General features: G+C 43.9%; 1 protein-coding gene across 5 annotated transcripts; it reads left to right on the top strand.

The window, feature by feature from the left end:
- Positions 1 to 24051: 24051 nt before the first annotated feature.
- slco4a1 (solute carrier organic anion transporter family, member 4A1) lies at positions 24052 to 56301 on the top strand. 5 transcript variants are annotated; one of them, XM_018737785.2, is made up of 12 exons: positions 24052 to 24072; positions 45794 to 46795; positions 49727 to 49817; positions 50349 to 50470; positions 51243 to 51354; positions 51843 to 51997; positions 52127 to 52376; positions 52656 to 52818; positions 53505 to 53680; positions 54263 to 54327; positions 54771 to 54919; positions 55359 to 56301. In XM_018737785.2, the coding sequence occupies exons 2-12, from the start codon at positions 45988 to 45990 to the stop codon at positions 55524 to 55526; spliced, it is 2259 nt and encodes a 752-aa protein (XP_018593301.1). In that variant the 5' UTR covers positions 24052 to 24072; positions 45794 to 45987; the 3' UTR covers positions 55527 to 56301. The 5 variants fall into 5 exon arrangements, with proteins under 5 accessions (XP_018593301.1, XP_018593297.1, XP_018593299.1 ...); XM_018737781.2 differs by lacking the exon at positions 24052 to 24072 and adding an exon at positions 24083 to 24405; XM_018737783.2 differs by lacking the exon at positions 24052 to 24072 and adding an exon at positions 24418 to 24492.
- Positions 56302 to 72089: the final 15788 nt, after the last annotated feature.

The following is a 72089-nucleotide window of genomic DNA, read 5'->3' as shown; positions in this document are numbered from 1 at the left end:
CATCTTTCCTGAAGGACTTGTGTAAAACAAAGTATAGGAAACCAAACCACATTTTTCTCCTTATCTTTTTTTTTTTTTTTTGTGGGGAATGTCCTTACATTCCTCCGACTGCAAACAACATTACAGAAAAAAAATGATAAGGATTCACACAAGTGCAACTGAGTCACTTCACACCTCCCTCTGTGATATTTTTTAATTACTGTCGTTCATGCGTTTTTAAGCTTTGCTAATTAATACTTAACCTCATTTAGCCTTCAAATATGGAAGCACTAAGTGTGTTAAGTTTAAGGCAGAAGTTTTCATGTGCACTGGTAACCAAATGATAATTTAAGTTAATTAGGCTTTAAGAAACTTTAAAAAACTGCATATAGAATAAATGAAACCGAAACATTATTAATGTTCCAAAGACATCAAATTCAGAATGAAAACAATACTTTTTGTAATGGCATAAACATAGGAATTCACAGAATATTCTGAAACTGTGAAATCATTACAGTTTTGAACTAGCATTTGACTTCGGCTATACCACATTTCAGTAAATCAATACAGTAATTCTGGGATCCAAATCATTACTAGGGCAATCAAACATACTCCATATGTCATATAGTCAGAAAAAATAAATAGTCCTCTAATAATCTAATTTAAGCAAATGTTTGTTTCTAAAAATATGTTTCCATAGGCACAACTGGAAACACTGTGTATTTAATTTTTCATTCAAAACTTCACTGATTTCAGTACAGTCTTGTTCATTTCTTTGTATTTTTGAGAACTGAATTTGAATTTCATATACGTTTCCTGACAACTGAGCAGCACCAGACATTTACATTTATTCATTTTGCAGAAGTTTTCTCGCCCAGGTCACATACAATGACTAGCATGTAGCTGACACCTTTAACCAGGGTGACTTAAATACAAGATACACAGTAGGGTCCCTGCAATCATTCACCCCACACACACACACACACACACACACACACACACACACACACACACAATATCTACAACCACTTGTGCCGAGGCAACCTGGCAACATAGGGCGCGAGGCTGAAGGAAGGGAACCCACCCCGGGCAGGACACCAGTCTGCCGCAATGCACTCCAAGCAGGATTCGAACCCCAGACCCACCCCCCAGTGGGCCCCAGCCAAACCCACTGCACCACCACACCCCCTATCTACACACCAGACGAATGTAAAACATATAAACATACTAAGGGTCATTTAGAGTCATGAGTTACAGTTCAGAACGTCTTTGAACCGTGGGAGGAAACCAGAGCACCTTGGGAAACATCGACGGAGCCAGAAAAATTCACATAGACCGAGCAAGGACCATAGCCACGTTGATCTGCAAAAACGGGCTGCTGTGAGACAACATTGCTGCCATACTGCCCAGACAGGACACCAGTGCCGTCATTCACTCTTCTTCCCACTTAAAGTTTGGTACATGCTGCATTAAGTTGTCAATGTCAGTTAGTCCTTTTTTTGCTAGTTTCACTTACACTTGGTAAGCACGGCTCCTGTTTCTACTTTCCAAACAATACCAACTTATTTGGGGAGTGCGAATTCATTTGCATTGTTTTCATAGATCTCTTTTGTCTTTACTGTTCAGTTTGTGCATTTTGCATTACAGGTTGAATTAATAAAAAAAATAAATAAATAATAAATAAATACATATATATGTACACACGTTAAGTGTATGATGGAGTTGAAAGAGCAGAGGAAAACATATTAAACATATGAAACATACAACTTTTTACCTTTGAAACTAATGGTAATTACATCTTACATTTTGGAGAAAAAAGGAAGAAGAATATATCGGAAGAAAAAAATAACAGAGTGTTGGAAAAGCTTGTAAAAAATCAAAGTCAGTCTATGTAAGAGCGCCAGTTACAAGTGTACGGGAGCAGTGTGTTTCCTCAGCCGAATGCGGAGAGACAGGCTAACTGCCCCACTCAAACTTTAAAGGTCCAGGAGGGGTGTCCAGTGAGATCCGTGATAATGAGTTCCCTTATCCCGGGCATGAGGGCAAGGGGAGCTATTCATAGATCCACTATCCCAGCACGCCTATGTTACTGTGGCCGGGATAAGGCCCCGGTGACTCTGAATTCCACGGACGCGGCGCTCCGGACGCAGGCGGACGGCCAGACAGGCAGGCAGGCGAAAGGAAGAAACATTTGCAGACAGGAGGACGACAGGACAGGCAGCTAAACAACAAGAAAGGAAGACATACAGACAGTCAGGCAGGCAGGTAAGTAGACAAGTAGACAGACTGGCAGACAGGAGCATTAAATCCTAAAAAGACACGGAGATAGACAGGCAGGCTGAGAGAAAGGCGGTTGCTGTGCAAAGCCTTGCGGATATTTCCAAACACTATCATGTAAATGTAAAGACAGCTGGGATAACACTGAGCATGCAGACACACACACACATAATTTCTTACTCCACAGCCAGTTTTTCTCTGTTTTGTTCTTTCCTATTTCAGTTGTACTGTTTGTTCTGTACATTTCTCTTTAGAATTAAAATATGCATATATACACACACACACACACATATATATACGTAGACTCGACATTCCCGATTTAAAATGACATCATTAAAGTTTAATAAACCTTGTCTGACCCCAGCAGACAGCTGAGAGCAAAGATTTCGAAACCTCCTCCCTTCATATGTTCTCACTTAAAGGACAAGGGGCAGCGCAACATAAACCCATTGAATTAAACAAGCAGGTATGGCCGGCTCCATACATCTCCACAAGACGACAGCTGCAAGAGGGGTGCCGTGTCCTTGAGCTGACTGTGCACTGGAACCTCTGAGAAAGAGTGGGGGTAGTGCTGGGGGGGAGCGACGCAAGCGATATGAATAGCATGGACGCGGGTTTCCGAGTCACACAGAGATAAAGACTACAGTACCGTGCAGTACAGCAAACTCATACCCACAGGTGGATACAACATGAATAACCTGATTTGCATCCTGTTTTGCATTCATCCCAAATTGCATCCATTTACGTTTCAGATTTCATTGCACTCCGTCCTCAGCGAGAAACCGTGCCTTTCGCAATCTGCTTTCAGTCGTACGTTCACGTCGCTTTGCATTGTTTTCCTGTGGCTCGCCAGGAAACGTGAATATTACAGGATCCCTGATTAAAAACCTGCGGTATCCTTAATTTTGTCTCAGAAAGCAAAGGGCTTCTCAAACACATCCTTTAAATGTATGGGTTCACAAAAAAAGAAAAAGAAAAAAATATGTGGACACTTTTTTGAAGATGGAAGTATGTGACTGTCATATGGAAGTGTAACTTCTGCAGAAACTAGGAGTCAGGTGCAGGAGTCCTGAGTTTAGGACGACCTAAATCGCACAATTCGTGTAGGGATTTTCACAAACCAGAGCATTCCAAATGTGTGGACACTCTCTCAGCCGCCCGAGCAGAGCCCTGCAGACTTCCTCAATGTCGAAAGGAAAGCAGATTCAGCTCTCTCTCTCTTTTTCTTTCCCTCTCCCATGTACTTGTCCTCTGCTGTCCTGCATCTGTGTCTTGGGTCAGCCCCAGCTCCCCCTTACTCCCTCCCCGGGGAGAGCTGCGGGAGTAACGGAGCGCTAAATTCCACTGCTTCGCTCTGAAGCGCTCCTCCTTCACACGCGACCTGCCTGCTGCCACGCAGCACCCCTCCGCAGAGCGCAAAATTCACACCCTTCCCTCTGAGCAAGGCGGCGCTGTCTCCGGTCCACGTACAGAGCTCAGCCTTGCACGCGGGAGGAAAGACCAGGGGACACACTCGACTCGGGCCAAACATTGAGGAACATCACACGCATTTCTGCTTACGTTCTCCTTTGCCTTATCATGCCGAGACCTTGTCTGCAGTAGTGTATTTTCTTCTTTTCTCCCAAACCACAGCATTCATCTTTACCAGTAAAAACGGTGGGCTTAAATCAATTCTGAAAAAGTACATCTAATACTGTGCTGCCCCAGCAGCCTGAGATAAACTTTTATATTTGTTTAACCAAGCAACATCTACAACCACTTGTCCCGAGCAGGGTTGCAGAGAGCTCGAGCCTAACCAGCAACACAAGGCACAAGGGTGAAAGGGACACACCCAGCCCTGCCATGTGGGAGGCAGTGGCCAAACCCTTTGTGCCACTATGCCCACCAACATTTGTCTAAGTCTACTAATATTACGTTGTATTGTGTTGATTTTACAGTGTACTCTCAGCTCCAAAGACATTTAACTGAATGGAAGCAGAAGAAAAGACCCAATATTATAAACTTCTACTAGGCTACTGACATCTAATGTTTGTTAGCAGTCTATGATAAATACAGGTTTTTTTTGGGTAAGCCAATGTGAAGCTTGCAGGATGCATACTGAGCAATGTGCTAATATTGGGGATGGACAGAAAAAGTAGGGGCTTTTCAGGGTATACCTCTCAGAGCGAGAGGTGTCGGACAGGATGCTGTAGGACGGATAAAGAGCCCTCCACCCCAACAGACAGTGGTGACAAGGGAAAGACCTAATGAGCCCAAGTGAAGTGTCTCAAATAACCAGCCACAAATAATGCAATCAGATCCAGGGAGACAATAGAAAGCGGTATTAGCAGTGACTCTGGCCTGTGCCTGCTCTCTGGTGGATCTGGGGTTCGAGTCCCACTTGGGGTGCCTTGCAACAGACTGGCGTCCCATCCTAGGTGTGTCCCCTTCCTCTCCAGCCTTTCGCCATGAGTTGCCAGGTTAGGCTCTGGTTCACCACGACTCCGCTCAGGACAAGCGGTTTCAGACAGTGTGTGTCTGCTAAAGAAAAAAAAAAAAAGAAAAAATCATCAATATAGAAAATGTGTCATTGAGAATTAATTACACAAGACTTTCTAATAAAAGCTCCTCTGTCTCCCAAACCTCTGTTTAAGACTGAAAGTAATGCAAAAATGTATGCCAGAGGCATCAAAAAAGCATAAAAACCATGGAGGCGAAGAATGCCACCTCTTGAGCAAACGCAAAGTGGCAGGAGGGAGCGGCAAATGTGCTCCATTTAGTTATTACCTCAAAAAAATCAGTTTTCCCATCTCAAATAAATGTTTAATCTACCAATACGCATTTAGCAACAGCAATGTTAGAAAATCAATAACGATCTAAAGGCAGCATTACTTGCTAAACGTTTATCTGATCTGAGTTTGGATAACATACAAAAATGTGCACGTTTTCTGAGAAATGTAAAGTTCCTTTTCTTTTTTTATTTTGGTAGGGTCTACGGTTGAAAGGTCTACAGCACGCATCGGATGCTGAGTCAACAACCAAATAATTAAAAAGAAAGGAATAAATCTGCATTGCCCGCTCTCGTTGAGGCCAGGCCAAGAGAAGGAGACACTTGCCACTTCAGGAGTTTATTTTCCCAATTAATATTAAGGAGACCCAGAGGGCAAATAAGTTCGTCGAGCTGTATCTTTATTTTACAACAATATCGTCAGAGAGGAGAAGCAGAAGAGACAACTGAGCCGAGGAAGTAATGAAAACAACTTTAAAAAGATGTAGCGCTCTTAAAGTGGCTGCCCAACCTCTTCTGCGAAGACACTGAAATCAATCAGCTACTTCTCCCGATCCACAGAATTTTGATCATACGTTCAATGTTACGTATAAAGCCAGCAAGCGGGAAACAGATACACAAACCTTTGCGCTAAACAGCCAACATAATTCTCCTTCCTGCTTTTTGCTGCTGAAAGTAAGCCCTCTTTGAATGAGCTCTCCAGCAGGTCTCCTGGTGGGTGAGGGTCATTCCATATGACAATTAAAGCTGTAAATAACATTAATGCTCACATTCATACTGTCTTTACAGCACTGGCATAATTAACTGCATTGTTTCAAGCAACTGTTACCAGTGAGGAGGAAGACAGGGGATCATTAAGTCTCTAACAAGCAGGGCTCTGACAGCATTCCCACCATGCACCGTTTCCCAGTCCGAACATCTGGATGAGGGACTTCTGTCTTTCTTTCTCAAGCATCTCCATGGGGGTCAGGACACTCGAAGGAAAACGCCGCCGAAGCTTCGCACAACGGCGGTTGATATAATCTGAGCCAATGCCACTGCAAACTGCACGCTCTCGAAAAACTTCCCTGGCCTTTCGCTCCTCAAGAAACATGAGGAAATAAAAGGCGTACGTGGAAGAACGGAACGAAGACGGTGCGGCTGGAGGTGTAGCACTTCATAAATAACCACCGAGGAAGGGGAAATGATACAGTGAAACAGTATGCTGTATAAATTGGTACAACTGCGAGTCTCCATGAAAGAATAGTCAGTAAGTAAACAGTAAAATAATAACAATAAAAACAGCATGTTTGCCACATAATAACTTTCCACACGGACCCAGGGAATTAATCTTCCCAACAGAAGCGTGCTTGTTCCAGTGCACACAGTGTAGATCTGCTCCAGTCCTCTCAGAACATGGATCCCAGGGCACGCTCGCACAGCCGAGCCCAGAAGGAGCACCGGAAAGGGAAATCGATGCAGCGCTAAAGTGGAGAATCACTCCCCATTACTTTCCCCTCGCTCTGCTGTGTCTGTGACACGGCTCCACCGGCATCTGGACCTCCTCTTTTTACGCAGTGTTTGGACCCACCTTTAAAGTGGACCTTCGGTACAAACCGAGAACTGGAGACCACAAGGCTGCTCTCAGTTCATTATTATCAAAAAAAAAAAAATTGTTCAGAATTAGAAAAATACTTGTCACTAAATAGTGACAGCTGAAGTTGAAGTGACTGACAGTGATTCTTAAAAATTGTTTTTCATTCATTCATTCATTCATTCATATTCGTTCGTTCGTTCGTTCGCCCATCCATCCATTCGTTCATTCATTCATCCATTCATTAGCACATGTCCATTACTGGGCAGAGGTGGTCTGGAGCCTACCCTGGAAACAGAGGGCACCAGGACACGCATGGTACTCTTTTGATGGAACACAGAGTTGCACATGACGGCTAATTTAGAGTCACCTCTTCATTTGGAACATGTTATCAGAGTGCGAGATAAAACCAGAACATTCAGAGGAAGCCCACACAAGTATGTACTGATGAAATATTAAACCACAGAGGCCAGGTACCACAAGGCACCGGTGCAACCCGCTGTCCACTGTCACCATGCCGCTCTTCTTAAGAGTTCATGTCATCAACAGTTTTTAACTTCCTAATACCTTTCTAAGTCGAGTTTCATCCTGCTAGGCCATCTTTTCATGACGCTGCACTGAGCATGGATAAGATTTTTTAAACGTAGACCGCAGAAAGTCCAAATGATACTGAACTAATGTTGAACTTAAACCGTTACAGAGAAACCAATGAGTGGGACAACAGGATAAAAAAGGACGTTCCGAATTCTCCACCTAAGCTGGTGACCATTTTGCTTTATCATGCAGTATCATTCATCTTGTGAGAAGCTCAGAATACAAAAAAACGCCTAGTTGAAGTATGCATCAAGGAGTTATCGGTCCCTGTGGGAAAGGCCAGCATTGCTTGGCCTGAGGGCCGGAGGGCTGTCTTCCTATTCTCTGCAAAGGCTGGCCGGGCTGGCTCCGAAACACACAGAAAATAATCTAATTACCAGCCTGCCATCCATAACTGTTCTTGGAGAGATCTGTGAGGCCCTTTCCTTGACCAGCCCACCCTGCGCTGCCGATTGCCATCATCTGTGTTCTTCCATCTTATTATCACAGCTCATTATTGTTTGTTCTGCAACAGAGTGTAAATCATTGTATTGACTAAAGCCAGAGAGCGAAGGAAGAGGCGCACAGAGGAAGAAGGAGAAAGAGACAGAGAGCGTTTGCTAATGTTGCTTATTTGACGTATTACTTCGAGTAACACGTTCTAAGTGAACCTGTCACTTGCCTCTTACCACTGTACTTCAGACATGGCAAACACAAATGAATTAACTAAATAATGCACACATTAAAGTGTCAGGTCTGCCTCTGATGGAAGTCCAAGAGGAGTGAGGACCGATAATATATGACTATGCCACGGGTGGGAAGGACCCAGTAAATAAAAGGTGTGTTCTTGGAACTGCTTGTTAGAAAAACACAGGTTCCCGAGGATGACATTGTGCGGTGAATTTGAGGATTTAATTGCACATAACACTCCCGGCTCATACGCAGGGATGTGTATTGCTTGGCATGCTTTGCATCGCCCTTGGGAAATGCAGTTGCTAATAGAGTTAGAAATACAACACAAAGAGCTACCGATGGAGTGTGGAGACAGCATGGTTTCCCTGCCTTCGTTGTGACCAAAAAAGAGTAGGAAAAGAGGTGGGTGGTCAAACCATTTTAAAGGAACATAATGTAAAAAAAACAGTTAATGAAAAAGCAAGAGGCATAGAGCATTGCAGGCAGAGGCTGCTTTGCAGACTCGAAATTTCAGACATGAAAAGTTCATCAGTCCAGTAATATGAATATTATATTCAACATCAATCAGTCAACATGTTTATTTAGTTACATCCTGGCAATCCAAGCACCAGCAAGTCGATGCACCGTGAGCTAACTTACGTGGCACTAATGGAAGAAACAGATTTCCACTTACAAATGATTGCACCTACGCCTCTCTTTGTTCCAATCCCTGGTGTTTCAACATCTCGGCATTTGTACATCATGTTGATTTGCAGGCATTTCTACAAATGTGTATTGAAAATAGAATAAAAAGCAGGACAGGTCATGTATTTTTAATTAACAATATCTCAGAGCCACCAGGACGTGTTATAACTGTTTGCAGCTTGGGAGGCTGTGCTGTAATTATATTAAATATATAAGCCACTGGGACCTGGACACTCCTCCAATCAGTGAACTACAGGCATATGTATACTAGATGGTTTCAGTTTTAACTCTCAGTGGGTGCATATTATGAGCTTTTTTAAGACACCTTGATGCACAAAGCAGTTTTTCATCTTTGCAGCACACCAATATTCCTGTTGGATTCTGTTAGATCCATCTCTGTGAATCTGTGAATCTTATATTCCCATTAATCACACCTTGTGTACTGAATCATCTCACAAAAATGTAAATTGAGGTTCACGGGGAGCATCGGAGGGGGGGTGCGGTGGCACAGCGGATTTGGCTGGGGCCTGCTGTGGGGTGGGTGTGGGTTTCGAGTTCTGCTTCAGGTGCCTTGTGGTAGATTGGTGTCCCGTCCAGGGTGTGTCCCTTGCACCCAGTGTTGCCAGGTTAGGCTCGGTGTTGCCACGACCCAGCTCAGGACTAGTGGTTGTAGATAATATAAATTCAGGATGTGCCACCTGAAAATAGGGTAGAGTTCAGTCATGAGTGTTTCTCATCTGATAATTCATTGCAGGTAAATAAAACTACGAAATCCACTGTATGTCTGTTTTTATACAGGTATTTGAAGATAAGCACATCTGGGGAATCAAATCCCATCTCTGGCTGAATTCAAAGAAACAATGTTGTAAATATCTGTAAATATTTTTATTCCCTTGTTTAACCAGTTGTGGAAATTTCCATCTCAGGCTGTTAGTAGGGTATTCATCCTGTATCTTGATAAGTAATAGTACATTGTTAACAAGATGGGGACCCAAAGGTCACAGGTTCGATTCCCCACCTCTGGCTGTAGTATCCTTGAGCAAGGTACTTACCCAGAATTGCTCTAGTAAAATTACCCAGCTGTATAAATGGATAAACAACTGTAGGTAGACTAACATTGTAAGTTGCTTTGGAGAAAGGTGTCAGCTAAATGAATAAATGTAAGATGGGTTTTTTATTGTGCAGGCCATAGCTGTTTTCAGACCTACATACATCAGTCTGCGTTCCATGCAGTAGAGATGTTGATGTGCTGAAATAGGCTATTTATAGCAGAATTGTGGCACAATGACACTTTCCATGAACCATGAGCCGAGCATGGCCCTCCCTGAATCAATAGGTAATCAAACTGATTTTGGTTACTCAAGTATACACTCACTTCTTTTGTTCGTATATTTTCCCAGCACAGAAAAAAAATCTGTGAGTTTACTTTTACTCTGGAATGCCCTGTATTGAGGGATGCGATCCGTGACACAGTATAGCGGTAAATGAGAACCCTGTTAGATTCCCCGTTGCAAGGATTACTACAGCATCTGATTTTAACTTGAGATTTCAATAATGCAGAATTTTCATACACAAACTGCAGATTATGTGAGGACGTTATGAGCTCTTAACGTGAACCATCAACAAATCATGATACCGCAAGAAGTATGTGAAAGCTTATAGTGTCCTTTTGTTCCACCATCAGTCTTACTGCCAAAATATGTGCCACAATAGAACCCCTTCCTGCTGAGAAAATATTATAGTGAATCCACGATATACTCCCCCATGCAAAGATTACCTCAATAAACAGTATTTTTCTTTACAATAGCAATCCCCCAACAAGGACAGAAGCACATATATACACCACATACACATCCCACATATAAAAACACTTTCTCCTGACAGTGAATCAGAGACTGAAAGCTCTGACAATAGTTCAGATTAATACGAAGGGAGGTAAATGGATTAGCATTACGAGGATCGATTATTCTCAGTGTATTATAATTAAAACAAGTCAGAGAGGAGGACTGCATTGACTCGTGCGGAGGTCGCAGAACTCACTGTCTCATAGTCAGCAATATGGCACACCACACCAGACACTAGGTCCCAACACACTCTGCCTTCACCGAAGATCAACTCCGCAAACACTCCGCCTTCACTGCAGATCAGCTCCCAACACACCGTCTTCACTGCAGATCAGCTCCCAACACACCCCGCCTTCACTGCACATCAGCTCCCAACACACCCTGCCTTCACTGCACATCAGCTCCCAACACACCTCTCCTTCACTGCACATCAGCTCTCAACACACCCCACCTTCACTGCAGATCAGCTCCTAACACACCTCTCCTTCACCGCAGATCAGCTCCCAACACACTCCAGCTTTACTGCAGATCAGCTCCCAACACACCTCTCCTTCACTGCAGATCAGCTTCCAACACACCTCTCCTTCACCACAGATCAGCTCCCAACACACTCCAGCTTTACTGCAGATCAGCTCCCAACACACCTCTCCTTCACTGCAGATCAGCTTCCAACACACCTCTCCTTCACCGCAGATCAGCTCCCAACACACTCCAGCTTTACTGCAGATCAGCTCCCAACACACCTCTCCTTCACTGCACATCAGCTCTCAACACACCCCACCTTCACTGCAGATCAGCTCCTAACACACCTCTCCTTCACTGCAGATCAGCTCCCAACACACCCCGCCTCTACTGCAGATCAGCTCCCAACACACCCTACCTTCAATGCAGATCAGCTCCCAACACATCCCGCCTTCACTCCAGATCAGCTCCCAACACACCTCTCCTTCACTGCACATCAGCTCTCAACACACCCCACCTTCACTGCAGATCAGCTCCCAACACACCCTGCCTTCACTGCAGATCAGCTCCTAACACACCTCTCCTTCACTGCAGATCAGCTCCTAACACACCCCGCCTTTACTGCAGATCAGCTCCCAACACACCCTACCTTCAATGCAGATCAGCTCCCAACACATCCCGCCTTCACTCCAGATCAGATCCCAGCACACCTTGCAATTTCTGCACACCAGGTCCCAACACACTCTCTGGGGGGTAGCATTGAAAAAAAGCTAGTTCTCTATAGCCAGGGCCCTGAAACTCACCCCTCAGTTGTGTAATTGGAACCAGATGGCAATGGTTTATTGCAGGGGTCCCTGGGTTTGTGCATTTCCAGCTCCATTAATTATTACAAATAGGTCACACAACAATAAACTGAAAGAAAACACTGATAACCTCTAATATTGAGCTCATCATTCAGTGACAACTGAAGTCAGCCACAAAAACATTTGAAGTAATGTGTTTGAGGATTTCCTCAAACCTTATCTCAATGACTGGAATAAACATTTAAATAAATTTCATCTGTGCCCTGACTGTATGACCGCGAGAGGAACGCCTCAGAAAGCCTGGTGCTCCTAAGCTCCACGGTCCTCTGGGCTGAGCTCGAGAGAGAAAAGGTAAAACACGCCAAGTCAGCGCAGTGTGTGAACGCAGTCAGTGTGTGTTTAAATGTACATTTATGCTTGTGCAGGCCTTTCCACAAGTGACCGTATATGTGTTACTCTGTGTGCTGTGTTTTTTTTTTTCTCCTGCCAGCACGCTCTTTTCACTCTGCCTCAGTGTAATCTCTTGATTTGTTGGATTGACCCCACTTAATTCAATGAAACAGAAACGCTGTGGCAGCAGCACTGAATGGATTTTCAATGCACTGCACCTGCTCTAATAAGTTTACAGATAACCTCCTTCCTATGGAAGGTTTGGGACGGAGAGACATCGCCCGCGGGCATCAAACCGGTGCCACCGCAGATCCTGGTCACCCCCCCACCCCCGCTGCTATCCTGACAATCCTACTTACAAGCTCATGCAATCAACTCCTCAAACACCATGCTCACATATGTCTGCAAACAAACATGGATAACATGTGCAGAAACAAGCATACAAAACATAAAGCTTAGACAAACATTCCTACACACACACACACACACACACACACACTGGCATTTCTCTTACCATTGGATAGGAGGGGTGCCCAAAACCTCTATAACTGATTTCTGAGCGAAAAAAGGTGGCGTTTAGAAGGCCACAGATTTGTTTCCTTTCAGCAGCATCCAAAGCCATGTGCTAAGTCTGTAAAAATAAAGTTGTTAAGAGGAAATCATGTTGTTCGCTACGGAATCGCACCAGAAATCCGAGGAATGTTATGTGCCATTAAATTGCAGATTACACCGTGTTAACGCATGCCGCTCCTCAAACTTAATGCCAGGTTACATTAAATTTCTAGGGGAAAACACTGCAAACAAGCACACGCTTTCATGAACATGCCGGAAGATAAAGAAAATATGAAGATCACAGCAGCATCAGCAGCAGCAGCATTACAGGGTGGAGCAAGGCGATGTGAGATCAATGTGTGCTTTCCGGGGCCCGGTGTGGGAAGAGGTCCCTCAGCACCTTTACACACTCAGCATCACTGAGGCAGCAGAACAGAGACGCTCGCTGACTGGGGGTAAAGGTCCGGGGGGTCCTCGCACATCGGCCGCACGTGAAAGTTCAACGCAAAGACCTTGTGCCACGAATCACGGCCATCGGACAGGCTTGTTGACTCAATCGTAGTACTGTTATCGTATTTCATTTATTAGAAAACACTGTTCTCGAAAATAGCTTACACGTTTTACTCATGGGGGTGAGTGGTGGTGCGGCGGGCTTGGCCGGGTCCTGCTCTCCGGTGGGTCTGGGGTTCGAGTCACATTTCGAGTGCTTTGCGACAGCCTGGCATCCCATCCTGGGTGTGTCCCCTCCCCCTCCAGCCTTGCGCCCTGTGTTGCCGGGTTAGGCTCTGGCTTGCCGCGACCCTGCTTGGGATGAACGGCTTGAGACAGTGCGCGCATGCATGCATTTTACTCATTTGCACCGGTGAATGTTGTACAGTAAGTCACACAGGTTGGGCGCCTGCCGCAAAACACACAGCGGGAAAGTTCTTCAAGACCATGGAGTAACAACATTTAGGCTACAAGTGCAAGTCCATACCCACAATGCTTCCTTTTGCAGAGGACTGTGCGGTTTTACGCATAACCCATTTACGACAATTATTTTTAACTGAAAGAAGGCTCCTTGTGACAGCGTCCAGGGTCTAGCGCTCTACCCGCCATGCCTTGCAGCCACTCTTTCGGTCCCTGTGACAAAGTGAGACGGGCCTTTGGGCCTCACAGGATTAGAGCAGCTACAGTATATTATTGCTAGTTCTGTATCACTTCGTCTGCTTGTCCTCATTCTACTGCTCCAGCTATACTGATGAATAGCATTTGTCCATTTACACAAGGACAAACCCAGCGTTTAGCAGAGCACCTCAGCTTGACACATATATCTTCTCCTTATTTTCAGGTTTATTCACTGTGGTGAACATATAAGTAATGGGCATGATGCTCTGCGATGAATAACAAAATCATTCTAGGTAACTATTCTGATTGGAAACGTCTGGAGAAGTGCCAAAGAACATTGCTTCCTCTGGTGGCCAAAGCACAGAACAACATAGGAGGAATAAAGAAGTTCAAGGAAAGAAATGGGCATATTTATAGAAAGATTTGGCAAATATCACAAAATAGGTAATGAATACCGCAGAGATTACCAGTAACAAAAAAACCAAAGTAACAATAGAAAGGGCCTTTATATGTAGAGGCAACATCTTGACTGTTCCATGTTGCTTCGCCCCTCACAGTCAGAGGAAGCAGCCATAGATCAGTTTAATATGAGACATCTTCTCACATCAGTAAAATGCATATGAAAGCCTGGGCCTCGTAAAAATGGGCTTGTAATTCCTCCTTGTTTCCCCTGTTTCATTTTTACACCCCTTTGACGGTGATAAGAAACAATAACCAAAGTGGCCATCACCTTTGTCAGGCATAAATTCATGCTGTGATCAGCTCTCTTCAACTCAATGGGCTTGGCTGGTGCTGGTGCTTGTGATTGTGTGTGTGTGTGTGTGTGTGTGTGTGTGTGTGTGTGTGTGTGTGTGTTCTCTTTCTGTCTCAGTTGGCATCCATTAGCCTCTTATGTTAATCTCAGTACAATCAAAGATGTCCGTCCACCCTTAAATAAAAAAGCCGATTAAGTAAAGACAAGCTAAACTTTAAATTAAGGCCAGAATTGATGTCGATGGAAGTTTTTCACACTTACATTTGTTAATTTAGCAGACGCTTTTCTCAAAAGTGACATACATCTTACAGTACGATAGATAGATAGATAGATAGATAGATAGATAGATAGATAGATAGATAGATAGATAGATAGAAGTGCATTACATCAACAGGAAGAGAGACCTGGATGCAGATGGGAGATTCTAACACACAGTTAATTTGTTACTTTCCACCATATGAACCAATGTACATAACACAAGTAGATGCATAAAGGTTTAACCAAATAATTAACAATTCCTAATCACAATTTTTTAAACTAACATTTACACCACATGAGTAGCTGCAGAGAGGGTGTGGTGGTGCAGTGGGTTTGGTTGGGGCCTTATCTGCAGTAGGTCAGGGGTTCAAGCCCTGCTTGGGGTGCCTTGTGACAGACTGGTGGTGTGTCCCCTCCCCCTCCAGCCTTATGCCCTGTGTTGCCGGGTTAGGCTCTGGCTCCCTATGACCCTGCTCAAGACAAGGGGTTGTGGACATTGGTTGGTTGGTTTCATACAGTCATTTCCCAGATGGTGGGATATGCAACTAGATGGAAGTTTTGGGGTGGTGGGGATTGCGCCAGTGTATCTTTGTGGCTGAATAGTATACAGAACAGCGCAGCTGTCCCTCCCCCCTTTTCAACCAGCTCTTTGACTTTTATATGGTAAACGGCGGCCCTGAAGCCTACCATTAAAAAAAGCCAGCTCATTAATTCTGCGGCCCCACTCCACAGAAAGACTCTATAACCCGGCAGGGCCATCTTAACTGCTGAGAACAGCCTTTCCCACATGCATTGATTTCTCTGCTTTCCTCTCTCTCTTTCCCTCAGTGTGGAATTTGCCCAATATTGAATCATCTAAATATCATAATGCAACACTGATGAATACTAACTCGACAGGGCCTCTCTGTTTGATTAATGAAGATGCAATTGCAGTTTGCAACAATAAACTGGAGGCCTCACCACTAAAGTCCTTGCTAACTAGCAATGGGATATTAATCATAGCTAAATGGAACTGAAAATGTGTGCTACAAGCACATGAGGTGATTTTTTTTAAAAGATTAGCAATAATCCCAAGAGGAACCTGAAATCAATGACAGCGTATTGTAATTAACTTGAATTATGTACCTTTTTAAAATGTATATACCACACATATTCACAATTTTATGCACAACTTTTTTTTCTCACAATGTACATTCAACTTTCAAAAACCATCTGAATAAAATGGAATTGTTAAATAGGCTTACCCTGCATATTTATTATATAAGGAAATGCACATAAAAACAAGTTAAATGTTAAATTAACTCTGAAAGACAATATATGGTCCCTACGAATTGAAAATTAACTCTATTCAAAGCTGATTTAACTCTACCAGAGGTTATGTAGTACTGTTGATAGAGTGATTACTGATAAGTCTCCTACAGAAAAGAGAAAATACAATGCTGGGATGTCAATCTTTTACAAGCGTAAATCATACTAAGTGTTACTTTTCTAGTGCAATAATAAGTGGGATGTACAAATGGCGGCATGGTGGAACAGCAAGCAGCGCTGCTCTCTCACAGCGCCTGGGTGGTGTGAGAGGACATGAGTTTGATCCCCACTCAGTCTGTGTGGAGTTTGTATGTTCCCTTTGTGTCTGTGTGGGTTTCCTCCCACACTCCAAAGACATGCTGTTCACGTTCATCCATAGTGTGTGAGTGACAGAGAGAGAGTGTGTTCCACTGATGTATGGATGAGTGACCCATTGTAAGTAGTGTATCTAGCAGTGTAAGTCACCATGGTGAATAAGGTGTGTGGGCTCATAACACTACATAGAGTTTGTTGGAAGTCGCTTTGGAGAAAAGTGTCTGATAAATAACTAAATGTAAATATAAGTGCATAGAGCTGAAGCAGTTTGTGTGGACTGGACTGCCCTCTTGTGGTGATAATACTGTTGAAGACTCACAATGTCTCACCAAACGGGGTTAATTCGTTCTGTGACATGACAACCCTTGGCAAATCCCTGTTCTAATTAACACTATTACTTATGGAAAAAAATATTAACTTAAAATTAATTAAAATAAAATAATAAAAAGGTAGGATTATATGACAAATATAAAACAAGGATACTTTAGAACATTTTTAGCAAAACTATTATTTCTAGTCTGACTTTTAATGTTACATTTTTATTCACTGATTCATCAATAAAACAGTCCAAAGACATTTGTTCCAGGAATATTACTCACTCACTTTAGCTTGTGTATGACTGAGTGAGTGATTGTGTGGCTACCCTGCAACGGGATGTCACCCCATCTGGGATGTACCACCTAGCCCAGTGCCCGAGGTCCCTGGAAGAGGCTCTAGGACACTGTAACCCTGAACATGAGAGGCACTTATCAAAAGTGAGACAGATTTATATTTACCATAATCAGTGCCTGTGGCTGGTTGAGACTGTCCGTGTGTAATGAAGAAGCGGGAATATGGTTGGTTTTGTTATGGGAGTGTGAAAGAGAATACCAAGATTGATACCACCGAGGGAAAAAGACCTTTTGGATGTGAGACACCAAGTATGTAACTCTCTTCAAACTTCTGATACAAGTGACAACACTGCTGTACAGAATAAAATATCTGTTGTGGAAGCAAAATGAGGGCATCCAACTGAAAAATAAGCCTGTAGGGTATATAATTTCATAAACTACTGTAGCAGCTGGGGTGGTGCGGCGGGCTTGGCTGGGTCCCACTCTCTGTTGGGTCTGAGGTTCGGGTCCTCCTTGGGCTGCCTTGCAACAGACTGGTGTCCTGTCCTGGGTGTGACCCTCCCCCTCCAGCCTTGGGCTCTGTGTTGCCGGGTTGGGCTGCAGTTCTCCTTAGGACAAGCAGTTTCAGACTCTGTCTGTGTGTGTGTGTGTGTGTGTGTGTGTGAGAAAGCAGTTTTTTTGTTGTACAAGGCCCATTTATATAAGGGCTACTTTGCTGGCTAATAGCACACTGCCATATGACTGAGGGAGAGAGGAAAACAAGCACCATAGTGGTTAGAGCCATCACACTGCAGTTAAGACTCAGGATCAAATCCCACCTCCTGTTGAAATAATACAAGCAAATCAGTGGATTTCATTGTGCTTCTAACAAGAAGAATGATTACTACACAAATACTGAATGATCAGAGTGGGATTTTGACATTCAGTTCTGTATTACACTTAGTCAAGGTACCCATCCTGAACTGCTCCAGTAAAAATTGCCCAGCTGTATAAATGGGTAAATAATCATAACAAACTTAGTATAAAAACACAACACTATTAGTTCCTTTTGAGAAAAACATCAAAAAAATTAATAAGAATTTCTTGATACAAACTTCCATTCTGTAGATTTTAAAAACTATTCTTAAGTGCACAGCTTAAATAATGGCTTAATCTACAGTCTACAATGTATGTCATCTGGACACTTCCCGAAAAGCGCGTGTGCATAATTAATTCCCTGAAGCATCCTGTCACACCACCACGGTACTGTGAGACAGCAGCGCTCCATCACAGTTATCACTGCATCTGAAGAAGTATGTCACAACAGCAAGTTAGTATTAATCACATTTTTAAAACTCTAACTTGTATTCTAGGCACAGAGTAAAGACACATATATAAAGACTTGATATATATTACCATTATTATAACATTGTGGGGGGTGCGGTGGCGCAGTGGGTTGGACCGGGTCCTGCTCTCCGGTGGGTCTGGGGCTCGAGTCCCGCTTGGGGTGCCTTGCGACAGACTGGCGTCCCGTCCTGGGTGTGTCCCTTCCCCCTCCGGCCTTACGCCCTGAGTTACCGGGTAGGCTCCGGTTCCCCGTGACCCCCTATGGGACAAGCGGTTCACGAAGTGTGTGTGTGTGTATAACATTGTCAACATAAAATTAAACTTTATAACAAACTTACAGTATGCGCAACTATTCAAGACAACACCCCTGCACTGAAACCAGTCATTCGGCAACAGCTTTTTATTAACTGCAGTAACATTTTCATTAATATGTTACTGATATTTAAGTTTGAATTAGACATTTATCACTTGGTAGTTTCTTCCATTAAATGTTTAATTTCAGGTTATTACATGAAATTAAGATAGCTGGCTAGGTAAGTAAGGACCACGTCTGACTACACTAGTTCGACTAAGAAAACTCTTACTTCATATTTGAATCTTTCCATCCGAACAATTTCATGACTATATAGCAGTTGTCAGGACTGTTGAGGTGGGACTTATTCAAGAATTTCAGAATTATGCAGCCAAGGTTTGATCAAAAATTCCAAGGCTGTATAGAGGAGGTTAAATCAAGAATTACAGGAATAAACTGGGGAGGTTTAATGTTTGACTCAGATGTTAAAGACTACAGCCAAGGTCTGAAAATTTGAGGACTACACAATTGAGGTTTACCCCAGAATATGAGAAGTATACAGAGGAGGTTTGATCCAGAATTTCAGAGAAATATAGGACAAGTTGGAGCCAGAATTTCAGAATACACTACAGGAGGTTTGATTCAGAATTTCAGAGCGATACAGAGTAGCAGGTTTCCTCAGAATTAGTCTTAGTTGACCACATTCCAAAGAAAACGACTGGTGAAGCTCTAGTCTATTGGGCTGTTCATTGGATTATTAATGAAGGGAGGCGACGCTCACAAAAAATTTCTGTGCTGCTCAAGTCTGTCGTGTCCTGGAGAATTTAAAAAGTCACCACTACCGACACTTTCTTTTTTTGCGTAGACTTGTCATCCTCATCTCCGGCCTGCAAATTTAATTAAACTTGCTTTTGACGTTTCAAATTCAACGCAACGCCCACAGTGACTTCGTGAAACCTTTGCTTGCTGCATGAGGAAGCGAATTCGGATGTTGTAGTTGTACAACGGTTCCTCTGAAGAGAAATTAAATCACACGACCCAAATACTGCCGCAACACTCTTTCAAAACTTCCGAATTCCCGGAATTTACTATTTGGCGGTTATATGTCTGCTCACTTCCCCTTCAGGCGAAGCGCGTGCATGTTCGAGCGCGCGACAGCAGCGGGCAGGTCTCGTGACACCTACGTGACGATCCCTAAACGCGATATAGCGTGACAACTGGGCCACTCGCGGGCAGTTGGCACATGCGTCGAAGGCGCCGTCCGAACGACGTCACGACTACGTGATACTTGCACGCGCAGTCCGCCCTCCGAGGACGCAAAGCTCGTGCTTTGTTAAATAAGACCGAAGAGTGCGGGGTCGTGGTAAAAAGCTCTCCGGTGTGTTCTTCAGCTTCATAACGTGGGACTGCGTTGCGTCATCTTTTAACAATACTTAAAAGAAAATATTAAACATCACACAAAGTATTGTACCCAAAAAATCGCCACTTTCACCTCGAGCTTTTTGTTCGTTATGAAGAAATAACCTGTTATTGTGTATAAAAACCCACTGCTGACAGCAGCGCTCTCTGTTCTGCTCGTGGTTTGTTCGTCGTGTATGACAACATTGATTGATAATATAATATGCACTGAAATTCAGATTATGTATCATGCTGCTAACATTTAATACTGATGGTTACTGTAAATAAAGCATGGCCCCCCCATGGAAGAAACTAGAAAGTCGTGAAGAGCAACAGAAGACCAAAAAGTATGGTCGAATAAGTTTTATTTCTCTTCACACGGAAATACACTACAAAGTGGTAAAATCTAGTGTTTTATCGCCCCATTCCGACGCCGGGATAGTGGTATTAGTGCTTACGTCACTGAAACCGACTAAGAGTTAAATACAAAGATGATTTATGACGGCGTGTGAAGTACTTTGTTTCCTAGTATCTAAGTTAACTGTCAGTTGCGTTAATTAGACCCAAAATAAGTACATTACCCTCTAAACTTCTTGAACAGTACCTTTATTTAGTTAGCTGACACTTTTCTCCATACTAGAGTGTTGTTACAATTATTCACCCATTTATACAGCCAAGTAGTTTTACTGGAACAATTGTGAGTAAGTACCTTGCTCAAGGGGGGGGGACAGTAGCGCTAACCGCTGCTCTCCCATTACTTTCTTGATTTTGAACATAATTATATGTATGTAGCACAACTGAAGTGTAAGCATGAGGGAACTCATAATTGTAGATGTTTTTGTTGGTATATTGGATTATTTTATTTAAAAACAATGAAACAGCACAATGGAACAATTCGCAAGTCTTAAATAAAAAAGAAAACCATCACTAAACCACAACATTAAAATCACTGACAGGTAAAGTGAATAACACCGATTGTCTCGTTACAATGGCACCTGTCAATGGGTGGGATATATTAGGCAACAAGTGAACAGTCAGTTCTTGAATTTGATGTTTTGGAAGCAGGAAAAGTGGGCAAGCGTAAGGATCTGAGTGACTTTGACAAGGGCCAAATTGTGATGGCTAGACAACTGGGTCAGAGCATCTCCAAAACGGCAGGTCTTGTGGGCTGTTCCCGGTATGTAGTGGTTAGTACCTACCAAAAGTGGTCCAAGGAAGGGCAGCCGGTGAACCGGCGACAGGGCCATGGGCACCCAAGGCTCACTGATTTGCATGGGGAGCGAAGGCTAGCCCGCCTGGTCCAATCCCACAGAAGAGCTACTGTAGCACAAATTGCTGAAAACCTTAATGTTGGCCATGACAGAAAGGTGTCAGAACACACAGTGCATCACAGCTTGCTGCGCATGGGGTTGCATAGCCGCAGACCGGTCAGAGTGCCCATGTTGACCCCTGTCCACTGCCAAAAGCACCTACAATGTGCACATGAGCATCAGAACTGGACCATGGAACAATGGAAGAAGGTGGTCTGGTCACGTTTCAATCACATTTTATTTTCGATCATGCGGACAGCCGGGTGTGTGTGCGTTGTTTGCCTGGGGAAGAGATTGCAGCAGGATGCGCTATGGGAAGAAGGCAAGCCGGCGGAGGCAGTGTGATGCTTCGGGGAATGTTCTGCTGGGAAACCTTGGTTAGATTGTTGCAGACCCCTTTATGGCAGCAGTATTCCCTGATGGCAGTGGCCCCTTTCAGCAGGATAATGTACCCTGCCACACTGCAAAAATTGTTCAGGAATGGTTTGAGGAAGGGGGTGCGGTGGCGCAGTGGGTTGGACCACAGTCCTTCTCTCTGGTGGGTCTGGGGTTCAAGTCCCGCTTGGGGTGCCTTGCGGTCCCGTCCTGGGTGTGTCCCCTCCCCCTCCGGCCTTACGCCCTGTGTTGCCGGGTTAGGCTCCGGCTCCCCGTGACCCCGTATGGGACAAGCGGTTCAGAAAATGTGTGTGTGTGTGTGTGTGTGTGTGTGTGTGTGTGTGGTTTGAGGAACATGACAAAGTGTTCAAGGTGTTGACTTGGCCTCCAAAGTCCTGAGATCTCAATCCGATCAAGCATCTGTGGGATGTGCTGGAAAAACAAGTCCGATCCATGGAGGCCAATCCTCGCAACTTACAGGACTCGTAAGGATCTGCTGCTAACATCTTGGTGCCAGATACCACAGGACACCTTCGGAGGTCTTGTGGAGTCCATACTTTGACGGGTCAGCGCTGTTTTGGCGGCATGAGGGGACCAACACAATATTTAATATTAGGCAGGTGGTTTTAATGTTTTGGCTGATCGGTGTATGATTGTTCTATATATCTACGTGTTTTTTAGACATTCCACAGACGCTGAAAAACAGTAATAGCCGGAACGCACCCAAGATCCAATCTAATGTCGCAATACTGTACATACATGTACATTTGTGAGCGCTTTCCTGTTAATAATCTATTCCATTTGTCTTGGGAGGATCCAGTACCTTCTGTAATACTTAACAATTGCTGCGGTGAGCACATGTTAAAGTACTTTTGTAGCATGTTCATCAACAAATGGGTAGATTTTAATTTTAGAACATTAACTCATATTTTAATAGGAAAATGAGGGGATGTGAGATGTACGTAGCTTGTCTGCATTTTGCACATAATGAGAATTCCGAGTACTGTACACAAATAAATTGTAAGAAAAGCCCTTTATTTTCAAGGAAAAGAGTACAAGTGAAATGTGTAAAGTTACCATCGGAGCCTGTTAATAATCCAATCTCACCTGTTCTTACGGACAAAGCAAAGGTCCGAGTTCTGTTTCAGTGTTATGACGAGCATATGTTTACTGGCTTTTTTCTGCAGGCCCAGGAAAGTCCTCCTTGGAAAGGGATCCCAGGTCAGTCAGCAGACACCTCACCATAATTACTCACAGATATTTTTATAAACCTCGCGACTGCGGTACAGTGGAGGCGAGTCTGCTGGTGGGAGATCTGCTCATCCTCACACTGGCTCCTCATCCCAGGACAAAGACGAGTCCCATGTAGAGTGCAGGCAAGGGCAGCGGGTTCTCTTTCCAGTAGCTGGCGGAGATAAGAGGGGAAACAGCTGGGTGGCGACGCCAGCTGAACGGAGGTCCACGGCACGTGCTCAGGTAACGGGGAAACCAAGTGGATCTCTCTCGCTAGCACGGGCACGTGGGCGAAATGGCTGCAACTGGATTCCGCTTATTGTACTTATCCGTACTGTTTTGTTGCTCATATTTTCGTTCGTCCCAACATCTGACAAGTTTTCATTATTGTTTAATCATTATTATTCATTATCACACCGTTCTGCTTAGGCCTATGACATCTTGGTGTGGGGTAATGTAGTAAGGCAAACTAGTAAGGTCATACAATTCTTGTCTAGTTTAGGCTTGACGCCATCATTAAACACACACACACACACATTTTCAGAACCGCTTGTCCCATACAGGGTCGCAGGGAACCGGAGCCTACCCGGTAACACAGGGCGTAAGGCCAGAGGGGGAGGGGACACACCCAGGACGGGACGCCAGTCCGTCGCAAGGCACCCCAAGCGGGACTCGAACCCCAGCCCTACCGGAGAGCAGGACTGAGGTCCAACCCACTGCGCCACCGCACCCCCTCATCATTAAACAAAGGAAATTTAAACAAGTTAATCGTGGACTGTTAATGGGCATAAGCAGAACACATTGATTGATTGATTGATAATTCATTCATTCATTATTAATAACTTAGCATTATTACGATTATCCTTCCTTTCGGATATCGCGGTGGCACATGGAATAGCGCCGGTGCCCCAGTTGAATATGGGTTCAGTCCCCAATCAGTGTGTGTGTGTGGAGTTGGCGTGTCTTCACTCTGTCTTTGCATAGGGGGTAAACGCGTGTAAACTCAGCTGAAGAGCGAGTCCAGATTACGTTTACCGCACGTTACGCTGCTCTGCTGTATTAGTGTGTGACGCGTCGTGACCTGACGGCTGACCTTGGCGAGGTGTGAGCTAAGCGCGACACCGGACTCACAGCACCGCGCGTCGCTTTGCCGAAAAGCGTTTAACATACATGTGTTCATATAAGGAGGTATGCAGTTGCCATATTGTATGTAATACGGGGGTACATGGGTTTGATGTTGCACTGAGAGCTCTTGAATCAGCCGCATGCACCTTGCGTTGGTTCAGAAGTTACAGCAGTTGTAGCGGTGTACATTCATTGGCTGTGAGAGCATAGCGCCACCGGAGGGCTGGGCTCACTGGGGGACGCGCCACGGCGCGGCGCTGCTTTCGGTCTCACAATGATTGAATGAATGACATGATCGGCACACGGAGGCGCATCCGCTCGGTACGATTTTAAAGATGATACGGTAAGCCGGCGATGGAGCGCAGAGAAGAGGAGGCACCAGCCCGACATCGACACGTGAGTAGGACCGCGCGACGAGCCGCGCGTCTGTGTCGCCGGCCTTTTTATTGTCACAACGACGACGATGATGATGATCATGGTGATGTGAGTTCCGTTCGGGAAGCATCGTCGGCACATGCTGCGCCGATGATGCTCTTGCGGTCGTGGGTGTGTTGGAACCGTGGCGTGGGGTGGAGGATCAGGATCATGCGGTGCGACACACATGCTTAAGCATGATGCTTCCGTGTGTGTTTTTTTTAAATTTTGAATGACCATTTCAGATGAATAACGTAAAACGAAAATACGTGACACAGTGAACTGAAAATGACGGATGTGATGTAACCACTTTCACTCGTAGCCGCGCGCGAGATTCACCAATAAGTGAAACACATTTTTCTCTCAGAAAATGATAAGCACCGTTTTTGTGATTTTGTTTTTTTTTTTTTTATGCCCAAATCATTTGGGCATTGAATCAATCACTTGGTAAATGATTGAAACAGAAGACGGGTTCGCCTGGCTGGTTCACTCTTCCTCGTGTCTGAAACAAACAGCAGCCGGGTGTGTCATTTAGTATTGTGAAAGTAATGAAATGATGTATCGTTTGTTTCGGCCAACGCAAAATCATCAAAATGTCGCGTAGAGCAACTTCGCTTCGCTTCAGCGTCGAACGAGGTCGGTAACTCCCTCCTTGTCCCTGTGTTCGCATCTGAGGCGGAGCAGGTGGAATCAATCAATGAGCTCAGCATCTCCCCCTGGCTTCTGAACCATCCCAGACATCATCGTGTGTGCTCTGGAGAAGTAAAAAGTACTCAGGTGCTGCCTGAGGTCAGGTGGAGCAGGTGGAGCAAACCCAAGATGAGTCGTCCTGGTTCCGCAAGCATCGCTGCTCTTCAAGGAAGTGAAATCCAGTCATCTACCTGTTGTACTCTCTACTCCCTGCTGCTGGTATTTCAGTAGCTTCAGTAGCTTCTACTTAATAAATAAATGTAATATAATGTAAGCTGAGATGGAACAAGTGGAGAAAACCCAGCATCTCCCCTAGCTTCTGAATCATCTAAGTCATCGGTGACCTTTGAAGTGAAAAGTACTTGGGTGTTGCCTCACTCTGCTCTATGTTGGTCTTTCAATAAGTGAGGTGAAGCAAACCCAAGATCTGCCTTGGTCTTCTAGGCAGTAGTACCCCTTTGACAATTGTAAACCAGTTGTGTACTGTTGTACTGTCTACTCCCTGCTGGTATCCCATTAGCTGAGATTGAACAAACAAAACATCTTTGATGGGTTCTGAAACATCCTAGTCATCAGTGACCCTTGAAGTGAAAAGTACTCAGGTGCTGCCTCACTCTGTGCTCTATGTTGGTGTTTCAGTAGGTGAGGTGGAACAAACCCAAGATCAGTCTCGGTTCTGCAAGCGTTTCTGCTCCTCGCAGACGTAGAATCCGGTCGTGTACCTGTTGTATTGTCTACCCCCTGCTGGTATGTCAGTAGCTGAGATGGAACAAGTGGAAAAAACCCAGCATCACCCCTGGTTTCTGAACCATCTCAGTCATCAGTGACCCTTGAAGATGTAAAAAGCAGTCATGTACTGCTTTACTGTCTACTCCCTGTTGGTGGTTAAGAAGGTGAGATGTAGCAGGTAGAACAAACCAAACACTCAACAAACCCTCAGGCATTGGTGCCCCTTTCAGAAGTGGAATCCAGTTATGCCTCGTATTGTTTACTCCCTGCTGGTGTCTCAGTATCTGTTCCATCTCACTGGCAGTTACTGTATATGAGAGTGATACAGCTGAGGCTATCAGATATTTTGCAAATTGCATTAGTTTGGAATTTAAGGTGATTTGTTCGTAAAACATAGCATCAGTAATTTATTTTTCTGCTGCACATATTTTGTGTAACAATTGATGGATATTAACTTGGACATTAGTAAGACTGCAGTAACAGTAATGTCAGTAATAATGGTCTGAAATTGATGGATGGAGTGTCAAGCTCGGCTCAACACTAATGTACATATTTCGTATTATTTCAGAATAGTTTTCCATAGCTGTGGGGGACAGATTGATACCAGATTTGCTAGGACAACGTGTGGGCGAATGTTAGGTCAGTTCAAAATAATTTACTAAGTCTTTCAACTTTGACATTTGTTTTCATCATATCTGTAGAAAAGAAAGTATTATGTGAATTCCAATGCATCAATGGGTCTGAGTGTCTGGACAATACTTCCTTGTTGGAATCAATGTCTCATACATTTTTTTTCAGTTTTATTATCCCTCATCCCCAATCTGAATCATATTTTTATGTGATCCTCAAAGATTAGTCCTGTGTTTATCACGGCATTGTCTGTCGTGCATGAACTACAATGACCTTTACGGGCAAAACTGCTTTACAGGATTCACTGGTTCAGTGAAAACAATGCAAATGCACAATGAAGGAGTTGATATTGTGTCTCACAGGTCCTGGGCGTTGGACATGAGCTCAATCCCTACTCGCTTGGGGTTGAGTTTGAGTAAAGGAGTAACATGTTCTCCCCATGTTTCCCAAAGATGTATTTCTGGTGGGTTTGTGAGTCTAAATTGCCAGTAGCGTGAGTGTACGTGTTCAGATGTGTGTGTCTGTGTGTGTGTTAGATTGCTCTGCTGTTTGAATGGATGAATCACTGCAGGTTGTTAGTGCATTATATCTAGTGGAGTAAGTCTTCTTGGACGATGGTGTCATAAAAAAGGCTCTGCTAAATGAATAAATGTAAATGTGTCGCACCACCCAGCTATCGAGAGGCGCACAAAATCCAGACTCGGTAAAAGCGCATAAATGCCTTGTAAGTCAAAGTAGGAGTACTAAATTACACTTCTTATAAAGTGGAATTCTTGCTATTTGAATGGGCATTTCTTAGAGGATGACTGTATAAGAAAGACGAAGAGATACGTATGTATTATTGTCTTGCTGGTAAAGGGCAAAGCAGGGAAGGCCCATTAATTCTAAAAGTGCCCCTTCTCTTGCCCTAGTAGTGGTTGGACAGCTGCTGAATTCCTGTTCTTCCTCGATCGGGTTCTTCCCTTGAATGCGGATATTGCCTGAGTCTGCTCCAGCTGGCAAGGACAGAGGGGTAGCAATGCAGTCCTCTCTCCCTGAAGGCTCCAGCCAGCCTTAGGTATATATACAGTATGTGTTGTGTATATGTGTCTGAAAATGCGTCAGCAGGTACTATGTAGGAACTGAACATTTATGAGCAAGTACTGCTACTAAGGTACTGCACTTTTTGATGACACTACAGGGACAGTGGACTAGATCCTGTGGGGACATCCCCATGAGAGCAAAAACTTATTTACCATTTACAAAGGGAAGCAAAATGCCCAAAAGATGTTTTTTCAGCCTTCTACCTGTTTTTTTTCTTTTTTATTATTATTATTTTTGTTTGGCTGGATTTAAAAATACATTATTTAATAAAAATGGTAGTCTGTGACACATACATGTGTGTGTGCGCTTGTTAAGCAGAACAATAGAAGTATTAAGAATGAGAGCCAAGCTGGTTGCAGACCCTGGCTCACATTAACGCTCAGTCTGCTACTGTGGTACCTGTGGTCGCTCGAAGAGTCAGACCAGAGACACTAAGATCAACCCACATTTTCCATGTCATCACTGTGCATTTCCTATTTGTCTCACAAATTTCTTTCTTTTTTTTTTTTTTTTCCTGGGCACATGGTTCCCTATGATAAAAAAGGGTGTGAAGTTTATAGAGTTTCACCTTTCCTGGCACACTGCATCCTTCAATCTTGTGCGCGTGCGTGCATGGGCCCACACGCAGGAGGAAGCTACAGTGACTCAGCTGTCTTTCACCAAAACGGAAGCAATGTCTGCAAGCAATAAAATACTGATTTTGTTTGACCGCAAATGTTTGTGTGATATCCATCCTCTGTGCAGGGAGTGTCCTTCAGTGGACAGCATGGCATCTTTTACAATTCATATTGCTCTCTGTGCCATCTCGGGAGCAGCTGACCTACATTACTGATATGGCCTATTGATTGGTGCGGTAACATACAACATGGGGTGCGGGGGTTTGGCCGGAGCCTGTGCTGTGTGTGCTGTCTGGGGTTCGAGTCCCGTTTGGGGTGCCTTGCGGTGGACTGGCGTCCCGCCCTGGGTGTGTCCCCTCCCCCTCTAGCCTTTCACCCTGTGTTGCCAGGTTGGGCTCCAGTTTGGCGGGACAAGCAGTTGTAGACATTGTGTGTGTGTGTGTGTGTGTGTGTGTGTGTGTGTGTGTGAGTAACTAATCCTTGCATACGTTATTTTTGGGGTCCATTTTTGAGCTGGGGCTTTGAATTCCGCAGATAGCGTCACCCTCATAATTACTATAATTTTATTTTCATGTTCTCATCAGCTGGACCCTTGGGGTTGGGGGGGGTCCTGGATGTGCTCGTTGACTTTCAGGAATGTTTACGGCTGTCAGTTTGTGCAACAGCCTAGCGTGCAGAAGTAGGTCACTTGGTTTACATGTGCATCAGTGCAGCACCGGAGGCAGTGCAAGTGTTCTAGGCCCCAACCTTTTCTCAGTACTAGGGCAGCAGGTGGTGGGGTGCTTAGCTTCTTGCCCTAAATTGCTTCAGTGAAAATTGCTCAGTTATACACATAAATACTTGTAAGTATCTTAGCATACAAATCTAACAATGTACGTCACATAAGAGAACAACCACACTTTCTGAAATTGCTTGTCCCAGGCGGGGTCGCGGCAAACCGGAGCCTAACCTGGCAACGAAGGGCACAGGGCTGGAGGGGGAGGGGGCACACCCAGGATGGGACACCGGTCCATTGCAAGGCACCCCATGCGGGACTCAAACCCCAGATCCGCCAGAGAGCAGGATCCGGCCAAGCTCGCCGCGCCCCAATCCCCAACCCCCAACCCCCATAGGAGAACAGTGTTGGTTAAATGAATAAATAGTAATGCTGTTGCATAATTTCAGAATCTTTTCTCATACTGGAGAGGTATGGATTGAACTCCAGAGGAGGATTTGCGGTGCGTGTTCCCACTTTTAAGTGGTTGTGTGCATGGTACGCTATAGATGAAATGTGTGCATCATGAAGACAAAGAACTTGGACAATCCAACATGACATAAAATGTAAGACTAAAAAGAAATGGTATCAATAAGAACAGCAAGACAAAGATGGCAACATTATACTGACCTGATAATGGAAGGAAACCAACAGTAATTTTAAATGTGTTGTCTGTCTGAATGATTACTGGGAAATGGATGGGTTAGATGCACTGAATGTTTTGGCATGTGCATGTGGGTAATGAAATATGTGTGAAGTCTGCATGTTCTACCCTGTGTCTGGGTGGGTTTCCTCCAGGTGCTCTGGTTTCCTCCCACAGTCAAAAGACATGCTGTTCAGGTTCACCCATAGTATGTGAGTGACACAGAGAGTGTGTTGCCATGATGTATGGATGAATGACCCAGTGTAAGTAGTGTATAGCAGTGTAAGTCACCTTGGTGAATAAGGTGTGTGGGCTGGTAACACTACTTAGAGTTCATTGGAAGTCGCTTTGGAGAAAAGTGTCTGCTAAATAAATAAATGTAAATATACGAGTGCACAGCAGCACACAGCTTAGAGGGAACATTCCTTCTAATATTTGACCTCTGTTCCTAAAAGAGATGGTGTAACACATGGCGGACAGAGGCAGAATGGCTCTAGTGAGTCCTGGGCCAGTTCTTGCTGCCAGTGAAGCCCTTCGGTGCAGTTCTGTGAAATGTCAGGGCCACCCCAGGCTCTCCCATTTGCATAGAGTACATGAAATGCTCAAGGGATGCTGTGACACTGGGAAAGCCCTGACCCCCCACCCGCCACGACGTGTGCCCTGTCAGAAGGCATTGGCCAGTCAGGTCACCGAACATACAACACAGTAAAGCGGGTGAGCAGAACATGTAATGTTGCATTTGATTATGAACTGTACCCTCCTAAATGCATTTCCCTTTAGCTTCACCGGAACCCCAGTACATGTAACTAAGGTACTGCAAGTTTCAAAGAAGCGTAGAAGTCCACTGCTAGTCAATGAATACACAGACAGTTTTGAAAGAACAAAGTTGTTTTGTATGATTTTTTTTTCCCTCATTGTTTCTTAATGCACCAAAGTAGAATATGACCTCTAGAATAAGAGCGTGCATTATCGCGTCACAGTATTTATTTATTTATTTATTTATTTTTTCCAGTGCGTGTGGGTGTTTCACCTCTCTGTGTTTGTGTGACCCCCTTGTTCTCCAGGCTGTTCTGGTTTTCCTAAAAACAGGACAGAAGTTAAAATTGTAGTTCTGCTTTGGAGACGGTACCACACAACAGCGACACACCTACGTGTCATTATAACTCAGCAGAGCTTTGTCAAGCTTTCTTACTCCAAATCCAGTTGGGAGACGTAGCGCTCTTGGCAACAAGTTTTAATACACCTGTCGAACTCACCTTAATTGTGGGAGAGCCTTATTACACATGAGTCACATATCCAAAGTGTAAAGGTCAGTTGATTTGAGTGTGAAGGGAAAATAACACTTCTGCAACGCTACTGAACTTAACAACTTATTGTTTTATTTTTCTATGAGTTGTACGTCGCTTTGGAGAAAAGGGTCTGCTAAATGAATACACGTAAATGTACTGTTGTCGGATTTGGCTGTCGCCGTGACACCCAGCAGGGACCCGCATGAAGGAACCTCTATCGTTCATACAGGCCTCCAAAACATGGACAAGCTGGGCAGGATTCTCGAATCTTTGGTCACCTAAGACAAGAACAAAGGTAACAAAATTGAAAACATAGCCTTTACATTTACTCTGTTGCTAGTCTTTTTAAGGAAAATCACAGTTATCTATGTACCGCACAAGTACTTGTACTTTTGTCTAGCGCATGAATGTACGATGGCAGTACGGTAATGTAATCTGCCTATTGGTAGTGTACAAAACTCTTAATTAAATCTTTTGTGCGTTTCATCGTGACCATTTCTAACGTGGAGTAAATATGTGTTACAGTGATATTATTTCAGTCATTATGAGGACACCCAAGATATGTAGTCCAGCAGTTCAGTTTGTTTGTTTCTTTATGAAATATCAGACCTATTTTAGACCTCTAGGCCAGCCTTCGTGTTTAGGATGAGTTCCCGCTTGTTTTTGTGCAGTGTTCACCTGTGTTACCACCTGTGTTTGTTAAACTCTGTACCAACTTGAGTTCACTCACTCAGGTTTATGCGTACTTTGCCCCTCTTTTATTTCATCTGTAATGGAGCAGGTTTGTTGAGAAAATAATCATAATGATAATGATGTGAGCCATAATAACACAGAACTGGTAGAACAATACAGGTTTCTTTAAGTTTTCTTATGCCAAACGTAAGAGTTCAGCCTCTTGGTACTTCACCAACTCAGAGGTGTTTCAGGTGAGCCATTTCCTGACATCTTAAATGTCCAGAATTCTGCATTAACCTCAGAAGTTAATACCAAATGTAAGTACTGATAGATTTGTGTGACTCTGCAGACCGTTGTGCTTTTCCAGCATGAAGTTCTTGGAATCACACATACACACTGTCTGAGACCGCTTGTCCTGAGCGGGGTTGCGGCTGGAGGGGGAGGGGACACACCCAGGACGGGACGCCGGTCCATCGCAGAGCACCTCAAGCAGGACTTGAGCCCCAGACCCACCAGAGAGCAGGACCCGGCCAAACCCGCCGTGCCACCGCACCCCATCCTCCCTGCCCCTCCCCTCGGAACTAGTTTGAAGTGATGTGTGTGTGATTTAGCTTTGGACTGATTTCCATTAATTTGGTGTAGAACAAAAAAGTGTGTATGACTGCAGAATTGGAAAATTACTGAAATTAAAACTAAAAACACAAGGGAAACATTCAATGTTTTTTTTTTTTTTTTTTTTTTTTTTTTTTTTTTTTTTTCTTCCCCCCCCCCACATGCAGTGTGTTTGCACCTGCACTGCAGTTCAGGTTTGTTGGTTATGTAGAAAAAAAAAAAAAAAATGTATGCACATGCGGAAGTGCGTGCGTGCGTGCGTGCGTGTGTGTGTGTGTGTCTTCTCAGTAATAGGCCATTGTCTGTGGTTTGTGCTTTTGTGAAGATTTGTGTTGTACCTCAGCAATTAACAGTTGATACCTCTCACCTAGTGTGGCTTTGCGTGATATTACACATGATATGTTTCACTGGTAAGCTGTTAAAACGTTTTATGTTTTACAGTCAAACCCATAAAAATAATGTATGAATTAGTAAATTTAATCATGTACGTTTACACAGTAAGCACACACTTTTCTCTGGAAGGATGTACAGTTCAGGGTGTACACACATACACATCTTTAAATGTCAGTATTGTGATTTGGTATCTGTACATGGATACCTGACTGTTGCAAAACATATAAAGCAGACTACCTCTTTTCCTAAGGGAAAGGTGGGAGTGGTTGGGAGTGCTTTGCCAGCAGATAGCATTGTGGTTAAAGACATAGACTAGCTTGATGCTTTTCTGGATTAGTAAATTGCTGAAGGGTGCCACGCCAGAGTCACAGTGATTCCTTATGTTTTTAACCTTTTTTCAATTTTAACTTCTTTTCTTCATTTGTTCCTTTGTTATGTTTAGAATCCAGTCGCTATTCAGAATGTGTTCCATCTGTCTTCACCGGTTGGGTGTCACCGTTTTGTCTAGATTGCCTTGTGAAAGAACAGCAGTCAATGAATTATTGAATCAATCAATGCATTAAAGCATGGCAGTGGGACTGTTGGACTAAATCCTACACTCAGTGCATTTAGCCAAAAAGTACACATAATAAGTCATATACACTGTACATTGTTGGTGCGTGTAGCGTGGGAAATGTTAAAGAGGTCACAGATGTCTTCACATAGTTAGTAACAGTTGGCTGAAGCATACCTCCCCTTGCTCTGGGCTCTTATCTGGCAGCCTGGGTGAGACAGGGATGATTGAATTAACCCCATTGTCAAAGACCCCCCGCTTGTCTGAAGTGGGTTCACTTGTTGTTGGGGGTGGGGGAACAATTTGGACCAGCAGGAGTTATCGTTAAATATTTAAGAAGTAAAATAGATCCCCTCTCCTCCTCCCCTTCACCCAAACCCCAAACAGAAGCCTGAGGCTGTGGAGTTCGTGGCTTTCTGTAGACCCAATGTTACCTAGACCTGATGCCCTGCTAAAGAAAGCACTTTTTGCAACGATATTTCATTACTCTGCTGCGTCAGATGACTTCCAGTGCCCTCAGGGCACACGCACAATCTGTACATTTAGAGATCATATTGAATGATGGGTTTTTTTGGAAGTACTCTTTGAAAAGCCTCTGTGGATTATGCTGAGAAGAAAGGTATTTTGACAGACTTTCTTCCGTTACTCTGATCACCAGAATGGGCACCACTATCTATTAACTAGGTTTGACAAGACTGCTATTGAAGATGCTCTTTCTCACACTGTCCATTTACAGCACATTTCCGTTGGCCTTTCTTCTGTGCAGGCATTGAGGAGCGCCCACATTCTGTCGGTCTTTGTTGTGCATATCTTGCATTACAGTGCTTACAGTATGGGCAGGTCCTCTTAGGGTTCATGTTCCTTGCTGGGAATGTGATTCGCCAACATTTCATCCCCATGAATCCCCACTATTGTCCATTTACAGCTGAGTACACAGAACTGCCCTGTGTGAGTCTATCCTCATCAGTCCACCTACATGAATGGCCGTTATGAGGCAGATGTCCTTCAATGTCTTGCAGTTGAGCAGAACAGCATACAGTTGGTGGTCTTGGACTTTCAGAATTGTTGTGGGAGCTGTGGAAAGCACACTTTCTGTTTCGATGTGACGGTGCATGCCTACCACCACTTCCACTCCGCCAAGGCCATTTGAGAGCCAGGAAATGACTGCCTGATGTTTCTTTATTAAGGTTGTAACGTCATGTTATGGTACATGATGTTTTCAGTGTTTCTGCGTGCATTTGTGCAGTTGCATTCATTATGAGTGCATACTATATATGTCTGCGCAGCCCCAAAATGAGTTCATTCCACAGAATTATAGTGTCTAGATTCACAGAGAGCACCCAATAGTATTTTCCAAAGCTGGTTTCACCTCACTTTCTGAATGAGAATGTCCGCATTACAGGGGCCAAGTGCTTCTTGGAAATCCTGTGACTTTGAGAATTCAAAACTCTGACTCATCTTTGGATTCAAAGTCATTAATGGGATCCAGAAAAATATTATGGGTATGACTTACGAATATTGGCATGAAGCTGCAGCCAGCTGAGAGGTGTATAATATGGGTTATAAAAGTTCACAGAATTACCATTCCGGTGCACTTTGGAATCAGAACGGCATGGTTTCTTTAGATTCCAGAGTCATATCTACATCTCTGCATACTTTTGAGTTATATATTTGAGTCTGATTTTCTTGTCATTTTGACCTGCTAAAACAGCCACCTAAGGGGAAGGGATTTGCATCACATGTTTTAGGTCCGACTGTTCCTCAAACAATACGCTTCTGTCCAGTTAAAACTTCCATAAAGTTTATAAGCAAGTTACAGTCTGTTTTGAGCCACATGGCTATTTACTTTAATGTGTTATAATTCGGGAATGTAGCTGTTAGGTTACCTGAAATGTGTCTCATAAAGTAACCAATATAAATGTTTTTTCTTTCATTGTCTTTGAGATGCACACAGCTTGATCAGACTTCCATGATACTGTAAATGGCATAGCAATTACAAGCTTGCAGTATGATAATGAAATATTACAGTTTTGCTTGCACTGTGGGGGGTGCGGTGGCGTAGCAGGTTTGGCCGGGTCCTGCTGTCTGGTGGGTCCGGGGTTCGAGTCCTGCTTGGGGTGCCTTGCGGCAGACTGGCATCCTGTCCTGGGTATGTCCCATGCTCCTGTGATGCTGGGTAAAGCTCCGGTTCACCCCGACCCCACTTACGACAAGCGGTTTGTGTGTGTGTGTGTGTGTGTGTGTGTGTGTGTGTGTGTGTGTGTGTGTGTGCTTGCACTGTGTGGGTGTTTTCGGGTGATCATGCCTGCACTAGACAATCAATGTTCCTTTTTTAATGTCAGAACTTTTGGCTGCGAATGCGGCTTTATGGATCTTTCGTGGCCTGCAAAAAATTGAGGTACTCGGAACATACAACAGAAGATGCAATGTGTACATTACATATGATTCTGGTAAAGTATGCTAGAAGAATTCACTAATCGTGATGATATTTCAGTATAGCATAATCCAAAGAGTGCACAATTTGGAGGCTGGTAAAAATAAAATTTCAGGAGGAATGTATTACGCAAGACCCCCGGCAGCACCCGGCTGTAAGGCACATATAAACGTATATAAACACCCAATAACCTTCACGCTCCTGCATGCAAACCCACTGCCACCCCATCTCCCCTTCTCTTTTGTACAAAGGTGTCCCCCCGGCTTGACGGTAGATGCAAGTCCTCCAACAGGTTCTAAGCCAAGGTGGAAACTACGCTAAGTACGGTCTCAGAATTCCAGCTCCTGAAACGCATGTTCCTCATTGCTGCTTTACTCGTGGGGAATTAAACTTCTTGAATTAAGCTTAACTGTTATGGCCTCAGGGTGCACAGTGGCGCAGTGGGTTGGACCGGGTCCTGCTCTCTGGTGGGTCTGGGGTTCGAGGCAACAGACTGGCGTCCTGTCCTGGGTGTGTCCCCTCCCACTCCAGCCTTTCGGCCTGTGTCTCCAGGTTAGGCTCTGGCTCCCCACAACCCTGTATGAGAGAAGTGTGTGTGTGTGTGTGTGTGTGTGTGTGTGTGTGTGTGTGTGTGTGTGTTATGGCCTCCTGCTCCAGGAGAGAAAGTTATTGGCGAATCTCCCAATTAACTCACATGTTCTTATGTAAATTATATGAAAGAGAGACTGGAGCCGGGCAGCACTCGTCAGTTTGCACTTTTTTTGATAATGCAAAATCTGTTCTTCCTAGTTTGGGGCCAAAAGCCTCGTGTGCGATCCCTGTGGTGTTTACATTGAAAATAAGTAGCAATAGTGTGACACCATTCACATGAAGCGCTCAGCTGACAAAACAATGTGAAATAAATCCGGACTTTGAGTGCACTTTTATTAGATGAAAGTAAACTTGGCTATTAATAAGAGCCTAATTCCCCAAGACGTGCAGCATTTGAGCACATCAAAAGCGGCTTGTTTGCCGAAGGAAAGGAAAGATCTGGAACTCCAAAGTAAACACTTATTTTCCAGGATTGGCCGCTTTTGTGGAGCTCGGCTTCCTTACATTTAATCCCATTGAAAATAAATGAAAGAATGGCAACGCAGAAACTGGGCCGGCTGCTTCGTCTGATCGTAGGCCCTGTTTGTCCTCGGCATCCCTGCGCAAGTGACACACAAACAAACATGCAGGTCTGGACCTTGTTTCACACGCGCCATTCGGAAGGGGCCTACCCCACCCACTCGACCTAAAATCCGCGTCTTATGTAAAAAAAGGTCCTTCTGACCATTGTGAGAAGCCTCAACAGGAAGACAAACTGCCAGGCGAGGGAGACTAAACAGGGCACTTTTCCGCTGCTCACCAGGATGCGTTTGAGGGAAATGTGAACATGATCCAAATTTAATTTTTTTCTAATCAAGTCTCACGAGCGTATTATTATAAGGCGCTGCCTAACATGCGTTTTTAAGGAACTCATTATAAAAAATGAGTTGTGTCATGTATGCATTATACAAGGACTGGGGAAAACATTGCACAGTTATTTTTGTGTTACCATTTATTCGTGAGAAGAATATGTGTATTATTCTTGTCTTTACCGTTAAAATATATTGCTCAAAGATTAGAGGAAGCATCTAGAGCAGTTCCTCAATTTGTTTTGTTCTGGGTTGACACGTTTTCAGATGTTGTCGAGGCTGACTCCCATATAACACTTACAATATCCTTCCTATAAACCGTCACCAAGGGTGGGACCATTGACAGTGTGGCACTTGGCAAAGGAAAAAATTACTTTTTCTTTCCTGTATTAGTCAGAATATATAACAAGGTGTTCTTTCAATGTCAGCCGGGGGTCAGATGTTATATATCGCCTTTCACGGCAGTTAATCAAAGCATTGTACAGTAAAAGTAGGATACAACAGCAAAACAAAAAATTAAATACATTATAAAAAGCTGCATAAAAATTGCAATGAAACTTCCAACAAAAAACAATGCAAAGAGAAAATAATGGTAAAAAATGATTAATGCTAAAAAGAGAGCTCTTAAATGTGATCTTTTGAAGCGATTATGAGAATGTAGGTTTTAAGTATAGATTTAAAGGTTCTCAGAGAAGGGGAAGCTCTGATGGTGCTGGGAAAGGAATTCCACAGTTTGGGGGCTTAATAAGAGAAAGCCACATCACACAGGGCATATAGCAGCTTGAGGGACATATAAAAGGCCAAAGTTAGCGGAATAAAGATTGCGAGAAGAATAATGGACCAATAGAAGGTCACATAGGTACATAGATTGAAAACCATATAAAGCTCTGTAGATAAGCATGATGCTTTGAAGTCAACCCAAAACCTTACCGAAAGTAGTGCAGGGGTTCTAAACCAAGTATGGCGTGATCACTTACGCAAGACTTGGTCAGGATTCTAGCTGCAGAATCCTGAACATAATAGAGCTTGTTTAAGGTGACTGTGAAAACTCGAGTAAGGAAATTAGCAAATTCTAGAAAAGATGAATGAGTTAATTGGTTTTTAGGAACTAGTTAACTATAAGGAAGTATGGGATACAGTTTACAGAACTGACTACTCAGTATTTGTCATTAAAAAAAAAAAGTTGTAAAAATATTCCACATTGTCAAGTAGTACTTTTTTAAAATTTATTGTAAAATTAAAGTACTAGAAATATGGATCCAGCATTTACTTTGCATAAGTGATTGCCAAGAAGCATGACCCTAGTCTTGTCAGTTTAGATGTAGGAAATCAGAAGATTTAATGAATTAAAATGTGAAATACAGTTAGAGAGTAAGAAAGAAAGGAGTATGTACTGCTTTTTCTGACAGATACTGACAGATTGTTTCGCACAAACACCTTGTTAATGCAAGAGGTCAGATAAGAAAGGCCAGACTTGATAACACTAACAGGAAGGCAACAAGTGCAGCAACTACAACTCGGTGCAACGTTAGTGTGTGCCGAAAAGAATCTCAACGCCCAACTTGTTACACCTTGAAGCAGATGGGCTACAGCAGCAGAGGACCACGTCAGGCTCATCTTCTGTGAGCTCAGAACAAGAAGATGAGGTTTAAGTAGATATGCCGTCACCAAATATGAGCAGCCGAAGAGTGGATAAATGTTGCCTGGCCTGTGAAATCCCTGTTTCTGTTGTGAATTCTGATGCCAAAGTCAGGAACTGGCATAAAAAATGAATCCATGAACCCACACTGTGGTGTCAGTGGTACAGACTGGCAGTGGGGGTGTAATGTTGTTGGGAATGCTTTGTTTTTGGTACTAGCTGAGCATCATCTGAAAGCCATTAAGTGTGGAAAACATTATTGGTGCATCCCGTCATGGCCAGTCTAGCCTTTTTCAAATGTACAGTTGGTAACGGACCACATATGGGTGACGCCATAGACGATGCATGTTCTCCTTGTGTTTGCACCCTGCAGAGATGCACAGAAGAAGGCACTGACAAACCACTTCCTTTCCCTTCTTTGCCTAAGAAACACACCTCGACTCGATGGCACATCTAACCGCCCAATATGCCATGTCACAAAGCGTACATCATCTCAGGATGGTTCCACAAACTTGACAGTGTCCTTAATTCAGTGGTGTGCAGAGTGCCCCCCAGAGCTTCTTTGTGATGAGGTAGAACTCAGCGTTGTTAAAATAAATGTGCTGCCAGGAAATCTGCTGGAAAAGTGTAAAGCTGTCAACCCAGCAGGAACCTTGTACCCTGTGGAGTGTGTCCAACACTTTGTTGATATTCTGGAGGTAAAAGAGGTTTCCACCCAGTACTAAACCGAGCCAAAATGTCTGTACGGCCCAGCTTCTCTCATCGAGTTCCTATTTTCATGGGCAGCAATATAACATGCAAGGAAATACAATTAATATGGAGCATTTATTAGACTTCTCTGCTCCTACCATTGGAATTTCGGAAAAGCTTTTCTTTAAACCTTCATTAAACATTGTCCATCGTCAAAGGACCGGATTGTTTGCTTTGCTTTTAAAAGTGGCTTTTTTATTGGAGAATTTGAATTTGTCCTAAAACCCTGAGGATGGCGATGGTGGTGATGACTGTGTACAATGCAAACAGAAAATAAATCTCAAGCTGCAATTAGTCTAAGGTCAAGTGTAAGAGAATAAAAGAAGCTGAAGGAGTTTATGACCACTTTGTCAGAGAGTCCTCTCTTTTAATGGTATGAATTTCTGGTAGAGAATGTAAATTGTGTCATTTTGAAACGGTGTGTAATAGGATGTCTTGACTCACCCTGCCATTTGGTAAATTCAGGGCGTGGAGAGTGTATTAGATGTCGCTTGGCAAACAGGGAATGGTGTAAGTCCTACTAGAGCAGAAGTATTTTGGCTGTCTCATCAAGAACAACATTAAGAGCGTAAGCTGGAACCAATGGTAAAATGATCAGTTAAAAGGTATCAGCAGAAATATATATGTATATTAAATTTGAAATAATAAGAAACAGGGCGACATTTTGTCTCCAGAATAGATGTAATCTTTCTCAAAGTGCTGCAATGCCTCAACTTTGTGTGGTGGGATAATGGACAATTCTTGGAATAATAAAGGGGATGGATGTGTACTCAACACTCAAACTCAAGAAATTACCCGGAAAGTGGTCAAGATATTTAGATCTGGAGACTGGGGGTGCCGTGAAAGGTGTTTAACTTCATTTTTTCCTAGTGTTCATGACACCACTCTTTTGAGTGGACACAGAATGCTTCTACTCGGGGGGGGCAACATTTACATTTATTGATTCATTTATTTAGCAGATGCTTTTCTCCAAAGCGACGTACATCTCATAGAACAGATCCACGATGGTGTTTAACAGGTATCAGTAGATGATGTGGGTCCTTTGGGTATCTAACCAGTTTAGATATAGAAAAAAATATTTTTAAAGGCTAGTCCATATTACTACTTATGGTTCTGCATTTTCATTACTCTTGGTTATGTTTTCACACATTGGCTTTAGATGCAGCTGGTTTCTAAATGGCAACTGTACTATAAATATTAGATTTCTTAACGTGGAAAAGTTTGGTTTTTGTCTAGAGTGGTTTACAGGGGTGTTGATCTAGTTCACTGGTAATTTTCTGGGTCATCCTGTGCTATCTTGGTTCTATCAAGCAGCTATCTTGGTTAACTTCAGCCACTTGTTCCATTTCTCTGAGTTTTTCCTTGAAGTGGCATGGTTGCCTTCGCCGCATGATATGTTGCTGTTTCTGTGAACAACGCGCCGTCAGTTTTGTGCCCCGGCTGTTTGACCTCTTTCAGACTGTGTTAGTTAGCGCTCACATTGGCCAGCTGCTGGCGCCATGGTTAGAACCATCACCTGAAGGCCACTGGACTGAGTCCTCACTCCTGCTCTTGTACTCCTGATGGAGGTACTTACCCTGAGCCACCGATACAGTCAGAATACCCTGCTGTATAAATGGGGAAATTATTGTAAATAGCATGTTGTCATACAAAGCTTATGACATCAGTCACCTCGGGCAAAGCCGTTGGCTCAAATGAAGGTTAAAATCAATGATCCTTTAGACACTTGCATGTACTGGTTCCGGTTGCCGTACCTACGTTATAAATGACACGTTATTGGCTGTCGGCACGTGACTGAACCTGACTCGCCAGAGCAGCCGCCTTCGCAGTTGTGATTGTAAAAGCATCCGACTCCTTCTCATGTGTTGTTTTCAATATTTTGTCCGCCCAGCGTGCGTTTGTGTTTTTCGGGATCGTCAATAATTAAACCGCACCAGCTAAACCGGCGAGCGTTATACCGTGAAATTTGTGTAATTCCATTGAGTTCTTGGTAATTATGTATTTTGTGCGAAATGCCCTATTGAGTGATATGAACCCCATTTGAGAGCGAAAAGTTTATATTTAACCTGAGTATTTGTGTATGTTTCTGCTTACTTCTGTTGCCACCCCAGGGGTTCTGTGTTTGCAGGAAGTTGAGAGAGGTCCAGCAGGTTTTGAAGCCCTACACTTCGCTTCCTTTCTTGTTTGTTTATCCCCTTAGAAGTTTGTCCCACGACAAATTGTGTTTGTTTTAGTTGCTGCTGGTGTCTGGACCGCGAGAGCCGAGCTCTGGTCTGATAGGAGGGACCTCGTGGCAGGTGTGGTCTTGCTGTGTTTTTTGCCCTGTGGAGAATGTCCCCTTGACCAGTGATGCAAGTGAGAACACTGGCTTGGAGGCAGCGGGTGTGAGAGGATTCCCAGAGCTGAGGGGAGCAGAGAGACACCAGCACGTGATCTGCAGCTTGCCTGCGACCTCGGACCGCTGTCTGACTGCTCGTTGTCCAACCGGTTCCCAGACGATGTCTCCAGCTATCAGGTTTGCTTTGTGACTCATTTAAAAAAGAAGAAAAAAAAAGGAAGAAAAAAAGAAAACATCCTTTGTTTTCAATGGCATGTTGTTTGTCGTTAGAATCCAACTTCATCCTTTGGATGATCAGCCCAACGTGGATACGGGGAGGCGAGTTACAGTGGGATTAGATTGCGCTCGATCGGTCTCTTATTGGATTTTGCTGGATCAGCGATTGTTGTAAGAGGCTTGAATGGGCTGGGATAGGGTGTGACAGCAGCAGAGGGGTTTCCTCACTAAATTTCTACTTGTAGTAAGTTTCCTGTCTATAAATAATAAGCAGCATTATTAGTCCTTTACTGAGTGCTCCTGTTGCCCGTAAAGGAATTCTGGATCTTGATTTACTGCCGGGTTTTCCACTTGATGTGAACCACCACGGAACTGATCAATTTCTGTGCTCTTTTATCTTATACACATGAAATGTAAAGGATCGTGACTAGTATGTCATAGCTGGACACCAAAGATCCCGTTATTAAAATGAAAGTGAAAATTGAGCGTCTCACTATTTGAGCGTATATTTATTGTTTTAAACACTGTCTCTATGAGAACTCTTTTCCTGCCTTTGAGCTGAACAATTTTAAAAGGAAAAAGGCTCAAACAGTAAACTAAATCAGTACGAAGACTGGGGGGGGGGGGATGGACTGGAAAGGCATCAGGATCTGCATTTAATCCAATGTATTTTCCTAAATAAGCAACTTAAGAAAATAAAAAAAGGTTTCTATGGTATTGATAGCTCAAATGTTCAGCTTTTTAAAGCACACATTTATATTTAGCTGACACTTTTCTCCAAGGCAACTTAGTGTTGGCTTATTTACAATTATTTAGTTATTTAAGCAGCTGGGTAATTTTACTGGAGCAATTCAGGGTAAGTACCTTGCTCAAGGGTACTACAGCCAGAAGTGGGGATCGAACCTGCAACCTTTGGGTCCAAAGGAAGCAGCTTTTTGACTGCTTAAGCCTTTGTGTGGTACAGCTTAATGTAAAAAAAAAAAAAAAGTCAAGAAGTTAAAACAGGTTTGGACTTCATTTAAAAAGTTTCAGATTTCTCAGTTGATGTGCCGTCGTCCTCTTACTGGCACAGGGATATAAATTCCCCGTGTTAGTATGTAATAGCAGAACTATTTAAAGTCTGTACTGTCATTGATAGGTCAAAGCAAGACAGCTGGTAGAGTAGTGGTTAGCGCTGCTCCCTTTAGACCCCGAGGTTACAGGTTTGATCCCTACCTCTTGCCTTAGTTTCCTTCAGCCGGATGTTTACCCTAAATTACTCCGGTACCATTACCCAGCTATGTAAATGGGTAAAATGACTGTAAGCACATGAACATTGCAAGTTGCTTTGAAGAAAAGTGTTGTCTAAATTAGTCAATACATGTTGTCAACATACTTGAGTATTGAGTGAAAAGGGTAATTTAACAATGTAGTTAAATGTTCATCTAAAGGTACAGTATGTGCAGGTTCTTTCCCTGTTGTACTTTAAAGGGTTATTCCTGCTCACAATATGGTTAGGACAGTATCCACAGTTTCGTAGTCATGGATCTAGCAGCTCTGTTGCTAGTTTTATTGAAGACATGGCAAGTTTTCTGTAGGACCCCGAACGGTGCCTCAACGGGACACCCAGACTTAGATATGGGACAGCAGTAGTGCAGCTTGGTGGTCGGGGAACTGGACCGGCAGCAAGTTCCAGTCCCAGAATGGTCATTTGGCTGCAGTCTTGAGCACATAGTGTGAAAGACTGGACAGCAAGGATTTGAGCTTCCGCAAGGGCCCCGTAACATGAAGCAGTGTAGTAAATGTGAGCCTGTAAGTTCTGAGCGGCAAGCGCGCTTTTCACAGTTGCACAGATGCACATTCTGGGTTTTTCTTTGACGGCGGTTAGTTGGCAGGCCGTTTGCGCAAACGCGTCCGTCTCAACCGGACGGGGGAGGAGGGCCTGCTGACGGTTTCACACCGTCAGCTGTGGCAGGGTGCCCTCGCAGCCCAGCGAGATGGCTTTGCAGGAATGCTGACCCCCGCTCGGCCCCGCTCCCTCCTCTCCCTCTGAGCCCAGTGCCCAGAGGACCGGATCTGCTGCGTTTACCGCTGGCTCATCAGGGCATATTTGTTTTTTGGGTTATGAATTAACTGAAATGGAAATTGTTGTATAAATAAAATTAATTTTTGAAGCATTGTTGTTTCTGTAAACCGAACATTATGTTTTTACTGAAAACAGAGAGCTGTTCTTGCTCAAAGTGCCAGTAAAAATGAAACGTGGCCGACGTGCCGTGAAAATGCCGGGACGGATCCGGTCGGCGTCCCGCCCTGAGGTCGCAGCCCATCCAGCACACCCACGGAAGGGATGCAGGAAAGTTTCGTTTGCTGTTCCGGCTGACACGGTGTGGGAGAGGTGCTCGGAGGGTGGGAGAAAACGGGCTTAATACGCCCCGAGCTGCTGTAAGGATGAGTGAGCTAAACCCAGCTGAGCACCCGTGAGTGGAGCACCGGGCTGCGCTCTTCACCACGTGTCTGATTCGGCAGTGCGCATGGCCCACGTTCTCCTTCTGCACTCACTCCGCTTGCTATTTCTGCAGTACTGATGCTTTCGCTACTTCAGTTTTACGCGGCGCCGCAGCGCCTCCGTTGGGTTCGCATTTGAACACCTAATCCGGGATTAGCTGGCCGACGTTCGTCACATTAAGGGAACGTCTTGGGAAGCGTTATCCGCCGTGCATCGCCACTGTGCGTGTCATCATGAAGAGATGTCACCGTTCCAAAGTATTCGGTGTAGAGAAGAAGAATAACGACCGTTATTCAAAAGGAGTTTATTCTGTTGAACAGTACATAAAAATTGGATCATTTGAGTATGCGAAGGCCATAGCCTTAAATGTGACTTAGACAAGAAGGATGAAATAAGATATGTATCCCACCGTATTGTTGACAACCTGGTCAATTAGAAGTCATGTAAACAGGGAATGAGAAAGGAAGCAGTCGAGCTCAGACAGCCTACTGTGGCTTGGGGTTAAGAGAGGAGAAGCTGTTACATAGAAAGCAAGGAAATGGTTAGACTGTCCTCCAACTGGACCTGTGCAGACACTCCATACCTGCTGAGGAGCTGTGGTAACGTAGCTCTGCTGTCTCACAGTGCCTGGGTGGTGCAGGAGGACATGTGGTTCGATCCCCACTTGGCATGTTCTCCCCATGTCTGTGTGGGTTTCCTCTGAGTGCTCTGGTTTCCCCCCGCAGTCCAAATGGATGCTGTTCAGGTCCCCCCCATCGTGTGTGAGTGAGAGAGAGAGTGTGTTCCACTGATGTATGGATGAGTGACCCATTGTAAGTAGTGTATCTAGCAGTATAAGTCACCTTGGTGAATAAGGTGGGTGGGCTGATAACACTACATAGAGTTCATTGGAAGTCGCTTTGGAGAAAAGCATGTGCTAAATAAATAAATGTAATGTAAAGAGAAACAGGGCTGAGGCTCCAAAGCTGAAGCGTGGCCGTGGAAAACAGACTTGTTTCGAAGAAAGTCAGCACAAACCAGCAGCTCTTGAAAATCCGTTTCCACTTCACGCACATAAGCATCTGACGAGCTATTACATAAGCGCCCCGGCCACGCGGTGGTTCTCGGACCCGTTAATTCTGTCTGGGCAAGATCAGGCTGACAGTGCAGCCACGCTTTGTTCTAAGCCACACAGCCACTGCGCAGTCCTGGCAATGACCATCGCACACAAACAGCTACACAGGACAAGCACAGTGACCACCCTTCGCTTCTGTTCTTATGTATGGATCTTTGCTGCACCCTCAGACGTGCCCTAAACAAACTGCTTCTAAATGTGTGGCACCGGTGAGCGTATGGCTGATTTTGGCTTATTTGATTTTGATTTTTTTTTTTTTCCTCTTTCTCCCCCCTTTTGTTTTACAGGCTGAAGTTTTGGAGGCTTTTTGAGATGAACATTTCCTTCCCTCTTCGCTGATCTAGAGCAAGGTTCCTCTGGCAGCACTCAGAATCGGACAAGGTCAGTGAACAGCAGAGGAACAGCTGTCAGTCACCCCAGCTACATCTAAAGGAAACGCGTCGACTTCTTTCCCTACTCCAGGAAAAGCCCTGCGTGGGCCATGCCCAACCTGCTCAATGCGGACACCTCTTTTAGCTCCAAGCAGGAGCTCCTCGATCTCCGTGATGGGGTAACTCTGGGTGTCTTGGACAACCCCAGTCCAGTGGACATTAAAGACAATTCCCCGGTAGGTTCCAGCAGCGGTAGCTTGGGCGCGGTCAACTCCAAGGCGCGGACCAATGGAGCCACACCTTCAGAAGAGTGTCTCGAAGAGGAGAAGGACAGCCCCTATGGGATCAAGTTCATCCCAGCAGAATCTGAGCAGCTCTGCGGCTGGGGTGCTCTAACACCCCACTGCATGCAGACGTTCAACACCCCTCGCTGGGTGCTCTTCTTTCTGTGCGTGGCCTCTTTCCTCCAAGGCATGATCGTCAACGGCTTTATCAACACGGTGGTGACGTCTATCGAGCGACGCTTCGACCTCCGCAGTTACCAGGCGGGCCTTATCGCTAGCTCCTACGACATTGCTGCCTGCATCTGTCTGACCTTCGTCAGCTACTTCGGGGGCACGGGCCATAAGCCCAAGTGGCTGGGCTGGGGAGTTCTCATCATGGCCTTGGGTTCGCTCGTGTTCGCCCTGCCGCACTTCACCACCCCACCCTACCAGGTGAGCGTGCCAGAGCAGACAGGCCTGTGCTCGGCCAACCGGACCAGCTCTTGCCAGGAGAGCGGCAGCAGCCTGTCCAGCTACAGGTTCGTCTTCATGCTGGGCCAATTCCTGCATGGCATGGGGGCCACGCCCCTCTACACCTTGGGCGTCACTTACCTGGACGAGAACGTCAAATCCAGCTACGCACCAGTCTACATCGGTAAGTCCCAAGAGAAAATAACTCCAGAATCTATTTCAGACATTATAACAATAAACCCTTCATCAAATCACTTGCGTAATCAATGATGAGACGATATCGCTTATACTGCATTTGTGATATGTAGGGATATATAGGTGTGTATATATAGGTATATAGAGGTAATATTACACACATATATACATGATAATGTAACAATAGATGCAATAAAATATTAGATTCCAGAGGAGTTAACGTTTTGGCAGTTGAAGGCAGTTTATATTTTGCAAAAACTCTTGAGGCAGTTTTGTAGCGTAAATGAGGTAAAATACCACTATTACTACGGCGCTAATGATAGAGGAGGTTCTCCAAAGAGTCATTTCTGCCCGAGGGCTGCTGCCGTCATTTCCAGTAGTTCCGATTGCTTCAGCTTTGTTGGCTTTCTCAGCAGAAAGAGCCATTTGTAAAACAGTCTGTTTCATATCACTAGCACTTCCAAGAATCACTCAACAAGGGGTTGTTCTCGACAGTTCACCACATGTCACCATGTGTATGTTTCCATATTGGTCACAGTTTATTTTTTATCGGCCGAATAGGAACGTACCCTTACGCTATTCTTGAGCCGGTTCCTCATTTAAATGAGACATCCCTGGACGCACCAAACGGACACTTCGCATTATTGCGTATTCTGTTTCAGAGAATGAAAGTGGATATCTTGCAGTTCTGTAGGCCGTATTCTGTGTCTTACCGCACAACGCTTCCTTTCGTAGACAAACCTGCCTAGTGTTTCTAGGATGAAATGCAGCACAAGTTTGACTTCCGCTCTTACCATTGCGGTATGACTGGAAGGAGGTCAGTACATGGGGTCATCAAACGGTGACATCTTAGATGACAAAAGCTCCATGTGGCAAAGATGACGTTAACGTTACCGTACGCGCTCGGTCCACGAATGTTCGAGTTACAAATGATCAAAGACACATTTTTTCCCGCTTATTTATTTTTAATTGGATTTCATTCACTTGTCGATTTTTGAAAGTGTGTTTATCGCACGCCGAGCTGTACCTGCGCTTCCACATCAGGATGTTAGTCGGCAGTAAAATGTATCCAGGCAGAGCAGTAATGTGGAACCACATTAATTAAACTCGCTTCCACGGTGTTGACATCTCGTGTCATGTCACAGTGTTGGTTTTATTAATTGTTCAGATAATAAAGCAAACTGAAAGTGGCCAGATACTGATGAATAGCGCACTTTGTTTCACGTTAATAAAACACAGCAAAATAGAAGTCCTGTGATCGACTCAAGTTCCCTCCGTAGTCTTCGCTGCCTCACCCTTTTGTTTCCAGGATAGGCTCTGGAACATGGTGACCCTGGAGAGGACAAGTAATTGACGAAAACTGAACGAATGAATAATGTCTTACTGCACATTTTTCAATCATTGCATTGTTATTTGAAATTTTTACAGCGCTTGTGTATAGATTGATAGACATCTGTATTATTAACCTTTTACTGGTTGTGGAGTAGTGATCGGATTTACAAACCGAGTTGCAGACTTCTGTTAGAGTGAGTTCGCTTAAATGCTTTGTGGCAGAACGAGCAACGGAAAATACAGGTGGTTGTTTCTATTTGCCACATGTGTTCATCACATGTAAATCAGCCAACAAACACTGTAAACAAATTAATCACTCATAAGACTTTCAGCACACTTAGCCATGACCTAGGAAGTGCTAAATCTTACTGGGTGTGTACGTATACATGAAAACTCCACATAATTGTAAGGAGTGGACAAACATAGATTAAAAAAATTAGTTTTTACATGTACAGTATGGAATTTTGGAAATTTTATACATCCCCATCTGCCTCTGATCTTTATTAGACAAGAGGACTCAAATTAGAGCTAAATATAGTTGTAGCTGAAACCAAGGGGATTGCAGTAAGATGATGATATGGCATGTTCTGGGATAGGGAGCGCGTAATAGGATCAAGCCTGCCTCAATGGCAATAGAACCGGTCAAATACAGACGGCAGGCGAGGCGCGTAACCTCACAGTACCTCCGTTTCCTTTTCGTGGATAAGAAAGTGGTGCCACGCTGCTGGCAGCTAAGATATGGCTGAGGCCGCGGCTTGGGGACAGGTGCCATATCCAAGGCCGCTGCGTGACGCGGCGGGTTCGCACAGACCTCACCTGGTCTCGAGGCTCCGGATGTCCATCTGCTCGGAGAGAAAATTCAGATCGACGACCCGGAGTAACGCAACTCTCGGGGCTGTCCGTATTTTGACGAGCTTCTGAAAACGGAGAAAAATGGCGCGCCGTCACTTAGCAAACAAAAATCCCCAGCGGGTACGTTCTCAAACGGCCCCAAACGTTTCCGTGTTCCCCCCCCCCCCGAAAGTTACATTTTCCTCGAATTTAGTTTCTCAAACTTAATAAAGTACCGAATGACAAAATCGAATGACCTTCTCATATACTTGATTCAGCAATGATCGCTACTGAAATAAAGCTGCCGGTAATCTTCACGCCCCCTTTATGAGAAATAACCGTGGTAATGGAAATATGGTAAGAACAAGAGTCACCTTTACCTGTCACCCACCATGAGTTATGCAACTCATTCAAATGTCTATAAGGAGGTCATTGTATATATAGAGCTCCCCGATTCCATAGCTGTTAATACATCGTCTGTCTCAGCAGGACCACCCGTCCCACCCCAGACATCAATAGCACGTCCTTGAATTGGATTTTCCTGCTCGCTGTTCAAAGGCTATCAAAGACAATCAAGACCTGCTGGCCTTACTGGGGAAGCCGAGCAAATGCACTTGATGTGGCCCCGAGCGCTATCGATCAAAAATAAAACAACACAAGTGTGCAGACAGGACGAGGCTAACAATGGTGCGTGGGAGCAGGCTGTCGGGGGCAGGGGGGGGCGGACCACCCCAACTGACCCCGTTTCTCTTCCTAGGTATTTTTTATACAGCGGCCATCGTGGGACCCGCGGCCGGATACTTGCTGGGAGGAATTTTCCTCAACATGTACACAGAGGTGCAGCAGACGTGAGTGTTTGTCTGGCTTCCCGCTCGCCTTGTCTGACCCGCGATGTCCCCCCGGCGCTGGGGTTTTAGGTCCAGCTCGCTCTTTTATAAATGTGAACCTGTGTTTTTCTTATTAAATCATTTTTATGGCAGTTTGTTTAGCTGATGCTTTTATCCAAAGTGACTGACAATACTTACCAAAGTGTTCGCCTGAGTGCTTTTGATAGGAAGAGTTCAGGTTACCTTGCTTGGGGCATATTGGACAGAACTGCTGATTTTGAGCATAAAGGTTGCAGGTTTGAATCCCACCTCTAGCTGTACTGCGCTTGAGCAAGGTACTCGCTCTAAAGTGTTCTGACAAAATTACCCACCTGTATGAATGGGTGAATAATTGTAGTTAACATTGTAAGTTGCTTCAAAGTGACAGATAAATAAATCAGTGTAAATGTGCTACAGCGGTGGTGGGGGAGTACCTTCTGTTGTACTACCTGTTGTTGTTTACTTGTTTACAAAATACAAAAAGTAGCCCCGCTGATGCTTGCCATGCTGCAGGACGGAGCTTACGCCGGAGAACCCCCTGTGGGTGGGCGCTTGGTGGATCGGCTTCATCGCCGGAGGAGTGGCCGCTCTTCTCATCGCGCTGCCCATCCTGGGGTATCCAAGACAGCTGCCAGGTACCTCCCGTCGTCAGGCCGCTGTAGACATCCTACAGCCGTGTCACTCGAGGTCACCGTGAAACTCATGGAGAGGCTCAGTTTCCTTGTGCCCTAAACAGCTGATTCCTTGAACTGATTTCGAAGTTTTTAATGAAAACAATATGATTATATGTATGGCCTTTAAATATTTCTGATATACTAAGCCTGCTTATGCAGGCAGCATGGTAGCACAGCGAGTAGTGCTGCTATCTCACAGCGCCTGGGTGGTGTGAGAGGATGTGGGTTTGATCGCTGCTCAGTCTGTGTAGAGTTTGCATGTTCTCCCAGTGTCTGCGTGGGTTTCCTCCGGGTGCTCTGGTTTCCTCCCACAGTCCAAACACATGCTGTTCAGGTTCCCTCTATAGTGTGTGTGAGAGAGTGTGTTCCACTGATGTATGGATGAGTGACCCAGTGTAAGTAGTGTATCTAGCAGTGTAAGTCACCGCGGTGAATAAGGTGTGTGGGCTGATAACACTACATAGAGTTCATTGGAAGTCGCTTTGGAAAAAAGCATCCGCTAAATGAATATGATGTAAATATCTTCACCGTGTACTTTAAATTAAGGTAGTTGCCACATGTTGCTTGAAATGACAATTTGAAATTGACTAAAAAAAATCAGAGGAAACATGCTCAAAGATTATTCGGTTTCAATTGTTTCGATAGCGACATATATAATTAGTTTTTTATTTATACAACTTAAGGTAATTTTGAACTTAATCGCTTGCAAGAACCAATGCCCTGCTTGTTCCAGGTTCTCAGCGGTATGTGGCCATGCGAGTGTCGGAGGCCCATCAGCTGAAAGATGGGAGTCAGCAGAAGGCAGCGGACCCCCAGTTTGGGAAAACGGTGAAAGACATGCCCAGGTAAGTGTGCTCCAGGTAGCAGTCTGGCAGTGTTTCTCCCGTGGCAGCATGCTACCCTCGCCACCCCACAAAGTGCCATCTTAAGGGCTCTTGTTGGATTTCAGTCTCGCTTGTGCTTTAAACTTCCACATACTTTGAAGAGAACAGACAGTAAGGCAGTGACTATTATAAACACTGGGCATGTGGTGCTTAAATAAATTCTGCATCAGTCATCAGTCCTATTTCCTCCCACTCGTTCGCAATAGGTGTTTTTCTGTTCCCGGTTTAATTATCCACTTTGGTGTCTGTTGTTTTACTTATTTACCATAATTGCTATTGCAGATGCATTTTTCAAAAATCATGTCGCAGTCCAGTGTTACGTTCTTTACACATCTGTTCGGTTGGGTGGGTGCGTTTACGGTACGACAACCTTTGTGTGGAACGATGCCAAGCATGAGTCCTGGGCTTCCTCTTCTGCATCCGCTCTCTCTTCTTGTTTGCCTCTCTAGATCAGTGCTTCTACTGCTGAAGAATCCCACCTTCATCTTCCTGTGCTTCGCCGGAGCCACAGAGGCCACCCTCATCGCGGGCATGTCTACTTTCGGACCCAAGTTCCTGGAGTCCCAGTTCAGCCTCAGTGCCTCAGAGGCAGCTACCTGGTTTGGTAAGAGATGTTTGCACCTCGGTACAAAAGACCGAACTGGAAATTGGTCAAATGCTCAGGCTGGCACAATTAAACCAAGGAGTGAATGAATGAAAACCCGTGACACTACACTGCCCTGCCCCTCACCAGGCTACATGGTGGTGCCTGCGGGTGGTGGCGGCACCTTCCTGGGCGGGTACATCGTCAAGAAGCTGAACCTGCGCTGCCGAGGCATCATCCGGTTCTGCATGCTGTGTGCCTTCCTCAGCCTGCTGGCCATATTCATCTTCCTGATCCACTGCCCCAACCAGCCCATGGCTGGCGTGACCACCCCATACCAATCGAGCCTTCTCCAGTATCAGCACCAGTACCTGGCTGACGTCCACAACACAAAAAACAGGTGAGACTTTCACATACCTTCTGGATGTAACCTGGACCATGAACTTTTAGTAAATCCCAAAACAATGGATAATCTTTTTCCAAAAAATGCATGCCCCTTCAGGTTAAATGGCTTTGGTGGTGCCTCCACAGAGCTGCAGGTTCAGATCTTATTCCACCCCATCTTTCCTTCATTGAAATGAACACAAGCTTCTCTATCCATTCTGTTGCTGTGATCCTCACACCAGCATTGAGTGACCGCGCAGTCATATGAAAGCTCCGAGGTCCTGTTCCTTTGCAGTTTGGAGCTGTTGGTGAACCTGACGGTGGACTGCAATGCAGGGTGCCACTGCACGCGCGAGCTCTACAGCCCTGTTTGCGGAGCCAACGGGATCATGTACTACTCACCATGCCACGCGGGCTGTGCTGCTATCAACAGTACCCTAAGCAGCACAAGCAGACAGGTAGCTGGCTCTTTGGGCAGGGGTATTATAGAAACATGTACAGGTGTGCATATTACTCCACCGTGGGTTTTGAATGCACAAGGGCCACACTCCCTATCAGTCCATACATGGCCATAGCTACTGTAGAGCAGGTAGGGGTCATTACCTACGGTTATTTTTTACATTTAGAGCACCATTTAAAATTGATGAGAAACTACAATGTCCAAAATACCCCCTCAAGCTCCTGGTATTGTTCACAGTGAGCAGGTACACTCCACCATCATATAATGGGGTCCAGTACATCCAAATACTGCTCTGATGGTTTGGAAGATACGTTGTATAATTTTCTCATATAGTACGCTTATATGCAGCGGGCTTTGCCGGGTCCTGCTCTCCGGTGGGTCTGGGGTTAAAGTCCCGCTTGGGGTGCCTTATGATGGACTGGCGTCCCGTCCTGGGTGTGTCCCCTCCCCCTCCAGCCTTACGCCCTGTGTTGCCGGGTTAGGCTCTGGCTCGCCGCGACCCCCCTCGGGACAAGCGGTTTCAGCAAGTGTGTGTGTGTGTGTGTGTGTGTGTGTGTGTGTGTGTGTGTGTGTGTGTAGGCTTATTATTCAGTACAATAGTATTTATGCATCTTACATGGCAATTTTAAGTCCACAGCCAGACCTGCTGACATCGCTCTCTGTCGCTTTTTCTCCGTCTGTCAGGTGTACTCCAGCTGCAGCTGCGTCATGGGGAACGTGTCCTGGGGGGAGCAGGGATTTGCAAAGGCAGGAAAGTGCAGCTCCTCCTGCCATCACATGCCTGCCTTCCTCACTTTTCTCTTCTTCATCATCTTCTTCACCTTCCTCTGCAGCATTCCTGCCCTTACAGCAACCCTCAGGTATGTGTTCTGGAACTTTCTGGAAACCATGCTCTTCAGCAGCACCATTGCCCTACTATGACATGATATGGTATCGGTGCCTACCTTTTATAATCAACCGGTACAACCTCAGTAAATGCTTTGCACCTTATGAATTTGTTTAGCCAAAAGTTGCAGAGACTGGATCTCGAATGACAGTACGAAACGTGGGCAGCAGCTAAACCGCTGCCTTTGGACTTGGAGGTCCCAGGTTTCAATCCCACTTCCAGCTGTAGTACCCCTGACTGAGCAAGTACTTACCATGATTTGCTCCAGTAAAAATTACCCAGCTGTGTAAATGAGTTAATCCTGATAAGTAGCCTAAAACTGTAATTTACTTTGGAGAAAACTGACAAGGAAGTGAACAAATATAAATGAAATGCATGCTGTGCGCATGTGGCCACCAGAGGACAGTAGATCACTGTTTGATCGGGTTGCCATGCCGACTGAAGCAGTTACGTGTTCATGTGCATTGATCGACAGTATTAGAGCGCAACAGTTTACTCATGGAGCACCCAGCTGGGTCACCATCTATCTGAAAGAGCCCTCTGTCATCCCTTACAGGTGTGTGCCGGACAGTCAGCGTTCCTTTGGCCTGGGCATCCAGTGGATTGTTGTCCGGACACTCGGTACAAATTTTGCTGGTTCTCCGCGCAAAGAAATATGTTTAGCTTTACACATAAAGGTTGCTGAGGATATATAACGGCAAGGGCATACTGCATAACAGAAGCGCTATACAGTACATTGAAATGTTTTCTGTAAAATTACACAGATGTGCAGGTAATAAAGCGTGATGGTGTATGAGTTTTTTTTTTTTTTTTTTTTTTTTTTTTTTTTTTTTTTGTTGATTTGGAGCAATGTTTGGGGAAAAAAGTGAAAGAAAATGAAATCACTAAGCAGTATGCAACGTAAAAAATAAACAATTTAAAAATCCGTATTCTTCTTTGTAATGGAGCAATGCTTAAATTTGATCTTCCCTTGCAGAATTTCTAGGTTTAACCCCTAATTCCATGTATCCCTATTGCATGGTGAAAACCCACAGTAACGTTTTATTCTGTGTCCTCCCGGGCAGGTGGAATCCCGGGCCCCATAGCATTTGGATCCGTCATTGACATCTCATGTCTGCTGTGGCAAGACCAGTGTGGAGAACAGGGCTCCTGCTACCTCTACCAGAACTCTGCCATGAGTCAATACACCCTTGTGGCTGGGGTCATATACAAGGTGCTTGTCTGGGGTGCATTTCACCAACATGATTTCAGTCATGTTCATAGCAGTTACATGAAGGGTCAGAATAATATACCAGGAAGTAGGGGTGCAGTATCTTACACTGCAGTGGATTTGAAATATTATAATCACAGTAGAATAATTACCAATTAAAACAGTCTCCCCTGCATAACAAGTGCTCATATTACAAGAACTTACATTTATAGGCACATGTAATTTCTAATCTGAAATTCACGTAACATGTTGTCAACTTACACATTCCAATAATGAGTCCTTAAAGCAAAAAAGTTTTGAAGAAATTGACGAAAGGGGTTGAATAGGAAAAAAGTAAAGGGAAGCCTTACCTATCCATTTAAAACTTGATGTGAAAGTTCGTGAACTGGACGTCCTCTGAGGTCAGAAGTCAATGGCTCTTTTTCTTTGCGTTCTCCTACAGCTTTTGGGGACAGTCTTCTTCCTGCTGGCATACATCCTCTATCAGCCCCCGCCAGAGTCGCCGCAGAGCAGCTGTGAAAGCACAGACAATGGGTTGGGGGACACCGGGGACCTCCCAGCAAAGGATGCTCTCCCGGAGGTCATCGCCAATGTAAATGCAAGGCTCTGACATCATCCTCCCGCCTCATCTTCCCCTCCCATGTCTGACAATTCCCACCGTGTCCGCCCACTCCTCCGCTGAGACCACCGCCATCACCACAACCCAAGCACGTCTCATTTCACCAACACCGGTACGGAGTCATCCACGTCACCTCCTCCTGCCTCCTGCTTTCTGTCTTGCCAGTACCTGGAGGTGAATTTGAATGGCGCTGCAGAAACTGACCAGGGGTCAAGGATCAGGGGTTGCAGCAGCACCCTGACATCTAATGGTTGGAGGTCCTTATGTTGATTTTTTTTTCACTTGTAGATTCTGCTGCCCTGCCTGGAATGTCAAAGACGGAAATCCAACTTTGAAATTTTAAGCTTAATGGCTTCCGAAAATGTAGGCCGATATATTTTTAAATTAGTTATGGTAAAGACAGACTTGTTTGTGGTCCAGTGGAGGTTCAGAACCAAGATGGTATTACTGGTTGAAGAAAACACAAAAGCTGCAAATGTTCTAAAAACATTCTGGTATCTTGTTTAGCCAACACTCATTCTGCAAAGCATTCTTTTCATTTATTTTGACTGCTTTTTCCCATTCCACTGTTTTCATTCAAAGGTCAGATTTATTGGGCTTTCTACAGGTGTGGAAAATTACCACTTTTTTTTTTTTGCGGAAAAAGGGAAATAATTTCAATGTACTACATCGAGGAAGGGTAAAGCTACGTTTTAGAAAAGGTTTAGATATTATTTTAGATTTTTTCCTGCTATTCCTTGACAAAAAAAATCTGGATCTTAATCAAAGCGCAAAAGCGCAAAAAAAAAAGAGAGAAATCTGACCTTTATTCAGCTACAGAAAATTTTGTTTACAGCTTACAAATTAAAAACTGTATTCTTTGTGTTTGGTATCATTAAAAAAAAAAAATTACACATCTGCTTATATTAAATTAATCTTGGTGGGATTGATGGGGAAAAAGAAAAACGTTGTGCTTACCTGTACTAACTAAAGTGTCACCAAAGTAAATTCTATAAACAAAATGAATGTGAAGTTTCAAGTATGAATAAAAAAAAAAAAGGAAAATATGCAAGCTGAGAGTGTGCGATGAAGAAGAGCATTCCAGTTCCCTAAAAAAAAGTGCATAACTGCAAAACTGCATTGTAAAATAGTCATTATTAATAGCCTTTTTAACCACACAAATATATAGAGATATATTTATATCCATTTGTGCACCACACTTGTACGTGTCATGCTATCCTTATGATTCTATTCAAAGAAGAAAACCAGGGTATAAGAAAGTACAAAAGAAAACTAAGAACTGCCTTAAAGATGAACCAACAGCTCCTGGTGAAAGGGATGCGCACAGATATTATAGCCTTGATGCATTCGGGTGTATGTTTTTGTCCGTAATTGTATTTTTCCGCTTTGAATAAGTCTGCCAAATGCTACGGAAGATGTGGAGATGATGGCGTGTGCCGCGAACACTGCTGAATAGCTATTACACACTTAATAGCTTTGAAGAGTAAGGAGTGGCTTAACTCGTAGGTCTGGGGTTGAACCACGGAACTGCTCTTCGCACTCTACTCGTGTGCGTGATGAACGGGTTTCCAGAACGCTCTGTACTCCGCTGTTAAGAGTACAGCGCATAGGTAGTTATCCAAAGTAGCTCCATCCATCCACCTGTCCCTCCAGCCACCTTCCTATTTTCTGCAAACCGTTGTAGGTCTCGGTTGATAATATTATGTTGACAAGATAGAATATAGAGAACCAACCTTATCTGACCTGTTGTAAACACGGATGCACAGAAAGAATTTCATTGAAACACTGGTATACTGTTACAGTGGGTGAAGTTCTCATTTGCACTGCTAACTTACACAGCACTTATTTAACATAACGTGTAACATAAAATTCATCCTACTGTTTAAATTAAGAGAAATTGCATGTGTCATTTTTTTAACAGGATGTGTTTAATGTCTTTGAAGTAAATTTATTTGTTTGCGCATTTTAATTACTGTTTGTTTTCTGAACTACTACGATGAAAGTAATTTTCATTAAACGAAAAGCATAATATATTAATAAATTAATAATTTATTAATGCAGAATTAATATAACCAGTTACAAGTTACACACTTTCTCTGGCGTTATCCAATCATCCAATGCCAGCGCTAAGACATGGATTAAGTGGTTGACATCAAAATATGTTCATTTTAAAGCTTTATTTTTGTTTGTTTTTTGGGGGGTTACTGCAAATCAGTATGTTTAACTGCAAACCTTATTTTAGATGCCATATATTTCATTAGACAAACAGTGGCCAAGCACCTGCCTTTACCCTGCATTTCAATTTGTTTTTTCATTATTATTTTTTATTTGTCACTATCTGAACATGTGTAATCTGTTTCATATTTGTATTCTGTCTTTGTTTTAGGTTGATTTCTAGGTTTTTTTAGGTTATTTGGTACTTTTTAATTGAAATTAAGCTTATGACCAAAATAACAATGAATGTCTAAATTGACTGTTTTGCTCAAATGGACAAATGAACAACAATGCCATTTGTGTAAAGAGTTTTTGTGTTGTGGTTTTGCATATGTGTCTCGTCACTGAATTTTTTTTTACTCATTCCCACTTAAAGTTACGTACGAAGTTGTAAACCACACAAAAGGTGTAAAAAGTACTTCCAGAAGAGAACCTTTTCCTTTCCATAAAGTTGTATTGATATTATGTGAAGCGAACACGATATTAATTATTAGTGATTATTATTAGTAGTAATTAGAATTAATTATATTACACTAATTGTGAAGAACATGCATCATTTAGCTACAGTCAGTCTTGTGAACCTCTGCTTTTATGTTTACCGTCTCTTTCCGTCTACTCCGTCTAACCTACTTTGACCACCTAGTTCACACTAGTGTTACAACTCTGTCCATATGGATGTTTACCAAATCGCAGCACATTGACCGAGTTTAAATACGGCGGAACTCCAAAAAGGAGTCCATTCTTTGGGATACAGTACAGCTGGCAGCAAAATAAATCCTGACCGATGGTTGCGGTCCTTTTGAATGAGACCTTGATGCACCTTGACCCTACATTGCTGATCCTGCTCGCCAAAGAATTCTGAAAAGAGACAAAATATCTCTTTGAAATAGGATTATCTTTGCTGAATGGTCCTCCACAGCAACATCCCAGCCTAAGCAAACGGGCTGTCGGAGTTCTATGGCCAGGAGAAATTGGCTCCATTCGGATAGCATATCCCACCTTGAGGTCCAGCATCCACTGCAAGGACTGATCCAGTGTGGCTCCAAGCTGACTTCCACGTGGAAAACAGAAAAAGAGTATGCGTTATTTTCACGTGTAGATGACAGAATGATAGACTGAATCGCTGTAACCTGAAGGTTGGTTGGTCAAGTCCCAGTTCCTTGAGGGAGGTGCAAGTTGTCCCAGTAAAAATGTCTACCTGTAGTAGTCTGTTGGTTCAGGTAGGTAGGTAAATAAATAAATAAATAAATACACACACACGCCTACGTATGAAATGTACATCTCAGAAAAATAAGAGAAAGTACATTAAATCAACAGAAGGGGAGATGTGGATGGGGACACGTACATGGGGAAAGTGGGCTTTCGTATTCCGAGGCACATGACAACTTAACTTTTGTATTCCTCTCACCCTGTCCTCCTCTCAACCGCTCAGGAGTAAAGCGACGGTGAAGATTTGCTGGCAGGGGAACGAGACCTCCAGGGCCAGAACCCGGACGGTGGCAGAAGAGGACTGCCCAACGGGCGCTCTGTGAAGCTGTGCCTGTTCTGCAATGAGGACAAAGCCATGTCCACAGGAAAAGGAACCTCCGCTACGCAGGGACGTCAACGTAGCAAAGCGCTTTGTCACCCTGGCAGCCAAAAGCGTTGCTAAGAAGCACATTACAGAGCATTATAGAGAAAGTACAGCAAATATCCGCCGCTATTCACAATTAAATCGTCTTACTCTCCATCCTTCTGTTTTTAAACTAATGCAAAATTCATACAAGAAACGGATCAACAAATTTCTTTTCAGTTCATTACCAGCGAACGCCTCCCTCTGTTTACCGCAGCCAGTTTGAATTGTAAAGAAAAATAAGACAAATGTCAGGTTGCCTTAAAAAGCTGAAGTATGCATATAAATGTGTGTATTGCACCTAACTGTACAGAGAACAAACATAATTTATAATCCATTCAGTTTATCTCGTGCACACAGACACAGTGCTTCACCCTCTCTGCACTAATATAAAGAGGAAAACTAATGAAACATTTTAACAGCACATTATTATTATTATTATTATTATTATAAGGGGGTGCGGTGGCACAATGGGTTGGACCGGGTCCTACTCTCTGGTGGGTCTAGGGTTTGAGTCCCGCTGGGGGTGCCTTGCGACGGACTGGCGTCCCGTCCTGGGTGTGTCCCCTCCCCCTCCGGCCTTACGCCCTGTGTTGCCGGGCTCCGGCTCCCTGCAACCCTGTATGGGACAAGCGGCTCAGAAAGTGTGTGTGATTATTATTATTATATATTATCACAGCAAATGCTGTTCGAGAAACACTTTCAAATTTCACTGCAGTATGACTTCTAAATCAATCAGTGGTTAAACCTCGTAACCCAGGATTTGAACAAATAGGATTTTGGTGTTTTATTCTTTAGAAACCACTTCTCCACCCTGGTCTTCCAGTGCCCGTGTTGAGTGTACCAGGTCAGCCGACCTTACGGGTCAAACTATGGCATCCGGGAAAAAGTACTTTAATACACCAACCTTCAGACACACTGAGGTATCCTGCTATTAGATGTATGCTTTTTTCCTTCCCAGCATTCACTTTGCTATTGGGTCCAACAAAAGGGGTATCTCGAGGGGTCAAGCTCCTGAACCGTGAGAGGACAATTCCGTCCTTAGAACTGGTCGCTTTCGAACGGTCATCCAGACTCTGCATGCCTTTGCAGAACGACACGAGCCGCCACAAAAATGTTGTGCTTCATTTAGCTCGTTTTGACTAACGGTAATAATTTGCGTTTTGTTATACCTAAGACACCGCAAAGAAGGTTTTTGGATGAATTTGTAAAATTTCAAGGAAGCGGTCTACGTCCCACATCCAACACATGTGGAATCGTGCAAAACAGACTTCTAGAAGGTGCATTAGGACTAACCATTGTAGCATTTACAGTCTAGGAGATGCATTTAAAAAGTTGTCCTCTAGAGTGGACTAATTTGCATGGGTGGGTCTCAGGTATTAGAGTGATATTAATTTTGAAAAAATGTTAAAGTAACGTCTGCCATTCCTTTATTCAAGTGTCTCGTCATGTTCAGTTATTCAGAGGAAACTTCTCTCCAAACTGACTTACAATGATTTGCCTATTAATGCGGGTGGTATAATGGGGTGATTTTTACTCATGCAATTGAGGGTAAATACCTTGCTTAAGAGAACTAGCACAAGAGGTGGGAGTCAAACCTGAGTCTGTTGAGTGCAATGTGACAACTCTGGCCACTATGCCACCTGCTGCCAACACATTTTATAAAACATCCTCTCTAATATGGTGTGTTAATAAATTTCATCTTTCTTCACAGAAGGAGTGATGAGCAGGAGTTTGACTTGGTCATCTTCAGTCACTCATACTGAGTATAAAGTTAAAGTCACATTACAGATGTGGCGATAGAAAAAAGCTGTCAAATCTTTCATAACTCTTACGGTTGGGTTGCTGGACCATGTTCTATCGATTTTGGACTGTATAACTGGAAGAACGTTCTGGGCTTCATCTGTGGGAGGGCTCTGTGAAGCTAGTTGTGATGCATGTCTTTCAGCAAGTGTGAGTTATTGCATAATAGAAAACTTAAATTGTATTTCCATAATGCTATGAAAAACAATATTTTGAGGTTGCCTCTTGCTTTCCTCCTTTTGGTATTGCAGTTTTTTTTTTTTTTTTTGAATTATGAAACATATTGGCCTTTACTGTGTGCAATTTCTCACGTTCCATGAATTTATGATCTTTTTGTTCAGGACCTTTCTTTCATGATTTTTATACAGAATCCCGACAAGGGTAACAATGTGTCTGGACAAAAAATATTTTATAAAGATCACCTGGATTACAAAGGGAGCTGAGTTTGGATGTGGTGTCTAAAAAATGTGAAAATCTCTCAAGCTCATCATGTTAAAGAAAGAATGCTTGCAATGTTGTCAAAGAAACATATATTTGAAAGGAAACGTTTTTATGTCGCGACACAATGCTTCACACACACCATAAATGTACATGAGTGGTCAGAAATTCTGTAACCAAAAGTTCACACATTTTACTTTATTCCAGGGCCTTCAGGTATTTCTGCTCATCAAAAACTTGGTTCTCCAACAGGGGCAGAGAAAGGCTTGAGATGTTTACAAAAAAAAAGACGTGTTTACAATTTAGAAGTGGCTTAGCATTCATGTCACACGTATTTCGGTTCACCGCTTTCAGGTAACAAAAGAGGGAGCAGAATGGCACCTCTCCTGTAACATTTCCGCCGCCAGTCGTTTGGTGCTCTTTGTGAAAGAACCTGCTGAGCTGAGAATCCCACACTGTCCTCCCAACGCTACGGGAGCACAAACGCCGGCCTGTGGTTCAACGTGACGTTTTCGTCGAAACGACAAACCTCTTCGCCATCGCAATCTGTGATGATATGTCCATTGAACTGTGTGCTGATGTGTGCGTGTTTGATTTTTCATTATGAAACAGACCTTAACTGTTTTAAGCATGAAGTGACTGGTCTCTGTATCGGTGGTAATTCCTTAATAAAAGTACATTTTGCACCCATTGTTTATGCAATTTTCCAAAAAAAAAAGTTTTCTACTGAACTGTTGAAAACAAAATAAAAGTGATAAAAGGTGTTTCAAAGGCATCGGAATATTTCTTCCTATTACATAAGATACATTAGTGGAAGTTGTATGGTTTGTACTATCCTAGATGTGCGATTCACTTAATGAGTAAAGCACAAATATTTTTCAATATTTCGTGTTCTGGGCTGAGGTCCTGCTGTACTTTTAGTTCATACCAAGTTCTCACAAAATTCTCCAGTAATTCAGATGATGAAAAGATGCTCCCTATAAATTGTTTGACCAGGACACCCTTGCTTCCATCGTCTGCAGGCACCACACACACACACACACAATCTGAAACCACTTGTTCCATATGGGGTCGCAGGGAGCCAGAGCCTAACCCAGCAATACAGGGTGTAAGGCTGGAGGGGACGCACCCAGGACGGGACACCAATCCATCACAAGGCATCCCAAGCGGGACTTGAACCCCAGACCTACCAGAGAGCAGGACCCAGACAAACCCACTGCACCACCACACCCCCTGCAGGCATAACATTTCTTTCATCGGCTGTGTAATGTATAAACACGCAATGCTTGATTCTAATAATTCATGCCTCTACCTTTAATTATTCTATCATTTACCATGGGGCACTATGCATTTTCTTTGTGTAGATGTCCTATAAGGTGTTCCATGTTTTCAATTTAGTGCATGATCTCACCTGCCTGTCCCACTTCCAGTTCTTAGAATAGGAAATTTATCATTCATTTACCCATTGAAACCATCTGGAATCACTCTCTTTATATTCGAATACACACACACAGAATCTGAAACCACTTTTCCCAAGCAGGGTTGCAGTAGAACCAGAGCCTAACCCGGCAACACAGGGTGCAAAGCTGGGGAGGGAGGGGACACACCCCGGATAGGACACCAGTCCATCACAAGGAACCCAGAGCAGAACTCGAACCCCAGACCCACCAGTGAGCAGGCCCTGGTTAATCCCACTGCACCACCATGCCCCCAGTTTACATTCAGATATATTTATACAAATTATTTTCTTCCAAATATTAAGCCACTAACAATTGATTTCAACATATATGCAGCTTGGTCATTGTGACTGGTACAGTTTAGGGTGAACACCTTGTTCAAGAGAACTACAGCATGATGTGGGATTCAAACCTGGGTCTCCTACATGCAAGATATAAACTCTAGGCACCACGCTGCAGGAGGCCTGATGAACCAAACCACTCTCCTTCAACTTCTCTCTTATCCTTGCTTTGGATCAGCTGTTTATAAGGAGTCTCTAGTTACTTTGACAAATGAGAAGCAGCTGGACATCCTCAGAAGTGGAAAACCCTCTCAGGGTCCATTTGAAATGCAGCAAAACCCAAATCAGTGCCATCCTTATGCTGCCCTGCAATTAAGTTGTCTTACATCTGTCTTACCAGATGATGACGAGAGAGTAGCTGAAATGTATCTTTCATCGCAATTCTCTCTTCTGCAGTTTGAAAGAATTCAAGGAGATTATGAAGACTGTGAGAATTATATTTCGGAATATTAGATTAGAACCACTATGTTACTGCCAGTAATGATTTGGGGTAATAGCCCTGATTTGTTCAGTTTTTTTTTGTTCGAGCTTTGATGCCTACATAGACTATTCCAAAGCACAGCATTGTTAAATGAAAGCAATTATCCATTCCCATCCGGTCTAATGGCCTGAAGCCATTATAGACTTGAAAAACGTTGATTTATGTAGGAGTTTTAATTAACTAGGGGATTTCCTGTCTCTGACAACACTACAGTTTAATGGACTTTTTGTCTATGTTCATTGCAGTACTGCTTGCACTGCAAACATTCATATTTTTAATTATAATTTCCACGAATGTGCTTGTGTGCGTACCAAGGGAAACCGCAACCGAACTTGCACGCTTGTGTTTGTAAGAGCCAAGCTGCAAATTTCACGTCGTTCTAAATCTGACCTGTTGGTATGTTCCCTTTTGATCCACTGCAATAGTTATCCATGAAACATTTTTTGATGGAAAAATCACGACTATGAGGGACTGCACTTTGATGGTGTCCTTGGTGACAAATGCTATATATTTGGTCACAGCTGTCATTACTTTCCCTAATTTTTAAAAGACAGTAGTCAGTCAGTCATTACACTGGTTCTTTGTTTCACTAATATTTGAGGAACAAACTTTCGAAAATAGCATTTTTCCAGAATATTTATTGTTAATGACCTTTTTCCACATATTAATTTAAATGTCATGGCTGCTGCAAGGTGAAAGTGGCATGTGCTTTTGCAGCCAACCATTAGCTGGCAGTAAAATGCATTGAATCAAATTTCTGGTACAAATCAGTCAAATGTCACCACTGAGACTGAGGAATGTATTTTTATTTTGAGCCATTTCAGCTTAGTTTTAGCTTTAAAGCAGTTTGTAGTTAAATAGAAGAAAATAAATGAATTAAAGTAAAACAACTGGACTAAAATGTAGAAGTTTAATATACAGAATTATCCAATATGTAAAAAAAAAAATTGAGGCCTGTATTATTACACTTTTGATAGTGTAGATAATAAAGCTGGAAAATGGATGAAGAACATTGCCCATATTTCTGCGATGAGTTGGTCAACCGTTGAAGTTGTAGAAATGAAGGATTTTTAAAATTAGCACTGAATTGTTTGAATGTAGTGGGGGGCGTGGTGGCGCAGTGGGTTGGACCACAGTCCTGCTCTCCGGTGGGTCTGGGGTTCGAGTCCCGCTTGGGGTGCCTTGCGACGGACTGGCGTCCTGTCCTGGGTGTGTCCCCTCCCCCTCCGGCCTTACGCCCTGTGTTGCCGGGTAGGCTCCGGTTCCCCCGCGACCCTGTATGGGACAAGCGGTTCTGAAAATGTGTGTGTGTGTGTTTGAATGTAACAAATGTCTTGCAGTTATTTATCATAGTTTTATCTATGATATCATAGCTTTATCATAACCTAACCAGTAAATAATTTAAGAGACATCTCTTTCATTAAGATTTTATTTTTTGTGAGAGTGGTAATACGGACATTAGTTTATGAACCAATCTATGTACAAACAGACTTCTGGCCCCGGCTGTGTTTGCAAGTTCAGGAGCCGGTACACGTCTTCTGTTCTTCAAGTTCTGTTCCAGTTTTAACCCTGCAATATCTTACATACCACTGATTTGTCAAATGTATGTTTTTTGTAGACGGCAGAATTAGTACAGTCACCCGTTCAGCTCAACCCACCATCACCTTAATATTCAGACACACTCAATCACACTGATTTTTTTCCAAGCAGCTTTCTGCTTTTTCAAGTGCAAGACTGAGATTATACATAATAATATGACCTGCATTTTCACACTGTTGGGTCAGACAGTCTACACATTTTCAGACCCCACTGGTCAATACCATAAATTGGTCACCTTGTCACTGCTGCCAACAGAAAACTTTCCAGACTCCATCACAACTTACTGCTCACCATTTCCATAGTTCCTTGTATAGAGTGAAGAGAGTATCTGTAGGTGTGATGGCTACATGTGGTTCACCTCCTGGTGCCAGTTTTCCTGGAATGTGCCAGAAGGTGACCGTGCTGATTTTCAGCATCAGGTTTTCTACCTGCTCTTGCCTTTATTACCTTTGAATCTCCAGTACTCAGTAACCTTCCCAATTCTATGTTTGCTTCATGAAAATCCATCACTTCAATCTCAAAGTTCACTATGGATGCAGTTAGAATGTCAACAGTGATACCTGGTATACCTCCAGTCATAGTGTATATCAGATTATCACACACACACACACACACACACACACACACACACACACACACTGACTGAAAGCTACTTCTCCCAAACGGGGTCGTGGAGGACTGGGGCCTGACCCGGCAGCACGGGGCTGGGGGGACACACCCAGGATGGGACACCAGTCCATCACAGGACGCCCCAAGTGGGACTTGAACCCCAGACCCCCCCAGAGAGCAGGCACAGGCTAAGCCTGCTGTGCCACCGCACCATCCCCCATCAGATTATGAGGAGGAAAAAACAAAATGCAAGAATTCACTGAAAGGAAAACATATAAAAAGAAGCCAATGTTTCAGATTTTGTCAAGATTTCTTGATTACAAGAGCAGCAGGGGAGAAATGCGGTAGTGGAACTCCATTACATACCATATATCATAGCCAGTGAGAAACCTGCAGGCTGCCATTTTTTCATTTCATTTCAACAGCAATGGGAAGGTGTCGGAGTGCAATTAGCACACAGACCCAACAGGGATTAGAGTCCTCCTGAATATTCTTTCATGTGGATGGATTTCCAAAAGAACACATCTGTCTGCTTCATTCACTTTGTCACATCTTTCTCACTTCGGCTCATGCTTTAATTCATGAAAAATAAGCTCCCAGAACCCCCAAAGCAGATATTTCTTTTTTGTAAATTTCTTTCCCTTTCTATACTTCCGATGCAGTGTGGGGTGCTGGCGAATCGAGTTAAAACACTCAGGTGATAGTACAGGCAGAGAGATGCAAAAAATGAAATATATACAGTACACCTATATGGATTAAAGTGTGTGCTTTTGCTTGGACTCAGACTAACTGATTTCTGATGCTTTCAGTACTTGGAGGGAGAGCTCCAAGAAGTCCACAAAATCTTTCCAAACATATGTTGATGCTTGGAAAGATTCATGACACTTGGCTAATTAAAGTGGAGCGAAGAACAATTCAGTGTAAAAATGGGGGAGCCGCTTCTTTGTGCACAAGCAGGCTGCACTGCAAATTTAAGACAAGTGCTTTGTAGTATAAAGCATTTCATTCAACAAGATGATTAGACTGAATGGGTGGAATGAATGGGTAGATGGGTTGTCAGAATTCCAAAACATAGTGGGGTCCAAACTCAGAAGTGCTTCCCTGCTTTCAGTCAGTGTGTTTATGCACGTGCAGGGGGCCATGGTGGTGCAGTGGGTTTGGCTGGGTCCTCCTCTGTGGTGGGTCTGGGGTTTGAGTCCTGCTTGGGGTACCTTGTAACAAACCAGTTTCCTGTCCTGTCCTGGGTGTGTCCCCAGTCCTTCCAGCCTAGCACCCTTGTGTTGCTGGGTTAGGCTCTGGTTTGCCGCAACCCCACTTGGGACAAGTCGTTGTAAACATTGTGTGTGTTTTTAAAGACGAATTCTATTTACACTGGGTAATTAATACACAGGCAAGATACATAAAACACACACACACTTTCTGAACCACTTGTCCCATACAGAGTCACCAGAGCCTAACCAGGCAACTGAGGGCATAAGGGGCACACCCAGGACAGGACGCCAGTCTGTCACAAGGCTCCCCTAGCAGGACTTGAACCCCAGACCCACCAGAGAGCAGGACCTGGTCCACACACACACACACACACACTTTCTAAACCGCTTGTCCTATACGGGGTCGCAGGGAACCGGAGCCTACCCGGCAACACAGGGCGTAAGGCCAGAGGGGGAGGGGACACACCCAGGATGGGACACCAGTCCGTCACAAGGCACCCCAAGCGGGACTCAAACCCCAGACCCACTGGAGAGTAGGACCTGGTCCAACCCACTGCGCCACTGCACCCCCAGGACCCAGTCCAACCATACATAAAACAAATACTGGAAAATAGAAGCAAGAACAGCAAACTGGAGCTTCACCACCAATTTCTCCTATAGTTGGTAGTCCCAAAAAGTGATGTATTCAGTGTAGGGGTGCATTTTCTTTGCCCTGTGACTAAGAATAACAGTGAAAGTAGGTTTTCAGCCTCATTTTAAAAATCTGATCTCTTTTTAAAAGCTGTGTGGTGGGGTTAAGGTTTCCTAAGAAGGCGTCCACACGACTTCATGAAAGAGCCGGCCAGTTTAAAAACATAATGGAGCTGCAGACACCCCTTCCCCACAGCAGTGATGGGGTCTCAAAAAGAACGTGACTGTGATGCATCTGCATTGCTGAAACCGCTCCAGAATGAACATTAAATTAATTTCCACACAGTCTAAATCACTCAGGCCTCAACAGCAAATGCTGAAACAAGCAATCAGACCAAAATTAGTGGCCTCAGGGCCAAGACCAAAACTAAGATCACAAGCTGGACTCCATCACTGTCCACAGAGCTAAACGGTACAGTCAAGGGAAATAGAGATTTTTCTCAGTGAAGAATAGATGCAGAGAAACTAATGCAGGGAAAACAAAAAAGAAAAAGAAAAAGGTGGCAGCTGGTAATGTAGTGGTTAGGGCTACTCCCTTTAGACCCACATGTTGCAGGTGTGAGCCTCACCTCTGGCTGTAGTATCCTTGAACGAGGTGCTTACCCTATACCCTCCAGTAAAATTACCCAGCTGTATAAATGGGTAAATAATTATAACCAAAATTGTAAGTTTCTTTGGTGAAAAGTGTCAGCTAAACGAATAAATACAAAAAAAATACTTTCTTTCCAATATTAAATTTACTTTCTACACCACTGATAACGAGGAGTCTGGGCTCAAATGTTCGCATGAATAAACAGTCGCAATAAAATAAGTTGCACTGAGTTCTTGCCTCCTAAATAATGGATATCGACTCCTAATCCCTCGCTCGTGACGCTGCGTCTGCAGGCAAATAAAACTGAGAATAAGATCTTTAACACTTTCATGAGCAGACAGAGGTGGCACAGATTAGTGTTGGCGCCAACTGGTGTGACTTTTACCTCTGTCCCAGACCTGGGGAAGCAGCACACGAGCTAAAGGAAGCCATGCATCAGCGTTCAGTGTCACCATCGGTGGCATAAGGGGTAGAGCTGTTTGTTAATGGACACACTGGAAGAAGCCTAATCAGATGAAGCAGAGGATGCTGTTCATGAGCTAGGGGTGGGGACATGGAGGGGCAAAGATGATGCTGCCCGTGCCCTTTCAATCTGTAAAACACTACAGATTACATTATGCTTAACAACCGAAGCTTCAAACAAATTACTGCTGTTTGAAAATTACTCTCACAGTTGTTGTGGTCTTAGCACAGTGGGGGAAATTATGCCGCGCTGATTTATTATGCTTCACTTTCAGTGTGGGATAGATTTTCCGTTAATTGCTTTACATTTTTATCCATCCTTGGACTGATGTACTTTCCGCAATGTAAGGCTAACTGCTGCATCAACCAGCTGGTGTGAAAACTATGCACGGCCAGAGTGACTACGCTGCACCGATCCCAGTGGAAACCCTGAGCGGGAGCTTATTTCTGTCTGCTTACTCCTAAATCTCACAGACCGGTTCACTGCAGAAGAGTGGAATCTCTCCTAAATCTTTTACGCCGCACACTCCCCCTCCCACAAACACAGAGGCAACCTATCTCGTTAAAAATAAAGGAAAAAAGTTATGGGCTGGGGGCCGTGGTGGTGCAGTGGTGTAGCAGGTGTGGCCAGATCCTGCTCTCTGTTGGGTCTGGGGTTTGAGTCCCACTTGGGGTGCCTTGCAATAGACTGGTGTCCTGTCCTGGGTGCGTCCCTCCCCCTCCAGCCTTACACCCTGTGTTGCTGGGTTAGGCTCCAGTTTGCCGCCACCCCACTTGGGACAAGCAGTTTCAGACAGTGAGTGAGTTAGTTAGTTTTTTTCTGGGTGTGGAGATGCAGTGGGCTTGGCCAGGTCTGGGGTTCAAGTTCTGCTTCGGATGCCCTGTGATGGACTTGTGTCCCCTTCTCCGGCCTTCTGCCCTGTGATGTTGGGTTGGGCTCCTGGACAAGTGATTTCAGACAGTGTGTGAGTTATTTGCTGCAAACAACACTTAGAACATCAGATATGTTCCTCCGTTTTCTGATGTTTACTTTAGGAATGTTAATATTGCCTTTTTGAAATGATGCCCGCAAATACACAGAAATACATGGAATGGTGCTGGACGAAAGATGTACAGCTGTCTGTGTCTGCTCAAGAGACCAGCACATCTGGAGGCGTGTGTGTCAGCACTACAGCGCTGCCATGCCTAATGAAGAATACTCTCCGAGGCATGTAGAGGAGCTGGGCGTGGGAGTCTACGGCTGCCAGATTCATGAAAACATTGTCATAGAATTAACTCAACACATTTCCGGCATAAAACACACATGCATCCTCAGAGACAGTAAAACATACCGACACACACATACACAGTTCCTGAGTTGAATACACACACGCATGCAAGCATTTTAAATGGAATGTGATGGAGCAGTTGCTCCACACTTGCATAACAGGTTATGTTGTGTATAGAAATATGTAATGATGAAGACAATATTGTGGATAATATTGTAATGCTGGGGGGTGCGGTGGCGCAGTGGGTTGGACCACAGTCCTGCTGTCCGGTGGGTCTGGGGTTCGAGTCCCACTTGGGGTACCTTGCGGTGGACTGGCGTCCCGTCCTGGGTGTGTCCCCTTCCCCCTCTGGCCTTACGCCCTGTGTTGCCGGGTAGGCTCCGGTTCCCCGTGACCCCGTAAGGGACAAGCGGTTCTGGAAGTGTGTGTGTATTGTAATGCTAGTACAGCATGTTACATAAAATATATGTTGTAAATGTGTCTTTATGTGTTTTTTGCTGGGAGAAACAACACATGCCTTACCTGGGGTAAATAGAACCCATGACCAAGATGGCAAAAGAAGCATTTGTGGTAGGTGGAGTTCTTTAAACACTGGCAGAAAGAGTCCATTGGATAATTGATGGTTGAAACAGGATATCTGTTGGTTATTGCTTTGTGATCTGAATTAAGTTGAAGTATGTAAAGTATGACATTTTTAAAATATCATATTATTAAACTGCTTCTCTGTACTTCGCACTTTAAATGTAGGGTGAATATTTGTTGATGTTTGCTGGTCAATGGAATGGCTGAGGGCAAAGCCTGTTGTGTACATTTACATTTATTCATTTAGCAGATGCTTTTCTCCAAAGCAATGTACATCTAGGAGAAAAATCCAGTGTATTACATCAGCTGAAGGAATATACATGTATGTGTACAGTGTATAGTACAGATATTGTTGCTTCTTTTTAGAGGGAGAAAAAAGAACAGGAGAGCGAACCAGGTAAGGAAGAATATTGCTGCTGAAACTGTTTGTATTTGTTCTCTAGTGGAAGTCTTAAGCTTAAATATAGTCATTGGTGGGATATTTGTAGCTTTAAATAAAGTATTTGAACATTTGATGAAGGAAAAAACTTCTGTGAATCCACAATAAGATAAGATAAGATACGGTATTGACATTGTAAGCAATAAAATGAAATTTTGTGTGGCCATCCTCAGAAAACAGTAACATAAGGAACACTTTAAATAAATTAAAAAATAAATAAATAAATAAATAAGAATTGGATTAAAACTTTGAAGTCCTCAGTCCCTAGCAGCCTTCGGGGGATGGATGTGGGGGAGTGATGGAGGCTGCAGCTAGTTCTTGTGACCATTAACCTTTTGTTTACTTCATTACTTGACCACCTGGACCACAATTAAAATTTCTGATACAATAAAATACTCAGAAACATACACAGCAATGTGGAGTCCTGTTTAATTTTCCTAAGATGTGACTATTGAAAGTTTTGTTTAAAAGGTTTGAACAAAAACAATATAAACATTCCCCATATTCTATTTTCATTGTGCCAACCACATTATATGTTCATTGCTTTTCATTTTATTCTTAGTTATTTCTAGTGGAATTATTCTGAAACAGTCTTTAAATAATCTGCTGTGTTAATTTCTCAGTTTATTTCATTGTATCAATATCTACTCTTTTTTTGCTGTCTGTACGTCATGCCCTGGCAAGATATTCTGGCACTTTACATTTACATTTATTCATTTAGCAGATGCTTTTGTCCAAAGCAGCGTACATCTCAGT

Source organism: Scleropages formosus, chromosome 2 (genome assembly GCF_900964775.1).
Source record: "Scleropages formosus chromosome 2, fSclFor1.1, whole genome shotgun sequence".
NCBI classification, from domain to species: Eukaryota; Metazoa; Chordata; class Actinopteri; order Osteoglossiformes; family Osteoglossidae; genus Scleropages; species Scleropages formosus.
Note: the sequence above shows the minus strand (reverse complement) of the source record. Positions and strands in the feature narration are given on the sequence as shown.

Excerpts from the sequence above, each read along its gene's own strand:
- slco4a1 (XM_018737785.2), top strand. The coding sequence starts at position 45,988 with ATGCCCAACCTGCTCAATGCGGACACCTCTTTTAGCTCCAAGCAGGAG. Across the intron at positions 46,796-49,726 it reads CTACGCACCAGTCTACATCG|GTATTTTTTATACAGCGGCC; the intron begins GTAAGTCCCAAG and ends TTCTCTTCCTAG. Across the intron at positions 52,377-52,655 it reads GTCCACAACACAAAAAACAG|TTTGGAGCTGTTGGTGAACC; the intron begins GTGAGACTTTCA and ends GTTCCTTTGCAG.